Source organism: Erythrolamprus reginae, chromosome 10 (genome assembly GCF_031021105.1).
Source record: "Erythrolamprus reginae isolate rEryReg1 chromosome 10, rEryReg1.hap1, whole genome shotgun sequence".
Classification (NCBI taxonomy): domain Eukaryota; kingdom Metazoa; phylum Chordata; class Lepidosauria; order Squamata; family Dipsadidae; genus Erythrolamprus; species Erythrolamprus reginae.
This window is the reverse complement of record NC_091959.1, coordinates 44,516,241-44,586,406: the sequence shown is the minus strand read 5'-3', so window position 1 is coordinate 44,586,406 and position 70,166 is coordinate 44,516,241. Positions and strand designations below refer to the sequence as shown.

General features: G+C 45.7%; 3 protein-coding genes across 4 annotated transcripts in view; 1 reads left to right on the top strand and 2 right to left on the bottom strand.

Moving 5' to 3' along the window:
* The window catches only part of LOC139172785 (uncharacterized), a 7,045-nt gene extending 2,241 nt beyond the window's left edge, over positions 1-4,804 (bottom strand). Inside the window, exons 1-2 of the mRNA XM_070762006.1 lie at positions 4,637-4,804; positions 2,034-2,195 (exon numbers count right to left, since the gene is read on the bottom strand). Of these exons, the coding sequence (XP_070618107.1) occupies positions 2,034-2,195; positions 4,637-4,804 (330 nt within the window). The remainder of the gene's footprint in view (positions 1-2,033; positions 2,196-4,636) is intronic.
* An 8,286-nt stretch (positions 4,805-13,090) lies between these two features.
* Positions 13,091-28,121, top strand: SDSL (serine dehydratase like). Of its 2 annotated transcripts, none has more exons than XM_070763088.1 (8): positions 13,091-13,216; positions 15,086-15,275; positions 15,635-15,674; positions 18,910-19,049; positions 21,976-22,064; positions 23,452-23,682; positions 24,505-24,629; positions 25,903-28,121. In XM_070763088.1, exons 2-8 carry the CDS (start codon positions 15,105-15,107, stop codon positions 26,094-26,096), a joined length of 990 nt encoding a protein of 329 aa, XP_070619189.1. In that variant the 5' UTR covers positions 13,091-13,216; positions 15,086-15,104; the 3' UTR covers positions 26,097-28,121. The 2 variants fall into 2 exon arrangements, with proteins under 2 accessions (XP_070619189.1, XP_070619190.1); XM_070763089.1 differs by having other exon boundaries at positions 15,070-15,275.
* Positions 28,122-29,145: 1,024 nt separating this feature from the next.
* On the bottom strand, positions 29,146-56,099 carry LHX5 (LIM homeobox 5). Its single transcript, XM_070762297.1, has 5 exons — positions 55,927-56,099; positions 49,838-50,061; positions 46,837-47,114; positions 37,138-37,303; positions 29,146-29,507 (listed from the first exon to the last, which is right to left on the bottom strand). The coding sequence occupies exons 1-5, from the start codon at positions 56,097-56,099 to the stop codon at positions 29,146-29,148; spliced, it is 1,203 nt and encodes a 400-aa protein (XP_070618398.1).
* Positions 56,100-70,166: the final 14,067 nt, after the last annotated feature.

The window sequence follows — 70,166 nt, the reverse complement described above, 5'->3', positions numbered from 1 at the left end:
ATGAATTCTTTATTAGCCCAAGTGTGATTGGAAACACAAGGAATTTGTCTTTGGTGCAGATGCTCTCAGTGTACATAAAAGAAAAAAAGACATTTGTCAAGAATCATGTGGTACAACACTTAATGATTGTCATAGGGGTCAAATAAGCAATGAAGAAACAATCAATATTAATAAAAATCTTAGGATACAAGCAACCAGTTACAGTCATGCAGTCAACATGGGGAGGAAATGGGTGATAGGAATGATGAGAAAAAACTAGTAGTAATAGAAGTGCAGACTTAGTAAAAAGTTGATAGTATTGAGGGAATTATTTTTTTAGTAGAGTGATGGCGTTCGGGGAAAAACTGTTCTTGCGTTTAGTTGTCTTGGTGTGCAGTGCTCTGTAGCGACGTTTTATGGGTAGGAGTTGAAACAGTTTGTGTCCAGGATGCGAGGGGTCAGTAAATATTTTCACCACCCTCTTTTTGATTTGTGCAGTGTACAGGTCCTCAATGGACGGCAGGTTGGCAGCAATTGTTTTTTCTGCAGTTCTGATTCTCCGCTGAAGTCTGTGTCGGTCTTGTTGGGTTGCAGAACCGAACCAGATAGTTATAGAGGTGCAGATGACAGGCTCAACGATTCCTCTGTAGAACTGGATCAGCAGCTCCTCGGGCAGTTTGAGCTTCCCAAGTTGACGCAGAAACAACATTCTTTGTTGTGCTTTTTTGATGATGTTTTTGATGTTAGGTGACCATTTTAGGTCTTGAGATATGATAGGGAACATGGGATTCTTTAGATCTAGCTGCGTATTTGGGGACATGCCAATGGATGGATATTTTCATTCGTCAACATTATATACAGATTAACGGAAGGGACCTTGTAATTCATCTAGTCCATCTCCCAACCCCACCCAAGCAGGAAACCTTACACCAGGGGCCAATATCCCACAGCTCTGGAGCTGCAAAAAACCATTCGCAAGAGCCCAGAAGGGGGGGGGGGGAACAAAAAAAAAATCAAATTTTTCTACCTGTTCTGCGTACCTGACCAAAACTTTTTCTATCGGTTCTGCATACCTGACTGTTCTGCCGGCATGTTTCAACCGCCCGTAATTACAGGGTAATTAGTCAGGAAGACACACACCACACGATAAAAGGAAAACCCAAAAGTTTTTTATAAACAGAAAACAGAAACAGATCCCTTTTTAAATGTCAACAAGATTTTCTGGTAACACACAAGGCACAGGTGAAATGCAATCTAATTGCTCACCAATAACTGGGAAATTGAGTCCAATTCTTAAAGTCCAGAGAGTCCACACACAATCTTGAACAGCACACAAACCACGATCTTGACGAAACAATGAATCAGATAAACTGCCACAAGGCTAAACCTGCACGCTGTTCTTTTTATCTGTAGCACTAATTACAGCAGCACCACCCACCACAGGTGGCCTCATTTTCTCTTGTAATAATCCTTAGTTGTTGTCTCCTATACATCACTCTACGCATGCGTGGGATGTGTCATTAATTCTTGTTCAGAATCCAAGGATGATACAGATGATTGATCTCCTCCTGGGCTGTCTGCCAAACTCCCTTCTTCCCTGTCACTCCATTCCATGGTCAGAGGAGGCTTCGTCGGCAGATTCCATCAGGAGCAAAACAGGCCTGCAGCATGTGGATGTTTCCCCCACATCCACCTGCACATTCCTTGGGGCAGGAGCTGGGCCAGAGCTAACCACAACACCTGATCAAAATTTTTCTACTGGTTCTCCATACCTGACCATACCCGTAACAGCCCATCACTGTTGCCGACCACCTACACAATACTATTTCTGACAGGTGGCAGTACACATTCTTGTTGAATGGGAATTGGACTAACTAGATGGTCTATATTCCAGCTTCCAACTCAAGATTCCATAATTCTCTTTAAAAAAAAAAGTCAACTAATCAGCTGAACCTGGTTCTTCCCAGGCACAGCTGTTGTTTCTAGCACTGTCAGATGTGAATTTGACAACTCCCTTCAAGCCCAACTCGTAGAATTCCCCCTCCCATCCATACCGTTTTGCAAAAGTTTCCAATGCCCCGTATCTTGAAAGAAGATGTGGGTTGGGCGCACTCCAGCTTGAGATAGACTTTGGATGCCAGCCAACTTGGAGAGTGGATGCTTTCTCGCAGCGGCGTTTGCACATGGAGGTGCTCAGTGGGAGCCCATCTAGAAGGCTGAGAAAATAAAGAGGGGGAGATCAGAATGACTGAACTCTAAAAACTATTGCAGTACGTCTTTAATCTATATTCATACACACCAGTGGTGGGTTACTGCCAGTCTCTTCCCCAATATGCCTCCTGATTTTCTCTAACATCCATCCATCCATCCATCCATCCATCCATCCATCCATCCATCCATCCATCCATCTATCCCCTATAATATCTATCTATCTATCTATCTATCTATCTATCTATCTATCTATCTATCTATCTATCATCATCTATCTATCTATCTTCTATCTTTCTATCTTTCTATCTTTCTATCTTTCTATCTATCTATCTATCTTTCTATCTATCTATCTTTCTATCTGTTCTGTCTGGGTGCCCCCAGACCTCAACACCAACTGGAAAAAACAGCCAGACACGCTGTAAAAGCAAAAGTACTTTATAGCTTGAAAATAAACACAGAGAAAAACCTGTTCTCCCCACAGGCAGGTTATGAGACTTTACAGCAGAGTCCTGATGTCCAGACAATACAGCAGCCTTCTTGCTGGCACACCCACCACTGTAGAGAAATAAGACCCCCCACCTTTCCCCCCCAAGGTTTCAGTATTCAAAGTCACAAACCAGAATTCCAAGACGCCAAAGAGCACAGCAGGTCCCAGGACTCCCAAAGATAATACTCCACAAGCCAGGAAGGGTGGGTCTGCCTTTTAGCCTTTCCAGAGAGCACCACACCCAAACCCAGCTGTTGCCTCTTTAGTGCTGAAAGTACCTAGCTAATTGGTCCCTTCTTTGTATTGCTCTTCTCTGTTGCAGATCGATTATTGCTTGTGCATTTTCCTCTAAGGAATCCAGGCTGCTTGCTGGGGAGAGCTCCCTCTCGGGGGCCTCTGGCTGTTCCCCCTCTTCCTCAGCCTGAGATTCCTCCTCCTCGTCTGCCTGCACCTCCTGTTCCTCATCCTCCCCCTCTGAGCAGGAAACCGACAGAAGATCAGCCCGTTCCCTGAGGGGCCTCGGACGGAATCACAACACTATTTATCTATCTATCTATCTATCTATCTATCTATCTATCTATCTATCTATCTATCTATCTATCTATCTTTCTTTCTATCTATCTATCTATCTATCTATCTATCTATCTATATCTATCCCCCTCTATAATATTTATCTATCTATCTATATCTATCTATCTATCTATCTATCTATCTATCTATCTTTCTTTCTTTCTTTCTATCTATCTATCTTTCTATCTATCTATCTATCTATCCCCCTCTATAATATCTATCTATCTATCTATCTATCTATCTATCTATCTATCTATCTATCCCCTATAATATCTATCTATCTATCTATCTATCCATCCATCCATCCATCCATCCATCCATCCATCCAATCCATCCATCTATCTATCTATCTATCTATCTATCTATCTATCTATCTATCCCCTATAATATCTATCTATCTATCTATCTATCTATCTTTCTATCTTTCTTTCTTTCTCTCTCTCTCTCTCTATCTATCCATCCATCCACAAACACCACTATCTCTCCCCTCTATAATATCTATCTATCTATCTGTCTGTCTGTCTGTCTGTCTGTCTGTCTATCTCCCCCCTCTATAATATCTCTATCTATCTATCTATCTATCTATCTATCTATCTATCTATCTATCTATCTATCTATCTATCATCTATCTATCTATCTATCTATCTATCTTTCTATCTATCTATCCATCCATTCATCCACACACACCACTCTCTATCCCCTCTATAATATCTATCTATCTATCTATCTATCTGTCTGTCTGTCCTGTCTGTCTGTCTGTCTGTCTGTCATGTCTGTCTGTCTGTCTATCTCCCCCTCTATAATATCTATCTATCTGTCTGTCTGTCTGTCTGTCCATCCATCCATCCATCCCTCCCTCCCTCCCTCCCTCCCCCCTTTCTCTATATTTATCTATTATCTATCATTTCTCTCTCTTGCTCTCCTGTCATTTCTACCTACCTATTTATCTACCTGTTCATTCCCCCTTTTGCCCCTTAAACCAAGGAATTACATGGAGAGAACAGGGAGAGAGACAGAAGAAAAATGCTCCAGGCCCCTTATTTAAAAGCCTTTCCTCCTTTGCCTCTGAATCAGCATCTGGCGGCCTCATCTGTTGCTATATATCACTCTGCTGGAACAGAACTCATCCCTCCTCCAGCCAATTCCCTATTGATTAAAAAAAAAACCAGCCTCTTGTCCTGCAGGTTTGATTCTCTGGCACCCCCTGAGCCTTTCTCATCCACTGCAAATCCAGAGGCTGAAAAGTGCATGGCTCATTCTCAAGTTATTTAAGAAAACCAGGATGCACTTACTGCAAACAGGCCCAGAGGAAGGCTGTGGAAAATGGGTTGCCGTGCGTGTGAGATGGTCTTGTAGTCTCCAAGGGATGGAAAGCCCAACGCTGCTAACTTTTCGTGGGTGTCTTCTCTCAGGCAGCTTCGCTCTCGAACTTCGCCGTGTCTTTGGAGAACATGAGTGCTTCTCTCCCGCTTTATAAGCTGGGGGTCTTGGCTTGGGGGCCAGTGAGGGGAGGGAACCAGGCACCCCCAAGACTACCCCTTCGATCTCCGATGACATCCCTCCTTTCTCTGGTCCAACCCGAAATTCCAGCTGGAGAGGGGGGAGAAAAGAGAGAGCAGAAAGGATGAGGGTTGGGGGGGGTTTAAGGGAAGAGTTGCAGCCCACTTGTGTGATTTCAACTCCAAAAGGGGAGATGGGCTCATTGGTTGGTTGATGGAGGGAAGGAGGGAGGGAGGGGGCTGGCAGGCAGGGGAAGCAGGCTAAAATGACAAAAGGACCCTTCACACTGTCCAAAACCGGCTCAAACCAGGCTCGATCCAGAATGGAAAACCAGCTCCCAAAACTTCCCAGCCGGTCCAGCTAATCAACAGGCAAAAGAAATTGTAATTACAGCAGTCCGATTCCTCTTGTTGTGCCAACCACCCTTTTCCAAGTCTGTCCCTCTGCCTGTTTGGTTTATTTATTTCTTTTTAAAGTTTCTCCACCATCGACCAGTGTTCCCTCTAATTTTTTTGGGGGGTGGGCGGAAAAGTATAGTGTCTGAGCGGCACAGAAAAAATAAATAAATAAACAAACAAACAATAAACAAATAAAAAACCCACCCTGTTTTGCCTCATAGAATTTCAAAATAAAATACTGTACTGTGTGTCTATAACAGTGAGCTCATAATAGGGCAACTCTATCAATATCAAAATGCCACTTAAATAGTTGAGCTAGTTTCAAACTAGATTTTGATTTTCTTTCTCTCTTCCTTACTCCCATTCTTTTTCTTTCTCTTTTCCTTCCTCTTTTTTTTCTATCTGTTTCTCTCTCTTCCTCTCTCTCTCCTTCCCTCTCACTCTTTCCCTCTCGGCTTCTGGGCAGGTTTGGAAAACTCTGAGTTGATGATGATTTTTAAGTGAGCGATTGCTCACTGCTCAGCTTAGAGGGAACTATGCCATCGACACTTGGGAAAAAAAAAAAAGAACTACTCCATGCAGAAAAGAAAAAGAGAGAAGAAAATTGTAGCCAAAGAATCTCAACATCATTGCAGTGGAGGAGATGCTGAATCTGTGAATATCACATTTTATTTATTTATTTATTTATTTATTTATTTATTTATTTGTTTGTTTGTTTGTTTGTTTGTTTATTTATTTATTTATTTATTTATTTATTTTGTCCAATACAAATTGAAAGTTAAAGAGAATAAAAAACATGTAGTAGTAAATATCAGGGAAAGGATAGAAGAAAAGATATGAGAATAGAATACGTCAATGGAGAACAGAGGAAAGGATATATGAATGGAAGAAAAGATATATAAAATATAGGAGAGACAATTGGACAGGGGACAGAAGGCACACTAGTGCATTTATGTACGCCCCTTACTGACCTCTAAGGAACCTGGTGAGGTCAATTATGGACAGTCTAAGGGGAAAATGTTGGGGGTTGACACCACAGGGTCCGGTAATGAGTTCCACGCTTCGACAACTCAATTGCTAAAGTCATATTTTTTACAGTCAAGTTTGCGTGCTCTTGTGTTATTGCGGTTGAAGCTGAAGTAGTCGTTGACAGGCAGGATGTTGCAGCATATGATCTTGTGAGCAATACCTAGATCATGTTTAAGGTGTCGTAGTTCTAGGCTTTCTAGACCCAGGATTGTAAGTCTAGTTTCGTAGGGTATTCTGTTTCGAGTGGTGGAGTGAAGGGCTCTTCTGGTGAAGTATCGTTGGACATTTTCGAGGGTGTTAATGTCCGAAATGCGGTGTGGGTTCCAGACAGATGAGCTGTATTCGAGGATGGGCATCCTGGACATAACTGGTTTCAACTCCTTCCCTCAAAACTATACTAACATAGAAACATGGTACATCTAGTCTGCCCTTATACTATTTCCTGTATTTTATCTTAGGATGGATCTATGTTTATCCCAGGCATGTTTAAATTCAGTTGCTGTGGATTTACAAACCACATCTGCTGGAAGTTTGTTCCAAGCATCTACTCCTCTTTCAGTCAAATAATATTTTCTCACGTGGCTTCTGATCTTACCCCCAACTAACCTCCGACTGTGCCCTCTTGTTCTTGTGTTCACTTTCCTATTAAAAACACTTCCCTCCTGAACCTTATTTAATCCTTTATCATATTTAAATGTTTCTGCTCAAAAAAATAAACACCCAAATAAATCATCCTAGATCTGAATGAATGAAATATTCTCATTGAGTACTTGGTTCTGTACAAAGTTGAGTGTGCAAAACAGCATGTGAAATTGAAAATGTCAATCAGCGTTGCTTGGATTAGATTAGATTAGATTTATTGGATTTATATGCCGCCCCTCTCCGAAAACTCGGGGCGGCTCACAACAAGATAAAAACAATACATAATAACAAATCCAATACCCACCAATCCAATTACAATTTTAAGCTAAAAATTCATAAAAACCACCCCAGAATATTAAAACACGCATACAATCAATCTAACACCAAAACAACATGGGCAAGGGGGAGATGTTTCAGTTCCCCCATGCCTGACGGCAGAGGTGGGTTTTAAGGAGTTTGCGAAAGGCAAGGAGGGTGGGGGCAATCCTAATCTCAGGGGGGAGCTGGTTCCAGAGGGTCGGAGCCGCCACAGAGAAGGCTCTTCCCCTGGGTCCCGCCAGACGACGTTGTTTAGTCAACGGGACCCGGAGAAGGCCAACTCTGTGGGACAGAACCGGTCGCTGGGATTCGTGCGGCAGAAGGCGGTCCCGGAGATATTCTGGTCCGGTGCCATGAAGGTCTTTAAAGGTCATGACCAACACTTTGAATTGTGACCGGAAACTGATCGGCAACCAATGCAGACTGCGGAGTGTTGGAGTGATATGGGCATACTTAGAGAAGCCCATAATTGCTCTTGCAGCTGCTTTCTGCACGATCTGGAGTTTCCGAACACTTTTCAAAGGTAGCCCCATGTAGAGAGCGTTACAGTAGTCGAGCCTCGAGGTGATGAGGGCATGAGTGACTGTGAGCAATGACTCCCGGTCCAAATAGGGCCGCAACTGGCGCACCAGGCGGACCTGGGCAAACGCCCCCCTCGCCACAGCTGAAAGGTGTTTCTCTAATGTGAGCTGTGGATCGAGGAGGACGCCCAAGTTGCGGACCCTCTCTGAGGGGGTCAATAATTCCCCCCCCAGGGTAATGGATGGACAGATCGAATTGTCCTTGGGAGGCAAGACCCACAGCCACTCCGTCTTGTCTGGATTGAGTTTGAGTTTGTTGACACCCATCCAGGCCCCAACAGCCTCCAGGCACCGGCACATCACTTCCACTGCTTCATTGACTGGGCATGGGGTGGAGATGTATAACTGGGTATCATCGGCGTATTGATGATACCTCACCCCATGTCCTTGGATGATCTCGCCCAGCGGTTTCATGTAGATATTAAATAGCAGGGGGGAGAGGACCGACCCCTGAGGCACACCACAAGGGAGAGACCTCGAGGTCGACCTCTGACCTCCCACTAACACCGACTGCGATCGACCGGAGAGGTAGGAGGAGAACCACTGAAGAACAGTGCCTCCCACTCCCAACCCCTCCAGCCGGCGCAGAAGGATACCATGGTCGATGGTATCGAAAGCCGCTGAGAGGTCAAGGAGCACCAGGACAGAGGATAAACCCGTCCCGGGCCCGCCAGAGATCATCCATCAACGCGACCAAAGCAGTTTCTGTGCTGTAACCGGGCCTGAAACCCGACTGCTGAGGACCTAGATAATCGGCTTCTTCCAAGGACCGCTGGAGTTGAAGTGCCACCACCTTCTCAACAACCTTCCCCATAAAGGGAAGGTTGGAGACTGGACGGTAGTTATTAAGCACGGCTGGGTCCAGGGAAGGCTTCTTGAGGAGGGGGCGCACAAGTGCCTCCTTATAAAGGGCCGGAAAGGACCTCCTCCCCAAGGAGGCCTTGACAATCTCCTGGACCCAGCTCCGTGTCACCTCCCGACTGGCCGAAACCAGCCAAGAGGGACATGGATCCAGTAAACAGGTGGCAGAACTCACAGGTCCAATGGCCTTGTCCACTTGATCAGGTGACACCAAGTCAAACTACGCCCAGACAGGTGGACAAAGACGTTTAGCCTCAGTCACCTCGACTGACTCGTTGTCAGTCGACTCTGTTTTAAAATTGGAGTCGAGGTCCGCCTGGATCCGAGCGATTTTATCAGCGAAAAACGTGTTAAAATCCTCAGCACTGCTCTGCAAGGGCTCCCCAACTCCCCCCTGATTAAGAAGGGAGCGGGTCACCCTGAACAGAGCGGCCGGGCGGGATTCCGCTGATGCAATCAAAGCGGCATGATACGCGCATCTTGCCGCCTTGAGCGCCACTTTGTAAGTCTTAATATGAGCTCTTACAAGTGTTCGATCAGATTCAGACTTACTCTTCCTCCATCGCTTCTCCAGACGTCTCTTCTGGCGTTTCAATTCCCGGAGCTCCTCGTTGAACCATGGAGCTCTACGGGGTCTAGTGCCGCGGAGAGGTCGCAACGGCGCAATCCGGTCAAGAGCCCCTACTGCAGCCTTGTTCCAGGCCTCAGCAAGAAACTCTGCCGAACTGTGGACAAGTGTATCTGGAATAACCCCAAGCGCCCTCTGAAAACCTTCTGGATCCATCAGGCGTCTGGGGCGGAACAGTTTAATCGGTTCCGCCTCCCTGCGGGGAAGGATTGGAGCCAGGAAGTTAAGCCGCAGTAGGAAATGGTCTGACCATGACAAAGGCAACACTTCTAAGCCCCTTAGTCTCAGACCATTACTCAATTGCTCAGAGAGGAATATCATATCGGATGCGTGCCCACCCTCGTGAGTCGGACCCTGAACAACTTGAGTCAGGTCCATGGCTGTCATGGTGGCCATGAACTCCTGTGCCAGTCAAGAGGACAATTTGATTTCACAGAAGTTTGATTGAGTTGGAGTTATATTGTGTTGTTTAAGTGTTCCCTTGCAGAGGAGAGAAACTTGATGCTGGAAAGGTGATACGACTCAAAAGTATTCCAGTTACTAAGGATTTCTGGGCTTGCATGAAAAATCTGGACCCATTGCAACGGAACTGGGAGGCCTGCGAATTGGAAGCTTGGACTCCAAAGCCCATAAATGCAGGTGGTTTCTTGTGGAGGGGTTTATAGTAGAAGCACCATCTCAAGAACATCAGTCAGCCAACTTTTAAAGATGAACTACTTAGGTGCGATTTGGATACTGTCTCAAAACAATCGGTCCTGTGGCTAGGCCACTACTACTCCTTATCTCTGGGGCCAAGCATGGGAAGCGGACCCTCTCCAATTATCCACCCCCCAAATTGGGAAAGCCATGAATCTTGAAACCCAACCATAATTTGCATCCTGCAAATTGGTTTCCTTCCGATCATTTCACCTCGTTTTTGCTAATCGTTCCGAGCAAGGCATTTTGCAAATTCATCTCATTTTTCGCCAGTTGGAAATTATAATTGGTTTCTCTCCTTGCTGGGGCTGTAGTTCTATTCCCCTATAAGTACTCAAAACATATTTTCACTACCAGGCAGCCTAGGAACTTATTATAAAGTATTGATTCTCTCCAAGCTGGAGTTTGCACCAATGCCGCAATCTACCAGCAGCCTTGTTGACATACTTTCCTGCAAATTTCATTTTAGCAGCAAGCTCCTTCTTATTTAATGTGTGTGTGTGTGTATGAGTGTGTGCAGGGCTCATAAGGCTTATTTTGTGCATTGAAACAGCTTCCTCTTTTAGCATATTAAGTACAGGGAGTCCACTGAGTTATGAAACACAATTGGAAATTAGAAACACCGAAATTTCTGTCGCTAACCGAGGTCATTGGTTGTAGTATAGAGTCATGCTGATTTTGCAATCTTTTGGCTTGGTGGGCATAGCAGGGGAAGGATACTGCAAAATCCCCATTCCCCCCTCACTCCAGGGGAAGGATACTGCAAAATCCCCATTCCCTCCCCACTCGAGGGGAAGGATACTGCAAAATCTCCATTCCCTCCCCACTCCAGGGGAAGGATACTGCAAAATCTCCATTCCATCCCCACCTCAGGGGAAGGATACTGCAAAATCTCCATTCCCTCCCCACTCCAGGGGAAGGATACTGCAAAATCTCGATTCTCCCATCCAGGGGAAGGATACTGCAAAATCTCCATTCCCTCCCCACTCCAGGGGAAGGATACTGCAAAATCTCCATTCCCTCCCCACTCCAGGGGAAGGATACTGCAAAATCCCCATTCCCTCCCCACTCCAGGGGAAGGATACTGCAAAATCTCCATTCCTTCCCCACTCCAGGGGAAGGATACTGCAAAATCTCCATTCCTTCCCCACTCCAGGGGAAGGATATTGCAAAATCTCCATTCCCTCCCCACTCCAGGGGAAGGATACTGCAAAATCTCAATTCTCCCATCCAGGGGAAGGATACTGCAAAATCCCCATTCCCTCCCCACTTCAGGGGAAGGATACTGCAAAATCCCCATTCCCTCCCCACTCCAGGGGAAGGATACTGCAAAATCCCCATTCCCTCCCCACTGCAGGGGAAGGATACTGCAAAATCCCCATTCCCTCCCCATTCCAGGGGAAGGATACTGCAAAATCCTCATTCCCGGGGAAGGATACTGCAAAATCCCCATTCCCTCCTCACTCCAGGGGACGGATACTGCAAAAATTCCCATCCCATCCCATTCCCACCCCATTCTGGGGTCAGCTAGAGGCGGCATTTGCAGTTTCTCCGAACTACTCAAAAGTTCTGCTACCGGTTCTCCCAAACCTGCTGAACTTCACCTCTGTGTTACATTGCGGGCCTTCACTTGAAAGAGGAAGTGGTGAACCAATCACGTTAGCTTGGATTACCCACCTTTTAGCCAATCACATTAGGTTGGATTCTATAGGTGGGACTGTCCCCCGACAGAGATCTAAGGGGGCGGGAAGATTTTCACCAGTATCTAAAGAACCTCCAAGAACATGGTTGACCCAATTCCAGAAACCCTGAAGACCGTCATCTCCGTGTCAAATCCTCATGATGGTAAAGGAATTCCAGAATTTTTTCTCCTTCTGAGTACGAATAGGTGAAGGGTCAAGTTCCAACAATTGTGACATCCACAACAGATGTGACAACAACAGAGCAACGGGCAAGTGTTGAAGAGATAAGAAAGCTACAAAGTCCTTGCAACTCCTTGGCTCTATTATCCATCCAGAAAGCCCAGATTTCTTGTTCATATTACCAGGACAAAATCTTAACTATTCCAGGATAATCCTCTTTTTTTTAAAAAGAGTTAAAAATGGCAAGTCATTTCCCCCAAAGGTTTCCATATTAGTATTAGTATTAGTGTTGGTATTGGTATTGGCATTGGTATTAGTATTAGTATTATACCTCTCAGCTATTACGATTTATGTATGGTTTATATGGGTTGTATGATTGTTTTTTATTATAAGGGCTTTAAATACTGTTTTCAATATTGGATTTGTACTCTGTATATTGCATATTGTGAGCTGCTCCGGGTCTTCAGAGAGGGGCAGCATACAAATCTAATAATAAATAGTTTAGTTTATAGTTATAGTTTATTAGATTTGTATGCCGCCCCTCTCCGAAGACTCGTAAGACTACATAAATTAGCATTAGTATTGACAAAATTGAACGGGTCCAAAGACGGGCTACAAAAATGGTGGAAGGTCTTAAGCTTAAAACTTACTAGGAAAAGACTCAATGAACTCAATCTGTCTAGTCTGGAGGACAGAAGGGAAAGGGGGGACATAATTGAAACATTTAAATATGTTAAAGGTTTAAAGAAAGTTCAGGAGGGAAGTGTTTTTAATGGGAAAGTGAACCCAAGAACAAGTGGACACAATCTGAGGTTTGTTGGGGGAAAGATCAGAAGCAACGTGAGAAAATATTATTTGACCAAAAGAGTAGTAGATGCTTGGAACAAACTTCCAGCAGACGTGGTTGGTCAATCCACAGTCACTGAATTGAAACATGCCTGGGATAAGCATATATATCCATCCTAAGATAAAGTACAGGAAATAGTATAAGGGTAGACTGGATGGACCAGGAGGTCTTTTTCTGCCGTCAATCTTCTATGTTTCTATGTTTCTATTGTGGCAGGCCAAAGTCTCCAACTCAAAACTCCCCTTTCTTTTTTTTTTTGGGGGGGGGGTGGCGAAATTACCGAAGAGAGAAAATAATAAAAAGTGTGTTAAATTAACTGCCCTCCCCTTTGTTCTTTCCCTTGAGAAGGCAACATATCATATCAACGGAAGATTAAAGACTTGGCAGTTCTCAAAGGCATCCCCAAAGGCGATGGATGGAATTTCACAATCCTTTCCTTCCTTTTCACACACCGCAGCACACCACAAACACACATACACACACATACACACACACAAAGCCTCCCCGCGTCATTCCTTGGCATTTTTCCGACTCCCTCCTCCATTTCTAAACTTTGCTCACCCGTTCGGAGTAGAAGAGACAAAACAACTCAGCTTGAAGGTAGAAGGTAAAGTTTCTTGAGAAAGTTCCGAAACCCAGCGAGCGTCTTGGGGAGTGGATGATGGGAAGGTTTGGAGTAGGGAGACAAACAACTCTCCTGAGCTGGAGTTTGATTTTCTTGGTTTGTGGGGAGGGGGGGCTTTCCCCCACGTCTCCTTCCTCCTTCCCTCCCCCCCTCAAGGTCCTTATATTTTTCCTCCTTGTATTTCCAGGTGGAGCCGGTAAAGGGCTGTTTGTTTAGAGACCTAGTTTTTTTAAGAACACCCCCCCCCCCAAAAAAAAAATTAGGAAAATGGGTTTGAATGCATCACTTTAAAAGAATCAGAAAATTGTGACCCGAATGCAGATTTGAGTTTTATCATTCCCAAAGCTGGGTGAAAAATTCTAAGCAGGGATAATTGCTTTTCTGAGATCTGTGCTTCCTTTCGGGGGAACTAGAATGGATTTGGACATCTTCCTTGTCCTCCTTCTTTCTTCCCTTCCTTCCATCTCTCCTTTCTTTTTTTCTTTTTTTCCTCCCTCTTTTCCTTCTTTCCTTCCTTCCTTTTTTTACTCACTCACTCCCCTTCATTCCTTCCTCCCTTCCCTCCCTCCTTCCCTTTCTTCCTCTCTCCCACCCTCCCTTTCTCCTTTCTTTCTTTCTTTCTTTTCTCCCTCCCTCCTTTCCTTTCTTCCTCTCTCCCTCCCTTCCTCCTTTCTTTCTTTCTTTCTTTCTTTTCTCCCTACTTCCCTTTCTTCCTCCCTCCCTCCTTTCCTTCTTTCTTTCCTCCCTTCCTTTTTTACTCCCTCACTCCACTTCATTCCTTCCTCCCTTCCCTCCCTCCTTCCCTTTCTTCCTCTCTCCCTCCCTCCCTTCCTCCTTTCTTTCTTTCTTTCTTTCTTTCCTCCCTCCCTCTTTCCCTTTCTTCCTCCCTCCCTCCTTTCGTTCTTTCCTACCTTCCTTTTTTATTCAGTCACTCCCCTTCATTCCTTCCTCCCTTCCCTCCCTCCTTCCATTTCTTCCTCTCTCCCACCCTCCCTTTCTCCTTTCTTTCTTTCTTTCTTTTCTCCCTCCCTCCTTTCCTTTCTTCCTCTCTCCCTCCCTTCCTCCTTTCTTTCTTTCTTTCTTTCTTTTCTCCCTACTTCCCTTTCTTCCTCCCTCCCTCCTTTCCTTCTTTCTTTCCTCCCTTCCTTTTTTACTCCCTCACTCCACTTCATTCCTTCCTCCCTTCCCTCCCTCCTTCCCTTTCTTCCTCTCTCCCTCCCTCCCTTCCTCCTTTCTTTCTTTCTTTCTTTCTTTCCTCCCTCCCTCTTTCCCTTTCTTCCTCCCTCCCTCCTTTCGTTCTTTCCTACCTTCCTTTTTTATTCAGTCACTCCCCTTCATTCCTTCCTCCTTTCCCTCCTTCCTTCCATTTCTTCCTCCCCCTCTCTTCCTCCTTTCTTTCTTTCTCTCTCTCTTTCTTTCTTCCCTCCCTCATTCCCTTTCTTCCTCCTTCCCTCCTTTCCTTCTTTCCTACCTTCCGTTTTTACTCACTCCCCTTCATTCCTTCCTCCCTTCCCTCCCTCCTTCTCTTTTTCCTCCCTCCCTCCCTCCTTCCTTCCTTTTCTTCCTTCCTTCCTTTTTTCTTCCTTTCTTTCTTTTCTCCCTCCCTCCCTTCCATCGAAAGGAGGAAATCAAAAATGTAAATATACCAATAGCAAAGGAACAAAACACAATACATAATCATACGATACATTGTACACAATATGGTGTATTCTTGTCCACAACCTTAGAAGCAGATGATAGAAAAAGAAGAGCAAGAGTTAATTAAGCATTCCTCCAAAAGAATGCAGAGCCTTGGATGAAACTTTGGCCTGATCTCCGAGATTTCTTTTTCATAGAGTTAATATGTCTTAGGGAGACTCGGTTACCCCAAATGGAGACGCTGCCTGACGGGGGTCTCGAAAGACCCTTCCACATCAAGACGCCTTTGCTGGAAAGTGTCGCTTTGTCCCAAAGGGCTGGAACCCAAGTCTACATGAAGTTGGAGAACGTCCAGCCAAGCGGTTCCTTCAAAATCCGAGGCATCGGCTATTTTTGCCAACAGGTGAGTGGCTGAAGCAGGGCAGGTATGTTTTATGGGCAACAGGGAATGTCCTGGGCTCTGGTCACAACTTGTTTGTCACCTGGGAGATTTGCATAGTTGCAAACTGTTTGCAGAGGCACCAGTGGTGAGATTCAAACATTTTTTACTACTACGATCTAATTATAACAATAGCAATACAGAGGGGAAAAAAGGTTATTATTAAGAATTTAAATTATATTATCTTCTTTCTGTGCTTAAACATTACACCATTCCTTTCATTTTATAAATATATCATTTCTAATTTAGCAATCATTTTTTCCCCCAAGGACAAATGGAAACGCTAAAGGAAAACAAACATTTTTCTTTTTTAAAAATTTCAGATGGCTAAGAAGGGCTGTCGACATCTGGTCTGCTCCTCAGGTAAACAGTTGCTCTCTTTCCTTGGTCTTTCTGCAACATCTGGAACCCCTGGGTAGCCCTGACCTCTTTCTGGCAGGGACCCAATGCCTCGCAGCCATGATTATTGTAAAATGTGTAGGTTTGTTTCTCTAAAGGTGAAAGAGACTGTAATGAATTTACCTTCTCTGTCTTGCACAAACAGGTGGTCCTCTATTTACAACAGTTCACTTAGTGACTGTTCAAAGTTACTGGGGAAAAAAAGCACTTATGACCATTTTTCACACTTACAACTGTGAAATAAGCGCTTGGCCTTATTGCCATGCACTCAAAAGCCTGGTTGGGTTTATTATCAGGGGAGGTCTTATTCTGGGGAAAACAGAGTATATACTAGAGAGAGAGAGAGATTAGAGGAGATAGATAGATAGATAGATAGATAGATAGATAGATAGATAGATAGATAGATAGGTAGGTAGGTAGGTAGGTAGGTAGGTAGATAGAGATTAGAGAAGAGAGAGACTAGAGGAGATAGATGATAGATAGATAGATAGATAGATAGAAAGAAAGATAGATAGATGATAGATAGATAGACAGATAGAGAGAGAGAGATTAGAGGAGAGACAGATTAGAGGAGATAGATAGATGATAGATAGATAGATGATAGATAGATAGATAGATAGATATTAGAGAAGAGAGAGACTAGAGGAGATAGATGATAGATAGATAGATAGATAGATAGATAGATAGATAGATAGATAGATAGATAAAGATGAGAGAGAGAGAGAGATTAGAGGAGATAGATAGATAGATAGATGGATGGATGGATGGATGGATTGATAGATAGATAGATAATAGAGAGAGAGAGATTAGAGGAGAGAGAGAATAGAGGAGATAGATAGAAAGATAGATAGATGATAGATAGATAGATGATAGATAGAGAGAGAGAGAGAGAGAGAGAGATTAGAGGAGATAGATAGAAAGATAGAGAGAGAGGGGGGGAGAGAGATTAGGAGAGCGACAGATTAGAAGGGGGGGGAGAAAGAGAGATTGAGGAATATATGTATAAACTGGAGAAACAAAACAACCACTTCACATTTGAATGGCACACCATAGGAGAACAAACCCTCCAGGACCAGGGTCAGCAGTCCATCTGCATTTGGAAAAAGACAAAGGTCAACTCTTTTGAAGACAGCAAAGTCCACTTTCTGGACAGAGAGGAGAAGGGTGAAAGAGGCCAGATGTGTGACAACGAAACAGCTCTCTCTCAACAGAGGGGGAGGGATATGACACCTCCCGTCTCCGGTTCACAACACTGTCCTTTCAGCAGGTCCAAGAAGGGTCCACGCCCGTTTGCACGCGGATTCAGGTGACCCTGACGACAGGGGCAGATTGCTATTACCGCTGTGACTGGCACACTGTGCGCTCAGTTTTGGTTCTCTGGCACGCACACTCGCTCATCCCAGAGTGCACAGTTTCCTGGCATGCGCCGAAAGCAAAAATGCACTGAAATCTCACAAGGGCATAGAGGGGTGCCTCAGTTCACAAACTTAATTCCTTCCGTGACCAGGTTCTTAAGTAGAAAAGTTTGTAAGAAGAAACATTTTTTCCCATAGGAATCAATGTAAAAGCAAATAAGGCGTGCGATTGGGGAAACCATAGGGAGGGTGGAGGCCCTGTTTCCTCCCAGGAGATTCCTAGAGAGGCCCCACGGAGGCTTCTCCATGCCTTTTCCAGCTCTGTTTCTTCCCAGGAGATTCCTAGAGAGGCCCCACGCAGGCTTCTCCATGCCTTTTGCAGCTCTGTTTCCAACCAGGAGATTCCTAGAGAAGCCCCACGGAGGCTTCTCCATGCCTTTTCCAGCTCTGTTTCCTCCCAGAAGATTCCTAGAGAGGCCCCACGGAGGCTTCTCCATGCCTTTTCCAGCTCTGTTTCCTCCCAGGAGATTCCTAGAGAGGCCCCACGGAGGCTTCTCCATGCCTTTTCCAGCTCTGTTTCCTCCCAGGAGATTCCTAGAGAGGCCCCACGGAGGCTTCTCCCTGCCTTTTCCAGCTCTGTTTCCTCCCAGGAGATTCCTAGAGAGGCCCCACGGAGGCTTCTCTCTGCCTCTTCCGGTTACATTTTCGGAGGCTCGGGTTTGTAAGCGGGAAATGGTTCTTGAGAAGAGGCCAAAAAATCTTGAACACTCGGTTCTTATCTAGAAAACTTCATAAGTAGAGGCGTTCTTAGGTAGAGGTACCACTCTACTTGCACGTGAGAATTTTTGGTGATTTTCTTTTTGTTTCCATGCATGCGCAAAAGGAACAAAAGTCCCCAAATCGCCAAAATTACTCGCATGTGAACGTCCTCGCATGAGATTTTACTTCCTGTGTATGCACGGAAGCCAACCTTTCTGGTAGCGGCTCACTAATGGAAGCCATCCCTGCTTTGAATTGTCGCTAAATAAATTACATAGGAACATAGAAACATAGAAGTCTGACGGCAGAAAAAGACCTCCTGGTCCATCTAGTCTGCCCTTATATTATTTTCTGCATTTTATCTTAGGATGGATATATGTTTATCCCAGGCATGTTTCAATTCAGTGACTGTGGATTGACCAACCACGTCTGCTGGAAGTTTGTTCCAAGCATCTACTACTCTTTCAGTAAAATAATATTTTCTCACGTTGCTTTTGATCTTTCCCCCAACTAACTTCAAATGGTGGCCCCTTGTTCTTGTGTTCACTTTCCTATTAAAAACACTTCCCTCCTGGACCTTATTTAACCCTTTAACATATTTAAATGTTTCGATCATGTCCCCCCTTTTCCTTCTGTCCTCCAGACTATACAGATTGAGTTCATGAAGTCTTTCCTGGTAAGTTTTATGCTTAACACCTTCCACCATTCTTGTAGCCCGTCTTTGGACCCGTTCAATGTTGTCAATATCTTTTTGTAGGTGAGGTCTCCAGAACTGAACACAGTATTCCAAATGGGGTCTCACCAGCGCTCTGTATAGCGGGATCATAATCTCCCTCTTCCTGCTTGTTATACCTCTAGCTATGCAGCCAAGCATCCTACTTGCATCCTACTTGTTGTCACTCGAGGGTTACCTGTAAATCCTTCCATCCCTTGCTTCTCCACCATTCACCAAGAACTGAAGAAGCTTCTTAGATGGGATGTGAAACCTCTTCAAGGAAAAAACAAAGCAAGTCCAGCTGCCTCTTGTTAAAAGTCCCTTTAAGATTCCCATAGAAAGCAATTTTCTCTCTTCCTCCTCCTCCTAGGTGGAAATGCTGGTTTGGCGGCAGCCTATGCAGCCAGGGAACTGAGGATGCCGGCGACAATTGTCGTACCCCGTAGCGCCACAGAGTTGACGATAAAAAGGCTCAAGCAGTACGGAGCAAACGTGGAAATCTTTGGAAAGGTAACAATGGAGAAATTAAAATGTTCCAGGATGAAGGAATAGTTTTGGCTTCCTCGGCTAAGAAACGGAGTTGAGCACTAGCCTAGAAAGCCTAGAACTACGGCACCTAAAACACGATTTAAGTATTGACCACAAGATCATATGCTGCAACGTCCTACCGGTCAATGACTACTTCAGCTTCAACCACAACAACACAAGAGCAAGCAACAGATTCAAACTTAATATGAACCGCTTCAAACTTGACTGTAAAAAATACGAGTTTAACGATCGAGTTGTCGAAGCATGGAACTCATTACCGGACTCAATAGTGTCAACCCCTAACCCCCAACACTTCTCCCTTAGACTCTCCACGACTGACCTCTCCAGGTTCCTAAGAGGCCAGTAAGGGGCGTACATAAGTGCACTAGAGTGCCTTTCGTCCCCTGTCCAATTGTCTTTCCTTTATCTCATATATGATATATATTTTCTTCCTTTCATATATCTTCTCCTCTATTTTCACTTTTATCCTTATATATATTACTTCATGTCTATTTTCTTCCTATGTATTTGTGTATCAGACAAATAAGTAAGTAAGTAAGTAAGTAAGTAAGTAAGTAAGTAAGTAAATAAATAAATAAACTATGCCATTGAATTGGACACAACCGACAGGGAAAACTTTTACCACCCGCTAGTACAGTAATGTACAATTACCGTATTTTTGGAGTATAAGACGCACCCTAAAAGAGGCTGAAAATTCAGATTCATCTTATATTCTGAATGTAGTGTTTTTTTTACCAACCCTAACTAGCTACTAACGGTCTTCCCAGCTCTTACCTTGAGGCTCTTCCATTGTTTCTCTCTGAGAAGAATGTTTTCCAAGCCCTAAGTCTTTGCAGGGTTTATTTCATTACTCTAACTTGCTCTGAGTAAGCTTCTTTCCAGCCCTAACCAGGTGCTAATGATGTTCCCAGCTTTTAGCAGCTTGCAGGCTCTTTCATTGTTACTCTCTGCAAAGAATGTTTCCCAAGCCCTAAGTCTTTGCAGGGTTTTTTCCATTGCTCTACTTGCTCTGAATGTTTCTTTCCAGGTGCTAATGATGTTCCCAGCTCTTACTGGCTTGCAAGCTCTTTCATTGTTACTCTCTCCGAATAAGGTTTTTGTGAAGCCCTAACCAGGGGATAAAATAATGTGCTGAATCTGACCGGACTAAGGATGCTAGCCAGATGACTATCTGGTAGGCAGATTTCCACACACCCCTATTTTCCGCCCCAAAAACTAAGGTGCATCTTATACTCCGAAAAATACGGTAGCTTATCTGATCATGTTCTCTTTCTGGTCCTCCTGGTAAGGCTTGGCATTCATTGTTGGGAAGTATTTTTCTGCAACAACAACCGGTAGATGGCAGTGTTTACAAATACAGTGGTACCTCTACTTAAGAAGTAGAGGTTCTTAAGTAGAAAAGTTTGTAAGCAAAGCAATTTTTCCCATAGGAATCAATGTAAAAGCAAACCCATTAGGAAAGAAATAAAAGCTTGGAATTTGGGTGGGAGGAGGAGGAGGAAGAAGAGGAGGAGGACAGTTGCTGCCCAGAGCGAAGGGAGCGTTTCTTTTCTCTGGGTGCTGGCAGAGGTTTATTCCCTCTCCAAGTGCCCATAGAAAGGAAAATGCTTTGTTTGCTCTGCACTGCCAAAGCCTCCTTAAGTGCCACCGAAAGGCTCCTCTGGCAGCCCAGAAAAGCCCGAGATGGCCAGGATTAAAGGGCAAATGGCAGGAAACTGGCTGGGCCTTCGTGCCGCTCTCAAATTTTCTGGGAAATTTTTCCGGGCTCAGGTTCTTAAGTAGAAAATGGTTCTTAAGTAGAGGCAAAAACATCTTGAACACCTATCTAGAAAAGTTCTTAAGTAGAGGCGTTCTTAGGTAGAGGTACCACTGTATGAATTTATATGTCAGTGATGAAGAACCAAAAGAGCGCATGGGCGCGCCCACACCCATAATGCAATGCTCTCACCCCATGCATGCACAGTCAACTGCCACATCAGTAATGGGTTGCAGCAAATGGAAGATCTTAAGCATAAATCTTATCAGGAAAGACTTCATGAACTCAACCTGTAGAGTCTGGAGGACAGAAGGGAAAGGTGGGGGACATGATCGAAACATTTAAATATGTTAAAGGGTTAAATAAGGTTCAGGAGAGAAGTGTTTTTAATAGGAAAGTGAACCCAAGAACAAGGGGGCACAATCTGAGCTGAATTGGGGGAAAGATCCGAAGCAACGTGAAAAAATATTACTTTACTGAAAGAGTAGTAGATGCTTGGAACAAACTTCCAGCAGACGTGGTTGGTAAAGCCACAGTAACTGAATTTAAACATGCCTGGGATAAACATATACCCATCCTAAGATAAAATACAAAAATAGTATAAGGTCAGACTAGATGAATCATGAGGTCTTTTTCTGCCGTCAGTCTTCTATGTTTCTAAATTGAATGGGTCCAAAGATGGGCTACAAAAATGGTGGAAGGTCTTAAGCATAAAACTTATCAGGAAAGACTTCATGAAGTCCATCTGTATAGTCTGGAGGACAGAAGGGAAAGGGTGGGGGACATGATCGAAACATTTAAATATGTTGAAGGGTTAAATAAGGTTCAGGAGGGAAGTGTGTTTTTTAATAGGAAAGTGAACACAAAGAACAAGGGGGCACCATCTGAGGTTAGTTGGGGGAAAGATCCGAAGCAACGTGAAAAAATATTATTTGACTGAAAGAGTAGTAGATGCTTGGTACAAACTTCCAGCAGACGTGGTTGGTCAATCCACAGGAACTGAATGTAAACATGCCTGGGATAAACATATATCCATCCTAAGATAAAATACAGGAAATAGTATAAGGGCAGACGAGATGGACCAGGAGGTCTTTTTCTGCCGTCAATCTTCTATGTTTCTAATCTTGGCAGGTCTGGGACGATGCCAACGATCGAGCGATGGCACTAGCCAAGGCTGATGGTTGGGTCAATATCCATCCTTTCGATCACCCACTAGTATGGTAAGAATCCCTATGCCAAGGTGGCCATTCCCGAATCACCCTTCTCTTTCGGAGGAGGAAGGAGTGCAGGTGGTCCTCGACTTGCGACCACAATTGAGCCCAACATTTCTGTGGCTCAACGAGACATTTGTTAAGGGGCCCCTGGGACGAGCCGTAAAAGGAGATCATGTGACCCTGGGATCATGTGACCCCCCTCCAACCTTGGCAATTTTAAGCCTGGTGGACTTCAACTCCCAGAATTCTACAGCCAGCTGGAATTCTACGAGTTGAAGTCCCAGAATTCAATTTTTTTCAATGTGGGGGGTGGAATCGAATAAATACATAAATAAATAAATTTAAGTCCACTGCCTGTGGAATTCTGGGAGTTGAAGTCCGCTTGCTGTAGAATTCTGGGAATTGAAATCCACTGGCTGTGGAATTCTGGGAGTTGAAGTCTGCTGGCTGTGGAATTCTGGGAATTGAAATCCACTGGCTGTGGAATTCTGGGAGTTGAGGTCCGCTGGTTGTGAAATTCTGGGAGTTGAAATCCACTGGCTGTGGAATTCTGGGAGTTGAAGTCTGCTGGCTGTGGAATTCTGGGAATTGAAATTCACTGACTGTGGAATTCTGGGAATTGAAATCCACTGGCTGTGGAATTCTGGGAGTTGAAGTCTGCTGGCTGTGGAATTCTGGGAGTTGAAATCCGCTGGCTATGGAATTCTGGGAGTTGAAATCCACTGGCTGTGGAATTCTGGGAGTTGAAGTCCGCTGGTTGTGGAATTCTGGGACTTGAAGTCCGCTGGTTTTGAAATTCTGGGAGTTGAAGTCTGCTGGCTGTGGAATTCTGGGAGTTGAAGTCTGCTGGCTGTGGAATTCCGGGAGTTGAAGTCCGCTGGCTGTGGAATTCTGGGAGTTGAAGTCTGCTGGCTGTGGAATTCTGGGGGTTGAAGTCCGCTGCCTGTGGAATTCTGGGAGTTGAAGTCTGCTGGCTGTGGAATTCTGGGAGTTGAAATCCGCTGGCTGTGGAATTCTGGGAGTTGAAGTCTGCTGACTGTGGAATTCTGGGAGATGAAGTCCGTTGGCTGTGGAATTCTGGGAGTTGAAGTCTGCTGACTGTGGAATTCTGGGAGTTGAAGTCCTCTGGCTGTGGAATTCTGGGGGTTGAAGTCTGCTGACTGGAATTCTGGGAATTGAGGACTGCTGGTTGTGGAATTCTGGGAGTTGAAGTCTGCTGTCTGTGGAATTCTGGGAATTGAGGTCTGCTGGCTGTGGAATTCTGGGAGTTGAAGTCCACCAGGCTTAAAGTTGCCAATGTTCGAGACCCCTGGCCTGCAGCACGCTTTTTGCCACAAATGTGGTAAAATATGGGGAGTTCCTTCAAGGACTTGGGATTTTATTCCCCTTGCAGGAAAGGCCACAACAGCATTGTCCACGAGCTGAAGAGGTCTCTGGGGACCACCAGACCTGGAGCTATTGTGCTCTCGGTTGGAGGCGGTGGTCTCCTGGCTGGAGTGGTCTCTGGTTTGCAGGAAGTGGGCTGGTCGGACGTCCCCATCATTGCTGTGGAGACCAGAGGAGCTGAAAGTTTGAATGCAGCCATCCAGGCGGGTCATCTGGTCACTTTGCCCGATATCACCAGGTATGTTTTGGTCTGGAGCTGAACTTCATTGCAAGGTGGTAGAAGAATCCTTCCTTCCTTCCTTCCTTCCTTCCTTCCTTCCTTCCTTCCTTCCTTCCTTCCTTCCTTCCTTCCTTCCTTCCAATTTTCCTTCCTAAACTTCCATCCTGCCATCTCTTTTATATCACCAGGTATGTTTTGCTCTGGAGCTGAACTTCATTGCAAGGTGGTAGAACAATCCTTCCTTCCATTCTTCCTTCCTTCCCTCCCCTTGTCCCTCCCTCCCTCCCTCCCACCCTCCCTCCTTTCATTCCTTCCTTCCTTCCCACTCATTGTCCTTCCTCCCTTCCCTCCCTCCCTCCCTCCTTTTTTCTTGCCCAAGATAGTTGGGGCAAGAGGCTGACTCTGTAAACTGCTTAGAGAACCCTGTGAAATGGTATATAGGTCTAAGGGCTAGTGGTCTCCCTCCCTCCCTCTCTCCCTTCCTCCCTCCCTCCCTTCCTTCCTTATCACTGCTCATTTAATCCTGACCGTCACAAGGTCGACTCAGCCTTCCATCCTTCTGAGGTGGGTCAAATGAGGACCCAGATTGTTGGGGGACAAGAGGCTGATTCTGTCAACCGCTTAGAGGGGGCTGCAAAAGCTCTACGAAGCGGTATATAAGTCTAAGGGCTATTGCCATTCCAAATTGCAAGCTTGAATTGTGACGCAAGACGGGAAACAATAGCGAAATACATGCTTGAAAAGGCATGGGGGGGAATTCTACCCTTCCATCCCCAACCTTTTGGGTTGATCTTTTCTACACCTGCCTTTTTTTTTAATCCCCCACTTCTCATTCTGCAGTGTGGCCAAGTGTCTTGGGGCGAAGACGGTGGCTCAGAGGGCCTTAGATTGTACCACGGAAAGTCCAATCGTCTCTCATGTTCTGGAGGATGTGGAAGCGGTGAAAGCCGTAGAGCAATTCCTGGGTGAGTTTGGGAGGTTGACTCTGAGAGACTCGGCGCAGTGATGGCGAATCTATGATGGTGTATATGTGTATGTATGCATGTATATGTGTGTGTGTGTGTGTGTGTGTATTTATTTATTTATTAGATTTGTATGCGGCCCCTCTCCGAGGACTCGGAGCGGATATGCTGTATATATGTGTGTGTGTGTGTATAGATAGATAGATAGATAGATAGATAGATAGATAGATAGATAGATAGATAGATAGATAGATAGATAGATAGGACAGAGACAGAGACAGATGATAGACAGACAGACAGACAGACAATGATAGGTAGATAGATAGATAGATAGATAGATAGATAGATAGATAGATAGACAGACAGACAGACAGACAGACAATGATAGATAGATAGACAGACAGACAGACAGACAGACACAGACAGATGATAGATAGACAGACAGACAGACAGACAGACAGACAGACAGACACAGACAGATGATAGATAGATAGATAGATAGATAGATAGAAAGAAAGAATAGATAGATAGAAAGGATAGATAGATAGATAGATAGATAGATAGATAGATAGATAGATAGGACAGAGACAGATGATAGACAGACAGACAGACAGACAGACAATGATAGATAGATAGATAGATAGATAGACAGACAGACAGACAGACAGACAGACACAGACAGATGATAGATAGACAGACAGACAGACAGACAGACAGACACAGACAGATGATAGATAGACAGATAGATAGATAGAAAGGATAGATAGATAGAAAGGATAGATAGATAGATAGATAGGTAGATAGATAGATAGATAGATAGATAGATAGATAGATAGATAGATAGATAGATAGATAGATAGGACAGAGACAGATGATAGACAGACAGACAGACAATGATAGGTAGGTAAGTAGGTAGATAGATAGATAGATAGACAGACAGACAGTCAGACAGACACAGAAAGATGATAGATAGATAGACAGGCAGACAGACAGACAGACACAGACAGATGATAGATAGATAGATAGATAGATAGATGATAGACAGATAGACAGATAGACAGACAGACAGACAGACAGACAGACAGACACAGATGATAGATAGATAGATAGATAGACAGACAGACAGACAGACAGACAGACAGACAGACAGACAGACAGACAGACAGACAATGATAGATATATAGAGAGATAGACAGACAGACAGACAGACAGACAGACAGACAGATATAATTATATAATTGTATTGAGGGATTTTTGCTTTTCGTGTGTTTCTCAGAGGATGAACGGATCTTGGTAGAGCCAGCTTGTGGTGCCTCGCTGGGTCTCTTTTATTCGGGAGACCTACAGAAGCTGCAGGAAGAAGGAAGACTAAGCAAGACTCTGGATTCCATCGTTATCATCGTTTGCGGTGGGAGTGGGATCAGCCTGCAGGATCTCCAGGCTATGAAGAAACACCTGGGCATGAAATGAAGTTACCTGTTTCCAGATGCACGATACCCCACTCCTCCCTCTAGTTAGATACAGTGGTACCTCTACTATACTCTACTTATGAACTTTTCTAGAAAAGAACCGAGTGTTCAAGATTTTTTGGCCTTTTCTCCACTTACAAACCCGAGCCTCCGAAACTGTAATCGGAAAAGGCAGGGAGAAGCCTCTGTGGAGCCTCTCGAGGAATCTCCTGGGATGAAACAAGGCTGGAAAGGGCAGGGAGAAGCCTCTGTGGGGCCTCTCTAGGAATCTCCTGGGAGGAAACAGGGCCATAAAAGGTGGGGAGAAGCCTCTGTGGGGCCTCTCTAAGAATCTCCTGGGAGGAAAAAGGGACAGAGAAGGCAGGGAGAAGCCTCCGTGGGGCCTCTCTAAGAATCTCCTGGGAGGAAACAGGGCCAGAAAAGGAGGGGGAAAGCCTCCATGAGGCCTCTCTAGGAATCTCCTGGGAGGAAACAGGGCCTCCACCCTCCCTGTGGTTTCCCCAATCACACACATTATTTGCTTTTACATTGATTCCTATGGGGAAAATCGCTTCTTCTTACAAACTTCTCTTCTTAAGAACCCAGTCACGGAACGAATTAAATTTGTAAGTAGAGGTACCACTGTATTTAATCAGAGCCATTTTGGGACTGAACTACCATTGTTCTGAAATGGTGTAGGGTCTGCTTGGGGAGGTGGGGTTGGACTAGATGACCTCCAAGATCCCTCCCAACTCTGTTTACTTTGTAATCTGCAATCTAACGCAGCCCCAATTTAAACAAGACACTTCCCTGTTTGGTCCCAATCTCCCCTTGTTGTTCTGAGCCCCTCCATCCGAGCCGTTGTCTTTGAGGCCCCCAGCCAAAAGCCTTGGCAGCGCCGGGAGAGAAACCGTCATAATTAAAAATAATTATGACAATAATGCAGGCAGACAGTAGCCAAATAAGTGAACCTAAGACGGCGCACTCGCTAATTGCAGCGCGGGATTGCCGTCAAAACAATGCGAACTGTGGATAAATATTGATGGGGCTAAATAATAACTGTACGCAAACAATGCAGGAGTTTGCCCGGGGAGAGAGGAGGGGGAGGCAGAGCAGTTATTTAAAGAAATGGAAAGAATCGTAAATCAAAATTTAAATAAGACTGCCGAAGAACGCTCCCACGGAGACAACATTAAAAAGCAAAGAGGAAGTTAGAAACATAGAAGACTGACGGCAGAAAAAAACCTCCTGGTCCATCTAGTCTGCCCTTATACCATTTCCTGTATTTTAACTTAGGATGGATCTATGTTTATCCCAGGCATGTTTCAATTCAGTTGCTGTGGATTGACCAACCACATCTGCTGGAAGTTTGTTCCAAGCATCTACTCCTCTTTCGGTCAAAAGATATTTTCTCACGTTGCTTCTGATCTTTCCTCCAACTAACCTCAGATTGTGCCCCCTTGTTCTTGTGTTCACTTTCCTATTAAAAACACTTCCCTCCTGATCCTTATTTAACCCTTTAACGTATTTAAATGTTTTGATCGTGTCCCCCCTTTCCCTCCTGTCCTCCAGAGTCCAGACTATGCAGGTTGAGTTCATTGAGCCTTTCCTCATAGAGTTTTATACTGAAGACCTTCCACCACTTTAGTAGCCCGTCTTTGGACCCGTTCAATTTGATCCATATCTTTTTTTAGGTGAGGTCTCCAGAACTGAACACAGTGTTCCAAATGGGGTCTCATTAGCGCTCTATACAGCGGGATCACAATCTCCCTCTTCCTGCTTGTGATACCTCTAGCTATGCCGTCAAGCATTCTACTCGCTTTCCCTACCATGTTGACTATGTTTGAAGATTGGATTCCATTTCTTCTGGAATATAGTCTGGACATTTCTTTTTTCAGAGTAATAATTAGCCTCAACAAATGTAATTTTTTAAAGTGATTATTTACATGTGGCCATTTTGTCACTTTTCATACCAATTTAGCACACTTTCCTTGGTTTATTTTGAGATTCTTGATGTAATAATTAATCCAATAAACACAAAAACATACTTTATTTGTTTCTTCTTTATACAAAATAAAGAAACTAGGAGCAAAAAAACCCTATTATAATACATCCTCAAAGAGCCTTCCAGCAAAGTTTGGTGCAAAAGTCCTTAACCGTCTTCCAATTATTTTCTTTTCTCTCTCTCTTTTAAAAATGTTTGCTGTTAGTGGGGAGTGGTGGTGAGGTCGGGGGTCCGTCGTCTTCCCTCCCCAATCAAAATAAAGAATAATATTAGAATAATATTAACAAAGAAATACAACCGAAGAGTAAACTAAAACAACCCTCCGCCAAATCCATCTCGAAGGAAGTCTCTTTTTGTTTTGAAAGAAAAATCCGGCGGGTCGTTCCAAACACCGACCACCAGGGGGCGCCGCGTCACCAGCAAAAAATAAAAATAAAAATTTAAACAAAAAACCAGTTCTCCCCTCCTTTCTGTCAATCAACCCAGCCTCCTAATTTTAAAAGAAAAATCCATTCTCTCTTTTAAAAAATAATAATTCCCACCTCTGGGGTCCGAATCCAGAGAAAGCAAAAGCCAACATAATTCCAATTTTGTTTTGGCTGCGTTTCCGTGCGCGTCTTCTTCTCAAATGCCTTTTTCTTTAAAAAATAGGAAAGAAACGCTAAAAACGGAACCCAAGACACTATCTTGGGTGAGTGGGTGGGCCAGAGTGGACAAGGAGGAATGGGGGGGTCCAGGGGAAGCGAAGCCCCCTCCTCTCTCTCCATCCTCATCCTCCCAAGTCTTCGAAATAAAAGGAGCGGGTTCTACTTTGGTCCAAGAAAACCAAGAGTGGTGATGAAAATCGGAGGTGGGCGGCTGGCCGAAGGCCCCCGTCCCCAGCTGGACGCCCCCTCCCAGAACTTCCAAGCGTCTCTACTGGACCCCCACTCCGAGGACAAGGCGGTTCCGAGGGAAGACCCCCCCCCCTTTCTAACACCTCCGGGTGGAAAGAGGGTTCGGTCCGACTTGGAGGGGACTTGGAGTAGAAGTCTGGAGCGCCCCCCTTCTCCCGGGTGGGGGCGCTCTACCAGACAGCGGCTTCGCTGAGCTCTTGGTTGGAATGCGAGAGGGCTCCGCTGTACCCCGACATTTGGAAAGGGGGGCTGGGACCCCCGCTGAAGACTTCGCCTGGGATGGGGTGTAGCGACCCCGGCAGGCCGGGAGGCTCCGGGCTGGGCGTGTCGGAATGGGAGATCATATCCGTGTACCTTTGGTTGTCCGAGGGGTGGTGTCCGGCCAAGGGGGCGTCCAGGGGCCCCAGCGGCGTGGAGCCGGGCCCCGAGGTCGGGATGTAGCTGGAGTCGGCCGGGGATTGCGCCTGAGACGGGGGGCCGTGCGAGAAGAAGTCGTAGTTGCTCCCGGGGCCGTAGTAATCGCCTTGGTAATCTGTGGAGGGATGGGGGGGGGGTCGGGGGGGGGAAGAGAGCAGAGAGGAGGTGAGTGACAGCCGGCTCTTCCCTCCGTTGCACCCCGAGAATGGATTTGCACCCGCAAAGAATGTTTGCACCCCCAAATAAATGATTAGCACCCCACAAAGAATTGATAGGGGGCCCACAAAAATTGATTTGTATCCCACAAATTATCGATAGGTGCCCCACCCACAAAGAATTGATTTGCACCCCACAAAGAATTGACATGCACCCCACAAAAAGGAACTGAATTGTATCCCGTGAATAGATTTGCAACCTACAAAGGATTAATTTGCACCCCACGAAAAAACCTGAATTGCACCCCTCAAATTGATTTGCACCCCTGAAGAATGTATATGCACCCCAGAAAAAGGAACTGAATTGCATCCCTTGAATTTATTTGCACCCCACAAAGAATTGATTTGCACCTGACAAAAATTAAGTTGCCCCCCCAAAAAGGAACTGAATTGCACCCCTCGAATTGATTTGTACCCCATAAAGAATTGATATGCACCATGCAAAAGGGAACTAAATTGCACCCCTTGAATTTATGTGCACCCCACAAAAAAGAACTGAGCTACATCCCTTGAATTGATTTGCATCCACAAAGAATTGATTTGCACCCACAAATAATTGATATGCACCCCACAAAAAGGAACTGAATTGCATCCCTCTAATTCATTTGCACCCCATGAAAAGAAACGGATTTGAGGACCTCACAAAAAGCAACTGACTTCCACCAAGGCCACATCTGGAGGAGGGCAGAGGAGGAGGAGAAACCTTGGGGGAGTGGAAAGGTGGGGAGGGGGGGGCGCAAGAAAGATCAGGAGCCTGGTCTCAGCTTTTTGTGTGGAACCAATGGGATTAGAAGGCAGCGCTTTTTGAAAAAAAAAAACCCAGGCTTTGCAGTCCATCATGAAGCCCCCTTGGCTTATCCCTGGATATGTAGACCCCCAGAGTGAGTCCAGTATTACTGCACAGCTGGAAAAGCTGACCCTGACCAAACAGGTGTGCTTCATTCTTTCTCTCTCTCTTTCTCCCCCTCCCTTTTTCTTTCCCCCTCCCTCTCTGTCTCTTTTTCTTTCTCTCTCTTTCTCCCTCTCTTTCTTTCCCCCTTCCTCTCTCTGTCTCTGTATGTCTGTCTATCTGTTTCTCTTCCTTCTCTCTTTTTCCCCCTCCCTCTCTGTCTTCCTCTCTCTGTCTTTCTCTGGGTCTCCCTCCACCCCTCCCTCCCTCTCTCTCTTTCTTTTCCATCATCCCTCTCTTTCTCTCTCTCTCGCTGGGCGTCTCTCCATCTCTGTCTTTCTCTCTCTTTCCCTCCCTCCTTTCTTTTCTCTCTCTTTGCCCCCTCCCTCTCTATCTTTCTCTGCCTCAGTCAGGTTCTCTGTTTGGAAACACAGGTGTGAAAACACACAAAAGGGGACAACAATCAAAACCTGATTCAGGAAGCACAAACGAGGTTGACTCATTCATGAGGCCCACTCCCTTGGTTGAAGCTGTCCCTGAGATAGTGAGGCACGCATTCACACTTAAAATATATGGGCAACTTTTGGCCCTGTTGCACGGCGGTGCTTTGCCAAAACAAATACACTTTGGTGAACATTTATAACTAGGCATGCACGCTTGTGCACGAACAGATCACAAGCTACATTTATTACATTTATATATGCACCAACATATAACTTTAGTGAAGATTTATAACTAGGCATGCACGCTTGTCACAAGTTGCATTTATTACCTCTCTGGTTTTGCACAGTTGTGCACAAGCATATCACTTTAGTGAACATTTATAACTAGGCACGCATGTGCACAAACAGATTATGGACTCCAGCCATTACCTCTCCAGTTTGCACACTTGCACACAGTTTGCACACTTGTGCAAACACATATCACTTTAGTGAAGATTTATAACTAGGCACGCACACTGTCACAAGCTGCATTTATTACCTCTCCAGTTTGCACACTTGTGCACCAACATATAACTTTAGTGAACATTTATAACTAGGCACGTACGCTTGTCACAAGCTACATTTATTACCTCTCTGGTTTTGCACACTTGTGCACAAGTGTATCACTTTAGTGAACATTTATAATTAGGCACGCATGTGCACAGATTATGGACTCCAGCTATTACCTCTCCAGTTTGCACACTTGTGCAAACACATATCATTTTAGTGAACATTTATAACTAGGCACACACACCTGTCACAAGCTGCATTTATTACCTCTCCAGTTTGCATGCTTGTGCACAAGTAAATCACTTTAGTGAACATTTATAACTTGGCACACAAGCTTGTGCACGATCAGATCACACTGCAGCTATTACCTCTCCAGTTTTCATGCTTGTGCACAAGTAAATCACTTTAGTGAACATTTATAACTTGGCACACAAGCTTGTGCACGATCAGATCACACCACAGCTATTACCTCTCCAGTTTGCACACTTGTGCACAAGCATGTCACTGTAGTGAACATTTATAACTAGGCAAGCACATTCACAAGCTATAGCTATTACCTCTCCAGTTTGCCCACTTATGCACGAGCATCTCACTTTAGTGAACATTTATCAAAAGGCACAATACACACTTGTGCCCAAAAAGATCACAAGCTTCGGTTATTACCTCTCTGGGTTTGCACACTTGTGCACAAACAGATCACAAGCTCCATCTATTACTCTTCAGTTTGCACGCATGGTGATGCTGCCTTTTTAATGACAATATCTGGATCTAGAAATCCAATTTACTTTAGCAATAAAAGTCAAGGAGCCCAGAGAGGGGGAAATATGAGAATAAGATCAGCTATCAAGAAGGCCAAATGAATGACATCTCCAAGCCTTAGAATCCACCGTGAAGTTATGAAGGTGGTGGAGAACCTCTGACTTTTAGGATCAACCATCAGCAGGAAAGGACTCAAATATTGTAGTAATTTGTAGTAGACCAGAACAGCCATCAAGACCCTCAGCCAGAAATTTGTAGTAGACCAGAACAGCCATCAAGACCCTCAGAGTTTAATAGTTTAAAAAAAATGTGTATAGTAGAATAAACTTAGATATGCTATTCATTATATTATATTTTTTGAATAAGTATTCTCCAGACAAAGTAATTAAATTAACATATAGAGTTAAATTTAATAAATACCTAATACAAATGTATGCTATTTTTGTATTGATCTGATTATAGTTAGGTTTTTATTTTTTGTAGTAGTTAGACTTCTAAGATAAGCGGAGCAACGGCAGCTCCTTGAGTGTTTAATGTTGTATGTCGTTGTTTGTCATTTTTTAAAAAAATTCAATAAAAATATTTCAAAAAAAGAAAGAAGGCCAAATGAATGACATCTCCAAGCCTTAGAATCCACCGTGAAGTTATGAAGGTGGTGAACTTCTGACTTTTAGGATCAACCATTAATAGGAAAGGACTCAAATAGTCCAGAAATTTGTAGTAGACCAGAACAGCCATCAAGACCCTCAGAAACTGTGAAATTTCTCTACCAACCAAAATAAAAAACAATGATATTTTGACACTCTGCCTTCCATTGAGGACTTGTATACTTGCATGAGTCAAAAAGAGGGCCGTGAAAATATTTACTGACCCCTCGCATCCTGGACACAAACTGCTTCAACTCCTACCCTCAAAACGTCGCTACAGAGTACTGCACACCAAGACAACTAGACACAAGAACAGTTTTCTTCCGAACGCCATCACTCTGCTAAACAAATAATTCCCTCAATACTGTCAAACTATTTACTAAGTCTGCACTACTATTACTACTAGATTTTTCTCATTATTCCTATCATCCTTTTCCTCCCACCTATGACTGTAGCTTGTTGTTTGTATCCTTAAGATTTTTATTAATATTGATTGTTTACTCATTGCTTATTTGACCCCTATGACAATCATTAAGTATTGTACCACATTTCTTGACAAATGTATCTTTTCTTTTATGTACACTGAGATTATATGCACCTAAAACAAATTCCTTGTGTGTCCAATTACACTTGGCCAATGAAGAATTCTATTCTATTCTATTCTATTCTATTCTATTCTATTCTATGCTATGCTATGCTATGCTATTTATTCTCTTCTGTCTATTCACTTCTCTTCTCTGCTATGCTATGCTATTTATTCTATTCTATCTATTCTATTCTATGCTATTTATTCTCTTCTGTCTATTCACTTCTCTTCTCTTCTATGCTATGCTATGCTATGTTATGCTATTTATTCTATTCTATTCTATCTATTCTATTCTATGCTATTTATTCTATTCTGTCTATTCACTTCTCTTCTCTTCTCTTCTCTTCTCTTCTATGCTATGCTATGCTATTTATTCTATTCTATCTATTCTATTCTATGCTATTTATTCTCTTCTGTCTATTCACTTCTCTTCTCTTCTATGCTATGCTATTTATTATATTCTATTCTATCTATTCTATTCTATGCTATTTATTCTATTCTGTCTATTCACTTCTCTTCTCTTGTCTTGTCTTCTCTTCTCTTCTCTGCTATGCTATGCTATTTATTCTATTCTATCTATTCCATTCCATTCTATTCTATGCTATGCTACGCTATTTATTATATTCTGTCTATTCACTTCTCTTCTCTTCTCTTCTATGCTATGCTATGCTATTTATTCTATTCTATTCTATCTATTCTATTCTATGCTATTTATTCTATTCTGTCTATTCACTTCTCTTCTCTTCTCTTTTATGCTATGCTATGCTATTTATTCTATTCTATCTATTCCATTCCATTCTATTCTATGCTATGCTACGCTATTTATTATATTCTGTCTATTCACTTCTCTTCTCTTCTCTTCTATGCTATGCTATGCTATTTATTCTATTCTATTCTATCTATTCTATTCTATGCTATTTATTCTATTCTGTCTATTCACTTCTCTTCTCTTCTCTTTTATGCTATGCTATGCTATTTATTCTATTCTATCTATTCCATTCCATTCTATTCTATGCTATGCTACGCTATTTATTATATTCTGTCTATTCACTTCTCTTCTCTTCTCTTCTATGCTATGCTATGCTATTTATTCTATTCTATTCTATCTATTCTATTCTATGCTATTTATTCTATTCTGTCTATTCACTTCTCTTCTCTTCTCTTTTATGCTATGCTATGCTATTTATTCTATTCTATCTATTCCATTCCATTCTATTCTATGCTATGCTACGCTATTTATTATATTCTGTCTATTCACTTCTCTTCTCTTCTCTTCTATGCTATGCTATGCTATTTATTCTATTCTATTCTATCTATTCTATTCTATGCTATTTATTCTATTCTGTCTATTCACTTCTCTTCTCTTCTCTTTTATGCTATGCTATGCTATTTATTCTATTCTATTCTAACTATTCTATTCTATGCTATTTATTCTATTCTGTCTATTCACTTCTCTTCTCTTCTCTTCTCTTCTCTGCTATGCTATGCTATTTATTCTATTCTATTCTATTCTATTCTATTCTATTCTCTGTAAAAGCGAAAAGGTGGACTTCAAACGAAGTAGGATAACTTTGGAGTTTGAGAGGACTCCTGAAAATATCATGGACAGACTAGAAATCTATCTTTCAACATATAAACCCAGAATTTTTGCTGGAGGACCCAAATGACCAGTTTTAAATTACCCTATTTAGGACACATCGTGTGAAGGCCCAACTTTATGGAGAAAACTCCATTTTGGGGGAATTGGAAGGAAAGAGGCCAGAAGCAAAGGTGCTGAGTTGAAACAGTGCTCTACTGCAGGCCACTAAAGCTGACTGCTAGATCTACAGGTCAGCGGTTCAAATCTCATCACCGGCTCAAGGTTGACTCAGTCTTCCATCCTTCCGAGATGGGTCAAATGAGGACCCGGATTGTGGGAGCAATAGCCTAGCTCTGTTTAAAAAGTGCTATTGCTAGCATGTTGTAAGCCGCCCTGAGTCTAAGGAGAAGGGCGGCATAAAAAATAATAAAATAAATAAATTATAGTAGGGATGAGGGACCTGAAAACCTGTTTGGGCTGGAGAAAACCTTACAGTTGACACTGACTTTATGGTATGGGATCAATAATCACAAATTACAACACTCCTTCCAAAAAAAGCTAACAAGGAATAGTGAAGAAAAAGCTCACTTGAAAACACTATTTTTCCATCATGGCAAAACTTGCCTAAGAAGTTTTAATATTCCAAATATTGACTTTCCCCTTTGGGCGGACCAAGAAGTAGCCCCTATTTTGAGCAAATAGATAGTTCAAGTCCCAGTGAGGGTATGGCTAGCTGCTGAGGCCAAAATAAGGCCGAAATAGATGTATCCTAGTCTCCCTAAATTTTCAAATTGAGCAAAAACAAACCAAATGCTTCAAACTCAAAAAGCTGAATTGACAACACTGTGCACACCTGCTGCGGGTTTCACTTGTTTGTGGCCAAGTGCCTCCTGCACACCCTGATCTCGCTGAGTCCACGGCTTTGCAACGGCGGGGAGCCCAGCGATGATGGCTAAGCCAACAAACCACGATGGAAGCATGCTGTAAACCTAACCAGAACCAAACCCCTCAAATTCTAAAGACCTGTACAGTGGTACCTCTACTTACGAACTTAATTCTTTCCCTGACCAGGTTCTTAAGTAGAAAAGTTTGTAAGAAGAAGCAGTTTTTCCCATAGGAATCAATGTAAAAGCAAATAATGTGCAATTGGGGAAACCACAGGGAGGGTGGAGGCCCTGTTTCCTCCCAGGAGATTCCTAGAGAGGCCCCACAGAGGCTTCTCCCCGCTTTTTCCATCCCTGTTTCCTCCCAGGAGATTCCTAGAGAGGCCCCACAGAGGCTTCTCCCTGCCTTTCCCAGCCCTGTTTCCTCCCAGGAGATTCCTAGAGAGGCCCCACGGAGGCTTCTCCCTGCCTTTTCCAGCCCTCTTTCCTCCCAGAAGATTCCTAGAGAGGCCCCACGGAGGCTTCCCCACCTTGTCCAGCCCTGTTTCCTCCGAGGAGATTCCTAGAGAGGCCCTACAGAGGCTTCTCCCTGCCTTTTCTGGCCCTGTTTCCTCCCAGGAGTTTCCTAGAGAGGCCCCATGGAGGCTTCCCTGCCTTTTCCGGCCCTGTTTCCTCCAAGGAGATTCCTAAAGAGGCCCCACGGAGGCTTCTCCCTGCCTTTTCCAGCCCTGTTTCCTCCCAGGAGATTTCTAGAGAGGCCCCACGGAGGCTTCCCCACCTTTTCTGACCCTGTTTCCTCTGAGGAGATTCCTAGAGAGGCCCTACAGAGGCTTCTCCCTGCCTTTTCTGGCCCTGTTTCCTCCCAGGAGATTCCTAGAGAGGCCCCAGGGAGGCTTGTCCCTGCCTTTTCCGGTTACAGTTTCAGAGGCTCGGGTTTGTAAGTGGAAAATGGTTCTTGAGAAGAGGCAAAAAAATCTTGAACACCCGGTTCTTATCTAGAAAAGTTCGTAAGTAGAGGCATTCTTAGGTAGAGGTACCACTGTACTTGGAAATAAAGCCATCTACAAAAGGGCTGACATTCGTCCTCCCCGACTTAAGGGAGGGTTAATAGAAACCAAGGAGAACGTAAGCAAGAGGAAATAATGTCGCCCTTGAAGGAGACACCTCCCATTGGAGGAGAAGAAAGCGTCTTACCTCCATAGTAACTGTAAGGAGCCGTGCCCAGCATCTCGGATTCATCCAGGCGGCCTCCCAGAGGGCGCATGCGCCGAGGACTCCGGAAGAACGCGTGTCTCCGGGCACCCAGAGCGCTCAGTTGCTTCATTCTTCGCTCTTTGGAGCGTCGGTTCTGGAACCAAACCTGTTGAGAAGAGTTCGGAAGATGATGGTGGTAAGATGAAGGTCTCTGAGCAGCCACACCATCCTTTAAAACCCCGCCAATCCCACCCATTCCCAGTTTCTCCAGTAACACACCTCCAAGTCTACGGCGAGGGGCTGCATACAAATCTAATAAATTATTATTATTATTATTATTATTATTATTATTATTATTATTATTATTATTATTATTAAAATGGGACTGAGGGAGAGGCTGGTCCTATTCCTGAAGAAACAATAGAATTGGGAAATGAGACGAATCCTTCCTAGAAAGCAACTGGATATACTGATGATGTTACGTAGCTTGGTAGTGAAAGGTCTAGACCAGTGGTTCCCAACCTCGTTTTGTTCATGCTCCACCTAAAATCCTCATGCCACCTAGCCCCAGTGACATAGAAGTCTTACTATTCAAAAAGTGAACTCCTACTCATGTGGAGGAAGCCTAAAAAGGCCATTAACTTGGTTTAAAATCAAATTACCCCCCCCCCCCGGTGGGGTGTGGGCCCCATGTTAGGAACCGGGGGGGGGTCTAGACTCTAGAAGAATATTACCTTCTCCTCTTCATCCTCCACTCTGCAAAGCCCATTCCTTCCTAGCACTGAATATGTTACGTAGTTGGGTACTAAAACATCAGCAAAAAAACAATCAAGCTCCTTCTCCTCCCCTCCTCCTCCTCTTCTCCTCCTCCTCTTCTCCTCCTCCTCCTCTTCTCCTCCTCCTCTTCCTCCTCCTCTTCTCCTCCTCCTCTTCTCCTCCTCCTCCTCCTCCTCCTCTTCTCCTCCTCCTCTTCTCCTCCTCCTCTTCCTCCTCTTCTCCTCCTCCTCCTCTTCTCCTCCTCCTCTTCCTCCTCCTCTTCTCCTCCTCCTCCTCCTCCTCCTCTTCTCCTCCTCCTCTTCCTCCTCTTCTCCTCCTCCTCCTCTTCTCCTCCTCCTCTTCCTCCTCCTCTTCTCCTCCTCCTCTTCTCCTCCTCCTCCTCCTCCTCCTCCTCCTCTTCTCCTCCTCCTCTTCCTCCTCCTCTTCTCCTCCTCCTCCTCCTCCTCTCCTCCTCCTCCTCTCCTCCTCCTCTTCCTCCTCCTCTTCCTCCTTCTCTTCTTCTCCTCCTCTTTGTCCTCCTCTTCCTTCTCTTTCTCCTCCTCTTCCTCCTCCTCCTCTTCCTCCTCCTCTCTTCCTCCTCCTCCTCCTCAACCTCCTCCTCCTTTTCCTCTACCCCCCACAAACCCCACTCTTTCTAGCACTGTCAATGTTACCTAGTTTGGCGATGAAACATCTGCAAGACCATCAAGTTCAACCCTGAGCTATCAATATTTTCTTCTATCAGTACAACTGCATTTATTTTTTTTTTTTTGCACGTGGACTGTTGCATTCAAGCCACCAACTAAGCTGGGCTAATCTTGAATGCCTGTGCGGAGGGAAAAGAGGTGACAACGGATAGGAATTTGACAAGGCCTCCTGTTGGGTTAGTTGGCGGTTGGCGTTGGGTGAGCTTAGCAAAGGGATCAATTCCCGACCTGGGTTAAGTGCATGTTGAGAATGGGCCCATAATCCTCCTGGTGGAAGATTATTCTGAGCTGGGGTGGCTCAGTGGTTAGAGTGCAGCACTGCAGGCTACTTCAGCTAACTGCTAGCTGTAGTTCAGCAGTTCAAATCTCACCACCGGCTCAAGGTTGACTTAGCCTTCCATCCTTCTGAGGTGGGTCAAAGGAGGACCCAGATTGGCAATATATCCTGATTCTGTAAACCGCTTAGAGAGGGCTGTAAAAGCACTACAAAGCGGTATATAAGTCTAAATGAAATTGCTATTCCTTCCTTCCTTCCTTCCTTCCTTCCTTCCTTCCTTCCTTCCTTCCTTCCTTCCTTCCTTCCTCCCTCCCTCTTAAGAGCCGGGGTGGCACAGGGGTTAGAAGGCAGCCCTGCAGGCTCCTTCTGCTAACTGCTAGCTGTAAATTTCAGCAGTTCAAATCTCACCACCGGCTCAAGGTCAACTCAGCCTTCCGTCCTTCCTAGGTGGGTCAAAGGAGGACCCAGATTGTTGGGGGCAAGAGGCTGACTCTGTCAACCGCTTAGAGAGGGCTGCAAAAACACTACGAAGCGGTATATAAGTCTAAATGAAATTGCTATTTCTTCCTTCTATCTATCTTTCTTTCTTTCCTTCCTTCCTTCCTTCCTTCCTTCCTTCCTCCCTCCCTCCCTCCCTCCTTCCTTCCTTCCTTCCTCTTAAGAGCCGGGGTGGCGCAGAGGTTAGAAGGCAGCCCTGCAGGCTCCTTCTGCTAACTGCTAGCTGTAAATTTCAGCAGTTCAAATCTCACCACCGGCTCAAGGTTGACTCATCCTTCCATCCTTCCAAGGGGGGTCAAACGAGCACCCAGATTGTTGGGGGCAAGAGACTGATTCTGTCAACCGCTTGGAGAGGGTTGCAAAAGCACTACGAAGCGGTACATAAATGCTATAAAGCTATTCATGAGACAAAATTCAGGCTGTGGGCAGAGTTTGCTTGCAATACCGCATCCCAACCACGGCGCCACCTAGCTCCCTATGACCTCAACACCCTGTGAGTACCATAAATAAGAATAATCCTGGACCCTAGGATCATCAAAGTGAAGTTTGACCCATTTTACGACCCTTCTCGCCCACGGTTGTTGAGTGGAACAAGGCTAATATGTGAACCTGGCTTCCCCATTGACTTCGCTTAGAAACATAGAAGTCTGACGTCAGAAAAAGACCTCATGGTCCATCTAGTCTGCCCTTATACTATTTTTTGTATTTTATCTTAGGATGGATCTAGGTTTATCCCAGGCACGTTTAAATTTAAATTCAGTGACTGTGGATTTACCAACCATGTCTGCTGGAAGTTTGTTCCAAGGATCTACTACTCTTTCAGTGAAATAATATTTTCTCACATTGCTTTTGATCTTTCCCCCAACTAACCTCAGATTGTGTCCCCTTGTCCTTGTGTTCACTTTCCTATTAAAAACACTTCCCTCCTGGACCTTATTTAACCCTTTAACATATTTAAATGTTTCGATCATGTCCCCCCTTTTCCTTCTGTCCTCCAGACTATACAGGTTGAGTTCATGAAGTCTTTCCTGATACGTTTTATGCTTAAGACCTTCCACCATTCTTGTAGCCCGTCCTTGGACCCGTTCAATTTTGTCAATATCTTTTTGTAGGTGAGGTCTCCAGAACTGAACACAGTATTATTCCAAATGGGGTCTCACCAGCGCTCTATATAACGGGATCACAATCTCCCTCTTCCTGCTTGTTATACCTCTAGCTATGCAGCCAAGCATCCTACTTGCTTTTCCTGCTGCCCGGCCACACTGCTCACCCATTTTGAGAATGTCAGAAATCACTACCCCTAAATCCTTCTCTTCTGAAGTTTTTGCTAACACAGAACTGCCAATGCAATGTCAGAAAGTCGCCCAAGCTGTTTGTTTCTAGCAATGGGAATAACAATAGCAATAGCGCTTAGATTTATATACCGCTCCATGACGCTTTAAGGATTCTCTAAGCCAGGGGTAGGCAAAGATGGCTCTTCTATGACATGTGGACTTCAGCTCCCAGAATTCCTCAGCTCATTGGCTCAGGAATTCTGGGAGTTGCAGTCCACAACTCATAGAAGAGCCATCTTTGCCTACCTCTGCTCTAAGCGGTTTACAGAGTGGGCATATAACCCCCTCCCCAATCCAGGTCCTCATTTTACCAACCTTGAAATGACGGAAGGCTTTGAAACTTAAAGATAAACAAGACTCGGGTTATTATAAAATTTGGGGGAAGTTTTATGATTGGATAGAAAACTAAGAGATACGTATGTATTACGTAGTAATTGGTTAATTTTGGGGGAAAATAGAAACAAGAGAATTTGATTTAAATTTTGGAAGCCATGTCAATTAACTAATTCAGGTACTCCTGGTCCTTGGCTTACAACAATTCATTTAACGACCATTCAAAGTTACCACGGCCCTGTAAAATGTGACATAAGACCATTTTTCACACTTACAACCATGTGGTTAGAAGATATATTAGAGAAAAAAGTAGAACTATTTTTACTAGGTATAGCTCGAAAACATTTTGATAAAGATCAATTGTATTTAATTCTTCACATGCGAAGAGACTAATTGCACAAAACTGGAAAAATGAAACTATACGGAAGAAGAAGACGTTATCGTAAAAATAATATCATGTGCGGAAACAGACAGGATTACCAAAAAAATAAAAAACAGAGACAAGGAAGAATTTATTAGCTGCTGGGATAAATTTTATAATCGGATGGGGAAAAGGGGGAAAAAAAGAAAAGGAGACCTAATAAGTAGCAAGAAACTTGGAAAGTGTTGTGGTTAGCTCTGGCCCAGTTCCTGCCCCAAGGAATGTGGAGGTGGATGTGGAGGAGACATCCACATGCCGCAGGCCTCTTTTGCTCCCGATGGAATCTGCCGACGAAGCCTCCTCTGACCAAGGAAGCATGACAGGAAAGAGGGGAGTTTGGCAGATAGCCCAGGTGGAGATCAATCATCTGCATCATCCTTGGATTCTGAACAAGAATTAATAACACATCCACGCATGCGTAGAGTGATGCATAGGAGACAACAACTGAAGGATTATTACAAGAGAAAATGAGGCCACCTGTGGTTGGGTGGGGCTGCTGTAATTAGTGCTAAAGATAAAAGGGCAGCCTGGTGTTTTAGCCTCATGGCAGTTTATCTGATTCATTGTTTCGTCAAGATCGTGGTTTTCGTGCTCTTCAAGATTGTGTGTGGACTCGCTGGATTTTAGAATTGGACTCAATTTCCCAGTTATTGGGTGAGCAATTGGATTGCATTTCACCTGTGCCTTGTGTGTACCAGAAAATCCCTTTGAAATTTAAAAAGGGAGCTGCTTCTGTTTTTCTGTTGATAAAAATTTTGGGTTTTCCTTTTATCGTGTGGTGTGTGTCTTCCTGGACTAATTACCCTGTAATTACGGGCGGTTGAAACACGCTGGCAGAACAGAAAATAAAGGTCAGCGTTTTGGATATAAAAGGGAATTTTTAAAAAAAGGTACAGCTGATTAAGATCATTGCTAGGATTTGGTGTATATTGTGTGAATAAGACTTGTGTAATGGGAAAGAAACATGGTTAGAACTGTAATGCAGGTCACATAACAAATTGTCCAAATTTTTTAATGTTTTGATTGTCTTGTTGTATGTCTTTGTGTTTGTTTATAAATAAAAATTATGTTTAATAATAAAAAAATTCAGATGCTAGACAGCCGACTCACATTTATGGCTCACATTTATCGCCATAAGTCGAGGACTTCGGTCACAAGAGCTCAAGGGCAGAAACGCCATTCCTTTCCTAATTCATGTGCGATTTCCACTCGCCACCTGGTTTTAGCTGAAATCTTTCTCTTGTACGAAAAACACATTTAATACACCAGCCCGGTCTCTCACTCCCCTTTGCTAGTCATAAATTAATTTCACTCTGGTTATTTCCAGCCGAGCTAATGATTTAAGAAAGTGGGGTGTTGCATTCACAAGATTCATTGAATCATCAGCTAACCAGCGACGGTGGAAATTGGCCCATCTTGTGGAACTAATTTGGGGGCGTCTATGAATACGAGAAGTCGGGCTAATCCAAACTTGGGAGCTTTTTAAGAATCGTGGACTTCAGCTCCCAGAATTCCATCAGCCACCCATACTGGCTGGGGAATTCTGGGACTTGAAGTCACAAGTCTTAAAAGTTGGGAGAGTTGGGAGAATGTTGCCTAGTCCGTGGTGGTGGAATCCAAATTTTTGTTTTACTACCGGTTCTTTGGGCATGGCTTGGTGGGCATGGAAGGGGAAGGATACTACAAAATCTCCCTTCCCTCCCTCCAGGGGAAGGATACTGCAAAATCTCCATTCCCTCCCCACTCCAGGGGAAGGATACTGCAAAATCTCCATTCTCTCCCCACTCCAGGGGAAGGCTACTGCAAAATCTCCATTCCCTCCACACTCCGGGGGAAGGATACTGAAAAATCCCCATGCTTCCCCACTCCAGGGGAAGGATACTGCAAAATCCTCATTCCCTCCCCACTCCAGGGGAAAGATACTGCAAAATCCCTATTCCCGCTCCAGGGGAAGGATACTGCAAAATCCTCATTCCCGCCCCACTCCAGGGGAAGGATACTGCAAAATCCTCATTCCCGCCCCACTCCAGGGGAAGGATACTGCAAAATCCTCATTCCCGCCCCACTCCAGGGGAAGGATACTGCAAAATCTCCATTCCCTCCATACACCGGGGGGAAGGATACTGCAAAATCCCTATTCCCACTCCAGGGGAAGGATACTGCAAAATCCCTATTCCTACTCCAGGGGAAGGATACTGCAAAATCTCCATTCCCACTCCAGGGGAAGAATACTGCAAAATTCCTATTCCCACTCCAGGGGAAGGATACTGCAAAATCCCTATTCCCACTCCAGGGGAAGGATACAGCAAAATCCTCATTCCCTTCTCACTCCAGGTGATGGATACTGCAAAATCTCCATTTCCTCCTGATCAGCAGGGATTTGGGAGGCAGAGAATACATGGAGGCAGGGCCAATCTGGGTTGGTACTTACCGGTTCTCCGAACTACTCAAAATCTCCCCTACTGGAACCTGCTGAATCCCACCTCTGCTGTGTCTGTACCCACGATTTCTCTCTCCAAGAAAACCTAATTATCTGATAGACATGTCATCTGCTCCCATTCTTCAATCCCTCCCTCCTCCTGGCTGAGACTCCTGCAAATTCTGGCTTTTGTTAAGGTGGCTTTCCCGTTCTTAATTAAAGCAGCAAAGGTTTTGGCTCTCAAAACATTTCCTAGAAGACAAATAATGAAGAAGGATGGCTGACTGTAAAAAATAAAAGAAAAATCCTTCTGGACAGGAACCCAAAGACTCCCACAGTTTGACAAGCTCGCTGTCAAACATTTTTGGATGGTTCTTCATTTCTTGGAGGGGGGAGGGGAAGGGAAGAAAAATCCTTGGAGATCACTCAGCAGCAAAGACCCTTTCCAGATCAATACACCTGAAATCCCAGCAACCGGTTAGGTCCCACAGAGTTGGCCTTCTCCGGGTCCCGTCGACTAAACAATGTCGTCTGGCGGGACCCAGGGGAAGAGCCTTCTCTGTGGTGGCTCCGACCCTGTGGAACCAGCTCCCTCCTGAGATTAGGATTGCCCCCACCCTCCTTGCCTTTCGTAAACTCCTTAAAACCCACCTCTGCCGTCAGGCATGGGGGAATTGAAACATCTCCTCCTTGCCCATGTTGTTTTGGTGTATGATTGATTGTGTGCTTGTTTTTTATATATATTGGGGTTGCTTTTATGACTTTTTTAACCTAAAACTGTAATTAGATTGGTAAATATTAGATTTGTCACTATGTACTGTTTTTGCCATTGTTGTGAGCCACCCCGAGTCTGCGGAGAGGGGTGGCATATAAATCCAATAAATCTAATCTAATCTAAGGTGCTGTTTGTGTGTGACAATGGAGGTAAAGGTGGCTCTTTCTGAAAAGTTCCCAGAGCATACGCTTCATAAGAGCGGTTGTGTCAGGCACAAAAGACGAGGTCCATCTATGAAGATCCAACTGAGGGATCCTTGGTGATCTCTGAACTTGGTTGTTTCCTTGCAGAATCTTGGGTTTCCATTTTTTTTTACTGCTGGTTCTGTGGGGAAGGATGTTGCAACATCTCCATTCTCTCCCCACTCCAGGGGAAGGATTCTGCAACATCTCCATTCTCTCCCTACTCCAGGGGGAAGGATACTGCAAAAACTCCATTCTCTCCCCACTCCAGGGGAAGGATTCTGCAAAATGTCCATTCTCTCCCTACTCCAGGGGAAGATACTGCAAAAACTCCATTCTCTCCCCACTCCAGGGGAAGGATACTGCAACATCTCCATTCTCTGCCCACTCCAGGGGAAGGATACTGCAAAATCTCCATTCTCTCCCCACTCCAGGGGAAGGATTCTGCAAAATGTCCATTCTCTCCCTACTCCAGGGGGAAGGATACTGCAACATCTCCATTCTCTCTCCACTCCAGGGGAAGGATACTGTAACATCTCCATTCTCTCCCCACTCCAGGGGAAGGATACTGCAAAAACTCCATTCTCTCTCACTCCAGGGGAAGGATACTGCAACATCTCCATTCTCTCCCCACTCCAGGGGAAAAATACTGCAAAAACTCCATTCTCTCCCCACTCCAGGGGAAGGATACTGCAAAATCTCCATTCTCACTCAACTCCAGGGGAAGGATACTGCAAAATCTCCATTCTCTCCCCACTCCAGGGGAAGGATACTGCAAAATCTCCATTCTCTCCCCACTCCAAGGGAAGGATACTGCAACATCTCCATTCTCTCCCCACTCCAGGGGAAGGATACTGCAAAATCTCCATTCTCTGCTCACTCCAGGGGAAGGATACTGCAAAATCTCCATTCTCTGCCCACTCCAGGGGAAGGATACTGCAAAATCTCCATTCTCTCCCCACTCCAGGGGAAGGATACTGCAACATCCCCATTCTCTCCCCACTCCAGGGGAAGGATACTGCAACATCTCCATTCTCTCCCCACTCCTGGGGAAGTATACTGCAAAATCTCCATTCTCTCCCCACTCCAGGGGAAGGATACTGCAACATCTCCATTCTCTCCCCACTCCAGGGGAAGGATACTGCAACATCTCCATTCTCTCCCCACTCCAGGGGAAGGATACTGCAAAATCTCCATTCTCTGCTCACTCCAGGGGAAGGATACTGCAAAATCTCCATTCTCTGCCCACTCCAGGGGAAGGATACTGCAAAATCTCCATTCTCTCCCCACTCCAGGGGGAAGGATACTGCAACATCTCCATTCTCACTCAACTCCAGGGTAAGGATATTTCAACATCTCCATTCCTTCCATGCTCTAGGGGAAGGATACTACAAAATCTCCACTCCCCCCTCACTCCAGGGGAAGGATATTGCAAAATCTCCATTCTTGCTCAACACCAAGGTAAGGATATTGCAAAATCCCCATTCCCTTCCCACTCCTGGGGGAAGGATACTGCAAAATTTCCATTCTCTCCCCACTCCAGGGGAAGGATACCACCACCACCTCCCTCCCCTTCCCCTTCTTTATCTTTCTTTCTTTCATCCTTCCCTCCCTCACTCCTTTTTTCTTTCTTTCTTTCTTTCTCCTTTTCCTCCACCACAACCACCACCCTCCCCTCCTCCTCCTTTCCCTTTCTTTCTTTCTTTCTTTCTTTCTTTCTTTTCTTCCTTCCTTCCCCCTCTCTCCCTACCTCTTTTTTCTTTCTTTCTTTCTATCTTTCTATCTATCTATCTTTCTTTCCTTCCTTCCTTCCTTCCCCCTCTCTCCCTCTCTCTCTTTCTTTCTTTCTATATTTCTATCTTTCTTTCTTTCTTTCTTTCTTTCTTTCTTTCTTTCATCAGAATCAGATGCAGTACTCCAAGTATGATCTTGCCATTTCCAGCTGGACCTCTTCAAAACTCTCACATAGCCAAATATATATATATATATATTCTTACCTGGATGACTCTCATGTTGAGCCCCGTTTCTTGAGCTAGCTGTTCCCGAATATGACGGGTGGGTTTCGGGGTGGCTGCAAAAGCCGCCTTGAGGGTCTCCAGCTGCTTGGCTTTGATGGTGGTCCGAGGTCCCCTTCTTTTGGTTCCAGAGTTCTGCTCCTCGTTTTCGTTATTGGTGGTCTCTTTATCCGAGGAAGTGGAATTGTCTGTCTCCTTTGTATCATCCTGCAGGGGGTCCTGAATGTCCGGAGATAAACTTCGATCGGTACAGGAAGAAACTGTTGGGTGGGAAAAGGTAGAATGGTCAATAGGGTGGAGGAAAGAAAGAGCAAGTAGCATCATGGGAAGAGCTTAGCCAAAAGTTGTTCTGCTCCAGCACCGAGCCCCCCAGAAACCAGATGCACACCACCAGTTTTAAATAATAAAGGTTTTACAGTGGTACCTCTACCTAAGAATGCCTCTACTTACAAACTTTTCTAGATAAGAACCAGGTGTTCAAGGATTTTTTTTGCCTCTTCTCAAGAACCATTTTCCACTTACAAACCTGAGCCTCCGAAACTGTAACTGGAAAAGGCAGGAAGAAGCCTCCATGGGGCCTCTCTAGGAATCAGGGCCAGAAAAGGTGGGGAGAAGCCTCCATGGGGCCTCTCTAGGAATCTCCTGGGAGGAAACAGGACTTGAAAGGGTGGGGAGAAGCCTCCATGGGGCCTCTCTAGGAATCTCCTGGGAGGAAACAGGGCCGGAAAAGGTGGGGAGAAGCCTCTGTGGGGCCTCTCTAGGAATCTCCTGGGAGGAAACAGGACTTGAAAAGGTGGGGAGAAACCTCCATGGGGTCTCTCTAGGAATCTCCTGGAAGGAAACAGGGCCTCCACCCTGCCTGTGGTTTCCCCAATCACACACAATATTTGCTTTTACATTGATTCCTAGGGGAAAAATTGCTTCTTCTTACAAACTTTTCTACTTAAGAACTTGGTCACGGAATGAATTAAGTTCATAAGTAGAGGTACCACTGTACTATGTACAAGAGATATTTACAGTTAAAATCTTTTCAAAATGAAACTAAAGTCTTTTAACGGCTTTGCCATATTGCTAAGAAAGCCTTATCGGCTGGCTAGGGTCCCAGAATGAGATAATGAACTTCCTGAACTCAATCTGTATAGTCTGGAGGACAGAAGGGAAAGGGGGGGAACATGATTGAAACATTTAAATACATTAAAGGGTTAAATAAGGTTCAGGAGGGAAGTGTTTTTAATAGGAAAATGATCCCAAGAACAAGGGGGCACAATCTGAGGTGAGTTGGGGGAAAGATCAGAAGCAATGTGTGAGAAAATATTATTTTACTGAAAGAGTAGTAGATGCTTGGAACCAGTAGACATGGTTGGTAAATCCACAGTAACTGAATTTAAACATGCCTGGGATAAACATATATCCATCCTAAGATAAAATACGGAAAATAGGATAAGGGCAGACTAGATGGACCAGGAGGTCTTTTTCTGCCGTCAACCTATGTTTCTATGCAAGGGAACCACCAGATAATACTTGGAAAGAAAGGGGAAAATACCACCAACCAACAGGTCTTCAAACAGGTCCTCCTTTTGACTCCCCGCCACCCCTGCCAGGATGAACGGCCAAGTTCATCTTGCTATCCGTTGAGATCCCTACTGTTGATTTTTCCTTGGGAAGAAGAACCCAGGGAGAAAACTGGGCCAGGGAAAGAAGCATGGAAGTTGTTTTGAGAAGACAGAGGAGCCCGAAGGCAGTGGGAAGGCAATCAATTAATTGATTCATTAATGAATCTGCCAAACAAATAAAGCGGTGGGGGGGAAAAAACGAGGAGAGTTTGGAAAGCAGAGGGTAGCAGCAGCCAACCCACCGAGCTGTTTGGGAAAAGCCATCGCCAGCTGGTGCTCTGGAGCTATTTTGGACCACAAGTCTAAGGAAACTCAGCCAGGGCGTCTGACTTAATGATGGGAAGTCTATTGTGATGAGCTTGGGAGGCTGCTGGTGGAAATGTCATCCTGGTCCTATTGAAATAGGGGGAAAGGAAGGAGGGAGGGAGGGAAAGAAGGAAGAGATATGAGGGCGGTAAGGAAGGAAGGAAGATGAAAGGGGTGAAAAGGGAGGGAGGGAGGGAAGGAAGGGAGGGTGATGGGAAGGGAGGGAGAAAAAAGATGGAGAAGAAGGAGGAAGGAAGGAAAGAAGGAGGATGGGAAGGAAGATGGAAAGGGAGGGAAGGAAGGAAAAAAGGAAGGAAGATGGGAAGGGAAGAAGATGGGGAGGGAGGGAGGGAAGAAGGAAGGAAGATGAGAAGGAAGGAAGGAAAATGGGGAGCAGGAATGGAAGGAGGGATGAAGGAAGAAATGAAGGGGGAAGGAAGATAGGGAGGAGGGAGGGAGGGAGAGTGGATGGATAGATGGATGGATAGATGGATGGATGGAAGGAAGGAAGGAAAGAAGGAAGGAGGAAGGGAAGGGGAAGGGAGGGAGGGAGGAGGGAGAGTGGAAGGATAATTTGATGGAAGGAAGGAAGGAAGGAGGAGGGAGAATGGAAGGATGGAAGGATGGATGGATGGAAGAAAGGCAGGAAGGAGGGAAAGGGAAGGGAGGGAGGGGGAGTGGAAGAATGGATGGATGGAAGGATGGAAGGCAGGAAGGAAAGAGGGAGGTAAGGGAAAGGGAAGGGAGGGAGGGACGGTGGGAGGGAGAGCAGAAGCATGGAAGGAAGGAAGGAAGGAAGGAAGGAAGGAGGGAAAGGGAAGGCCGGGAGGGAGGAAAGGAGAGAAAGGAAGGAAGAAATAGAATAGAATAGAATGCAATCGAATGGAATAATAGCGTGCAGTACTGCACTCTAACCACTGAACCACCAAACATGACAAATCCGGCAGCAAAACCAAAATACATCCCAGTTCTCTCTCCTTCTGCTGGGATTCGAACCCAGAGGCAGGGCCGAAGATTTTTGGTGCGGTGAGGAGGCGGGGGGGGGGGGGTAGGCAGCCTCTCACCTGAGTTCAGGCTGCCTTCTTTCAAGCTGGTGGAGCTCAGGTAGTCCTCCTTGCAGACGAATTTGTTCTCGTCGATGATGTACAGTTCCTCCCCCGTGGAGAGCTGCTTGTTACACACCATGCAGGTGAAACAGTTCAGGTGGAAAACTTTACTCCGAGCTTTGCGGACCAAATCCGAAGGGGAGATGCCCTGCGCGCAGCCCGCGCACTTCGTCCCAAACTTCCTGGAAAAAAACCGGAGAGGAATCGATTACAAAAAAAAAATAGGGATCATCCCGGGATGGCGAGGGGGAAGAAAGGAGCAGGACCCGCCCGCTGAGGTCAAGTTTCTTCCACCGGGAGTTGGGAATGCGGATCTCCAGAGCGCCCGAGTTAACCCATAGCCGTTTCAGGGGCCTTTAGGATAGATCGGGAGGGGAGTAGTTTGCTCTCTCCCCCCCTCTTCCTCCCTCCCTCTTTCTCCCTCTCCCTCTTTCTAGTTCTCTCATTTTCTCTCTCTTGTTCCGCTCTCGCTCTCTCCCTTTCTCTCATTCCTCTCTTTTTCCCTCTCTCATTCTCTCTCTCTCTCTACTTGTCACGTTTTCTTTCTTCTTTCTTTCTCTCTTGTCCCCCATCATTCTCTCTACTTCTCTCGTTTTCCATCTCCCTCCCCCCTCTGTCTCTCTTTTCTTAGTTCTCTCGTTTTCTCTCATTCTCTCTCTCTCATTCTCTTTACTTCTCCCGTTTTCTCATTCCCTCGTTTTCCCTCCCTCCCTCCCTCCCTCCCTCCCTATCTATCTATCTATCTATCTATCTATCTATCTATCTATCTATCTATCTATCTATCTATCTATCTTTTTAGTTCTCTTTTTTCTCTCATTCTCTCTTTCTCATTCTCTCTACTTCTCTCGTTTCCCCCTCCCTCCCTTTCTCTCTTTCTTTTTAGTTCTCTCGTTTTCTCTCATTCTCTCTCTATCTCTCTATCTCCATCTCCCTCCCTCTCATTCTTTCTAGTTTTCTCATTTCTCTCTCTCTCTCTCTCACTTGTTCTGCTCTCATTCTCTCCCGTTCTCATTCCTCTCGTTTCCCCACCTCTCATTCTTTCTCTTTCTCTCCACTTGTCTCATTTTCTTTTTTCTCTCTCTTGTTCCTCCTCATTCTCTCTCGTTTTTTCTCTCTCTCTCCCACTCTGTCTCTCTATCTCTTTCTAGTTCTCTCGTTTTCTCTTCTTTTCTTTCTCTCTCTCTTGTTCCATTCTCTTTCTCTCCCTTTCTCTCATTTCTTTCGTTTTCTCCACCTCTCATTCTCTCTACTTCTCTCGTTTCTCTCTCTCTCTTTTTCCGTCTCCCCGTCTTTCTCTATATATCTCTTTCTTTTTAGTTCTCTCGGTTTTCTCTCTTTCTCATTATTTCTAGTTCTCTCATTTTCTCTTTTTCTCCTTCTCTCTCTCTTGTTCCGCTCTCATTCTCTCTCTTTCTCCTACTTGTCTCGTTTTCTCTCTCCTTTCTTTCTCTCTCTTGTTCTCCCTCATTCTCTCTACTCCTCTCGTTTTCTCTCTCTCTCTCTCTTCATTGTCCCCCCTCCTCTCATTCGCTCTACTCTCGTTTTTACTTTCTCTCCCCACTCTCTCATACACACCTGCACACACACCCCGACAAAGAAACCTTCCACAACCCGAATTGTGCCGAACCAATTCGAAACAGATCAGGTGGATCGAACCCTTTTTCTACTCGGGCCAGGAAGCGTTTCCTTCTCCCCCACCCAACCCCGCCAAAAATCTCGGTCCTTCTTTAGTGCTTTTCGTGTATTTCTGCGCCACTTGATGGAAACGGTTTGCAATAAAAATAAAATAGAATAGAATAAAATAAAATATAAAGGAAATAAAATAATAAATTAAATTAAATTAAATTACAATAAGGAGAAAACCGTGCCACTAATGTCTAAGGAGAAGAGAATATGCAAGGCTCGAAGGAACATTTTCCCTTTCTCCTTTAAAAAATGGTCCAATTTGTGCCCTGCAGAAAGGAAAAAAATTGATAATGATGTCCGTGATAATGACGTTGGGTGATCCGACTTGTAAAATAATAATAATAATCCTGGACGGGTTGAGCGCATAAAATCTATATCTATATATAGAGATAGAGAGATACCATTTACAATTTATAATATAGTTTATAAGGGAATTAATGCGCTCAAGAATAGGCCTGATCCAAGGGGACGCCGCTCCGCGCAAAAGCCGAGGTGAAAGAGCGCTTCGCTTCTCCAAATATCGCGCTGCTCCAAGCTTAAAATTCGTTGGTAACCCAGCTCTCTGGATTCGGATCTAGTTCCTAGAGAAAGGCGCGTCCTATTTTGGATGTGCGAATTTCATTTGTGTGTGTGTATATTATTATTTTTAAAGAAGATTGGTTTTTTCCAGCCTGGGTAGAAGTGCGTATTTCTCCCCTCTGCGCCTAAACGCAAAAAAGGATTGGATTTTATTCCGTTTTTAAAATATATATGTATATTAAAAAAAAAAAAATCCCGGCGGTGTCTTTTGATTTCTTCCCTCGCAGGCTCCAATCCGGGCATAAAACATAAAACAATCCTCAAAAGGTAGAAGCCGAGATCCAGATTCCTTTATTTGCCCTCCATCCCCACGCCAAGCACCCTTTCCTTGAACTAAAATTCAAATTTGAAATAAAAATTACAGACTATGCATTTAAAAAAAATAGGGAAAAAAGGGGGAATTATTTTCACTCTTTGCGTGGCGTTTGGAGGCTTTTTAAAGAGATGGGGGGGGAGAGAAATCTAGAGAAAGAAGATGGGGGGGCTATTCCAAGAATTCGGAATAGTCCTAAGAGCCCGTTTACATGTGCAAAGCCGGCTTAATTCCTCGCCTATTCATATGCCGTCGCCTGGGGCCCAAACACCCGCGGATCTCAGCGGTGCCCCCCCTTCTCTTGTTCGCCCCCCTATCCAATCTTCCCCTCGCCCTTAATCGGGGAGGGGGGCGCGTTCTAACTCATTTACAGTCGAAAAACGCTTTGCATTTTTTTAAAAAATGGGGTTTTAATTGTGGATTGTGAGGTGTAAGGGGCTCTTTTCTCAAAACAATTGCGGGTGGGCTACCTTCGCGCCCCTCTGCAACGTCGGTGGGGGGAGAAGGAAGGGAGCGGCCGATTCTACACCCCCCTCCCCGACTCACCCACCCCGGGCTGCTTGTTGGCAAAACAAAACGCGTATTTAAGTAAGAAAAGGGCCCCTTGGCATCCCAACCCGTCCCCTTCAATTAGGACGCGGGCCTTCATTACCATATCTATATCGGGGTCTCCCTCCCCTCTTTCCCGTCCACACACGCCCCCCCCACCGCTGAAAACCCCCAGAGAGCCTCTCTTTCCAAGACAAGGGGAGACCTTTTAAAAAAAATAAAATAAAATAAAATACAGAGTCCTTTGGGAGTTGGGCGGCCTATAAATCCAGATAAATACATAAAATGCAATCATAGAAGCAAATAGCATTTCTCTTTCCCCCCTCCAAATATTTACGATATAGGAAAAAATTAAAATATAATACAGAGTCTTTTGGGAGTTGGGCGGCCTATAAATCCAAATACACACATAAAATGCAATAAGTAAATAACATTTCTCTCCCCCCCAAAATATTTACGGTATAGAAAAAAATTAAAATATAATACAGAGTCTTTTGGGAGTTGGGGGGGGGCATATAAGTCCAAATAGATAAATGAAATGCAATAACAGAAGCAAATAGCATTTATCCTTCTCCTCCCCAAATATTTACGGTATAGAAAAAAATTAAAATACAATACAGAGCCCTTTGGGAGTTGGGGGGGGCATAGAAGTCCAAATAAACAAATGAAATGCAAATAATAGAAGGAAATTGCATTTCTCTCCCCCCCCCCCCAAAATACCTACGGTATAGAAAAAAATTAAAATACAATGCAGAGTCTTTTGGGAGTTGGGGGGGGCATAGAAGTCCAAATAAACAAATGAAATGCAAATAATAGAAGCAAATAGCATTTCTCTCTCTCCCCCCCCAAATATAGAAGTTGACACCGGAGGAGAAAAGAACCAGGAGGTTCCTTACAACACCCCCCCCCCCAAAAAAAATGCCACCTCCCCCCGCGCCCCCATCTTCAGGGTTGCAGGCCTGGGCGCTTTCTAACCAAGGAGTCTCGTTCCAAAGAAGTATATAGCAATACGTTTTATTGTATATTGCTTTATATGTGTGTGTTGTGAGCCGCCCCCAGTCTACGGAGAAGGGCGGCACACAGGTCCAATTAATAAATGATAAGAAACAATAGCCCTTAGACTTATAGACCGCTTCGCGGGGCTTTCGCAGCCCTCTCCAAGCGGTTTGTAGAATCAGCGTTATTGCAAACCCCAACAATCTGGGTCCAATCTGGAATCTGGGGAGGGGAATCAAAGCCCCAAGAGTTTGGGGCCTGGGGGCATTGCCCCCTCCCTCTTGTATGGGGGGAGCGAATGGGGGGCGTGGATTCTCGCGCGTGGGATAAGCTGGCAGTTAATTGGCGCGGGGTGGGGGAGATCAGCCCGGCTAGAGGTAAGTATTGGGGCGCGCGGAGAGCAGCTCCCGAATTCCAGGCCCTTGAATTAGTGTTGGTTTTTTTTTTAATTTTCCCCTGAATTAAGGGCTTCGGGTCCCGTCACCTATCTACCCACCCACCCCACGCGCCCTCTGCCTGCCCCGACAAGCCAGCCACAGGTAAACAATTTTGGCCGGACCCGATTTTGCCGTTCAGGCTTGCGCGCCCCCCGCCAAAGGCAAAAGTGCCCAGTAGGGCGGGTGCTAGCCAGCCGCGGGGCCGGGGAAATGGGGCGGAGGGGTGGGGTGGGAAAGGAGGAGGGAAACGGGGTTCTTCGGAGCTGGATCTCCCTCGCGTGGGCAGAGCTCGGGGTCCCGGTTGGGGCGTGGAAGGAGAGGCTCTTGGAGATGGCACAGGGATGCTATGCCGTCGAGTAAGCTGAAACTAAGAACATCAATAGACAAATCCGGCCCCCTCTCTCTTTCTCTTCCTCTCCTTCCTTCTCTCTCTCTCTCCTTCCTTCACTCCCTTTTCTCCTTTTCCCTTTCTTTCTCTCTCTCCCTCTCTCTCTTTCTCCCTCTATCCCATTCTCTCCTTCCCTCTTTCCCTCTTTCCCTTTCTCTCTCTCCCCCTTTCTCTCTTTCTCCCTCCCTCTCTCCTTCCATGTTTCCCTATTTCTCACTTTCTCTCTCCCTCTTCTCTCCTTCTCTCTCTCCCTCTTCTCTCCTTCTCTCTCTCCCTTTCTCCCATTCCTCTTCTCTCTATCCCCCTCTCTCTTTCTCCCTCCCCCTCTCTCCTTCCCTCCCTCCCTCTTTCTCCTTTTCCCCTTCTTCCCCTCTCTCTTCTTCTTTTTCTCCCTTTCCCTTTCTCCCCCTCCTTCCCTCCATCCTTCTTTCTCCCTTTCTCTCGTTTGGGCATGGCAAACCACAGGTGCTTGGGAAGCCAGCGCAGTGGGATCTAACGGCATTTACGCCTTTCCTAAGCCAGGTTAGCTTGCTAAGTCTCGCGAACCACCTGAGAGAGAAAAAAAGCCACATTCTTCATAAGGTTCCTTCCCCCCCCTCTTCCTTTCTTCCTCTTCCTCTCTCCCCCCTCTTTCTCTCTCTCTCTTTTTCCTCTCTCTCCCCCCTCTCCCCTCCCTCTCTTTTTCTCTCTCCTTTTTCTCTCTCCTCTCTCTCTTGTCCTCTCTCTTGTCCTCTCTCTCTGTGTGCTGCCTCTCCCCCTCCCACCCCACGCGCCCCTCCACCCGCCACCGCGCTGAATTTCGCTGCCCCGGGCTGCCTCCGAGCCTCGCCGTTTGGGGCGAAGGGCTCAGGCCCCAGCCTCGGAGGAAACGGGCAGGGCAGAGCTTGACAGGAGGTAAAGCGAGGCACGAGGGAGGCACCCGCGAAAGGGCGTCGGAAGAAACCCAGCGAGGGGGGAAGCAGGACTTGAAAGGGGCCAGTTGCAAATTTGCGGGGGGGGGAGGAAACGGACGGACGGGGGACGCCACCCTCCTTGGGGGAGAAAGAAGGGGGAGCGCCCGAGGAGACGGGGAGGGGGGAAGAGAGAAGGGCCCCCTCACCTGAAAAAGTCGTTCTTGCAGTAGAGCTTGCCTTCGCGGGAGAAGCATTTCTCGGTGAGGTTACATTTGCACTCGCAGCATTGAACGCATTTGATGTGCCAGGCCCGGTCCAGGACGTTGAGTAAAAAGCGGTCCAGGATGGGCCGCTCACACCCGGCGCAATGCACCATCATCGCCGCGGCCGGACAAGGGGGGTGGGAGGGCTGCGCCGCCCAGCCGATCCGCTGCGCCGCCCGCGGCCGCCTCCTCTTCTTCTTCTTCCTCCCCCTCTTCCTCCTCCTCTCCCTCTGGGCGCGCTGGGGCTCCCTCTGGCTCCTGGGCGCTTTTCTTGGGGGCCGAGGTGGGCTTCAACGCGGCATGCCGGGCTTGGCGTCCCCGGGAGCGTCGGGGGAAGGTGTTGCCTGGCAAGGCCCGGGCGCAGCGGTGGTCTCGGGCCGGTCCCCTCCTTCGCCGGCGCGCCGCTGGCTGGCCGGGACTCGATCCCACTTTTGCGCTGCTCCCATCGCCCAAGCTTTGTCTCGAGGCTTTAGTAATTCGCGCACCCTTATTCAGATTTGGTGACGTGGGGCGCCACGTCGGGCGGGCGGCGGCCAATGGCGAGCCGGTGGCCATGGCAACCCCCTTAATTTATAGCATATCTAAATTGGCTCCAGCCTGGCGCTTGGCACAGAGGGGGAAAAAGGAGGCAGCTCCATTGTGGAGGGGCGAGACTCGCACCTGACGCGCCCGAGGTCTACTCCGTGAGTAGTTTTTGCCTTCCGACCCGGGGCTCGACGGCGGGGCCGGGCGGGGGCGCAACACAATTGGGCCGGCCAGGCGGGTGGGGTTGGGGGGCACCCAAAGGCAATGCAACCTCCCTTCTTCCTCTCCATCTTCCTTCCTTCCTCCCTCCCCATCTTTCGTGGGGAAAAATACACCCAAAGCATCAGGTGGGAGGACGGAGAGTGTGTGTGGGGGGAAGCGGTCTCCACGCACCCACCGTCGGGGATGGGAGGGGGGTTTCTCCCCTGGCTTGCCTTCGCGGCTTGTGGATTCAGAAACCGGCGTGGCTCGTCCCGGGTAAGACCCGCGCTACAAGAAGATCGCAGCCTGGGAAAACTTTCCTTGCTACCTTCTGGGCCGCCGGCCTGCTTGGGTTTGGGGGCGCGCGTACGCGTGGGTGGGGCTGCGGCGTGGGGAAAGGAACGGGTTCGGATTTGGTGATTTCCCTTCATTGAAATCTCTCCTACCCACTCCATTAAAAAAACAAAAACGTCTGAGAAGAAGCGCGGGATATTCCTCCGTTTATCTTCACCCTCGCTCCTTAATTCCAGATCTCGGGAATTGCAGAGGCGCGCGTGGGTGGGAGTGGAGGAAAAGTAAGGAAGGGGAGAAAGGGAAAGAGAGAGAGAGCGAAAGAGAGAGGGGGGAAGACAGAACGACGGAAAGACAGATGGATGGAAAGAAAGAAAGGAAGAAGGAAGGAAGGAAGGAAAAAAGAAAGGAAGAGAAAGGAAGAAAGAAAGAAGGAAGGAAAAGAAAGAGAAAGAAGGAATAGACTAGACTAGAATAGAATAGAATAGAATAGAATATTAGCCATGTGATTGGACACACAAGGAATTTGTCTTTGGTGCAAGGAAGTAAAGAAGGAAGGAAGGAGAGAGAGAAAGAAAGAAAGAAACAGAGAGAGAGAGAGAGAGAGAGAGAGAGAGAGAGAGACAGAAAATAAATTAGGAAGGAAGGAAGGAAGGAAGGAAATCAGAGGCAAAATTAGCTCGCCAATGGACCTCAGAAAGAACCCTTAAAAAAGAACATTTCCGAGTCCCCCCTCCAAAAGCCAACCTACACATCAATTTAATGGAGGGAGGGGCGCCATGAGGGGGTGGAGAGGAGCGCCCGTTGCTATCTTGACCAGGGCTGCGTTCATTTTTTCTACCCCTTTCGGGAGGTAGAACGTTACCAATTCTATATGCCGCTTCTGTCTAAAACCGACGGCGTGAATATTATTATATCCGTGGGGTCGGAACTAATGAGGGTTCGGGGGACACGTGGAAAGCCGAGGAGGTCTTTTCGCCAGCTTGTTCTATTTTCTTCGCACGCCCCTTCACACACCCAGGGGAGGGGGAGGCTTCCCTAAAGTCCCTTGCGCCTCCTTTTCCGAAGTACAGGAGACTCTGGGCAACGCGCGTAAAAACAGAGTGAAAACCTCTCCAAAACCTTTGCCAAACGCGCACGGTTTCCCCGATGCCACCAGAGTTTACAAGCCCGGATTGGATCGCTCTCATTCTCTGTCTGCCCATCTTCAATTCCGCCAATGGGAGGGGGCGTGGGACCGGCGCGGGGGGGGACTGGGAATTTTGGGGCTCGCGCGGTCGGTTGCCTAGGAATTTAAGGAAGGCAGTTTGGTATTTTTCTCCTTCGTCCTTCCCGCCTTTGTCATGCGAGGTACGGGGATAATGGGGCGGGGAGGGGGGGACGACAGGAGAGATTAACTTATAAGGTCCTCTCTCCTTTCTTTCTTCTCCATCCTCCGCCCCCCCTCGCTTGGATCTCTCAAAACCACCGGGAAGTAAGTCCATAGTTAGCCATTTCATTGAGTCCGCTAATGAAGAAGGCGCTGTCCATCCCGCCCCCCCCCCGCCGCCTCCTATTTGTAGGACAACATTGGGAGTGTGTTGGAGGGCGGGGAAGGGGGAGGCGTGCTGAGAAAGCCCCCCGCCCGGAATTCCTTGCTTCTCCTAGGGTGAACTTCTCGGGAAAGAAGAAAGAGGGTAGGAATTAAAAAGTTAGGAATTTAGAGAGAGAAAAATATATATGAAACCCTACACCCCCCCCCCCTCGCCCCAGGTAAAACACAATGAAATAAAAATCAAAGGCCTTTGTTTGCCTGGGGGGGGGAGATAAAGGGGGCGTAATCTGGATTTAGAGACCCTTTCCTTTTCTTTTAAATAAGAGCCGCTGGTAAATTGGGGGGGGGAGAGAACCGGCAATGATGCCTCTTAAATAATGACTGCGCCCCCAACCCACCCATTCTGGGGAGCGATTTTCAGATTAAGTCCGAACAAAGAAAAAAGGAAAGAAAAAGAAAAGTAGAAAGGTGGGAGGAGGAAGGGAGTTGGAGAGAGAAACGAAGAAGGGATGGATAGAAGAAGGAAGGGAAAGAAGGAAGGAAGGAAGGAAGGAAGGAAGGAGAAAGTTGGAGAGAGAAACGAACGAAGAAGGGATGGATAAAGGAAGGAAAGGAAAGAAGGACGTTGGAAAGAGAAACGAAGGAAGAATGGATGATGGAGGAAGGACAGGAAGGAAGGAGACCATTGGAGAGAGAAACGAAGGAAGAAGGGATGGATAGAGGAAGGAAGGAAAGGGAGGGAGGGAGGAAGAAAGGGAGGAGAAAATTGTAGAGAGAAATGGAGTAAGAAGGGATGGCTAAAGAAAGGAATGAAGGAAGAAAGGGGGGAGGGGAAAGGAAGGGAGCCAGGAGAAAAGGAAAGAAGAAGGAAACGGAGAAAAGGAAATAAAATAGAAAGGGAAAGAAAGGACAAAGAGAGACAGGTGAAAGGAAGGATGGGGAAAGGAAGGAGATAAATGGATGAAGACGGAGAGGCAAATGTTGAAAAGGGGGAGTGGAAGAGAGAAAGAAAAGAAGCATCAAAGGGGTACAAAAGAAAAAAAGGGACAATGGGGAGAGGAGAAAGAGAAGAGGAGGAAAGAAAAGAAGGAAATAAGAAGAAAGGGAGAAAGGAAAAGAAGGCAAAAGGCAAGGGAAGGATTGGGGTCCCCCCCCAGACTTTGGGACAGGTGGAATAAGGAGGGAAGGCCTAAAAAGCGCCCACCCCCATCTCGAAGTGGGAGGTGGGCTTTCCGTGATGAAAGCGGAATGACTCTTCCTGGACCCAACAAGCAGAACCAATTGGTTGGAAACAAAAGACTGCTGGTGCGGGAGGGGAAAGAGGTGGGGGGGGGATATGCAAACTTATACCCAAGAGAGTGAAGGGCGACATGCCACAATCCAGCTACCACGCGGGCGCGGAGGAGAGGGGGGGCGCTTGCAATCTTTTGTATTTAGGCCAAACCGGTTTGGAAAGGCAAAGTCTGTTCTGTAGGCCTCCCTTCACTCGCTCCTTCATTCTTTCCTTTCTTTTTCTTCTTTCTTTCTTTCTTTCTTTCCTTCTTTCTTCCCTCCCCCTTTCCTTCATCTCTGCCCCTTTTCCTTCCTGCTCCCCTTCCTGCTCGCTTCATTCCCTCCTCCCTTTTTCTTCCTCTCTTTTCTTTCCTCCCCTTCCTCTTTTCATCCCTCCCTCCCTTTTTCTTTCCTTCTTTTCCCTCGTTATTCTCTTCCTTCCTCCCTCTTTCCCTCCATTCTATCCTCCCTCCCTCCCCCCCCCCTCTCCAATTTCAAACCATATTTTTGAAAACATCATTCTAACTTTCACCAATCACGGTTATAAAATTCAGTGGGCCTGAATGAATGAATGAATGAATGAATGAATGAATGAATCCATCCATCCATCCATCCATAAATGAATGAATGAATGAATGAATGAATAAATAAATAAATAAATGGATCAATCTCTCCTCCCTCTCCCAACCTTGACATAAAAACAAAAATGTTCCACTTGGGTCAACGAAATAGAGAAAAAGAAATACATACACATTTAAGCCAATGCAAGGAACACACACCCATTCCCAAAAACAGGCATATAGCCAGCCAGGGTACACTAAAAAAAAAAAAAAAAAAAGACAGGAAACCATTCCTGGAAGAAAAGACAACCACGTTTTTAAATCCACTCTGTATATATACCAATGCTCTCTTCTCTTCTCTTCTTTTTCCTTTCCTTTCCTTTTCTTCCTTTCTTTCTTGTTCTCTCTTCCTTCCTTCCTTCTTCCTTCCTCCTTCCCTCTTTCTTTCTTTCTTTTCTTTCTCTCTCTCTCTCTTACTTTCTCCCTTTCTTTCTTTCCTTCTTTCTTCCTTCCTTCTCGCTCTTTCTTCCTTCCTTTCCTCTTTTCTTTCTTTCTTCCTTCCTTTCTTCCTTTCCCTCCTTCCTCTCCCTCTTCCCTAATACACCTTTGCTCTATTTATTCGGATCAAACCCCTACAAAATAGCTTTCTCTCCACCCGGCTTGCGATGGCGCCTTGAAGGAACGGAACCCCCCTCTTTTTTTCTCCACTTCTCCCGTTTGTTCCGAGATCCCGTTCTCTTCCCCGAAATTTCAGCTCCAAGGAAACATCCAAAGAAATCCCCTGGGAATCGTTTTTCGTCGGGACGGGAGGAGCGCCCAAATCTCGCCCAAGCCAACCAGATGCCCAAAAATGCGTTTTCGCCGCTATTTGTTTTTTTGCCTCGCGTGGCAAGTAGCGGTGAGTCGGAAATAAATCAAACCACAGCTTTGGAGACTCCTTTGGGGGAAAAACCGACCCTCCTCCGTTTTTTTCTTTTGGCTCGTCTTCTACACGCGAAAGCGCTCTTCTTTTAACCCTTTCCTTCTCCTGCACGTGTGAACGCGCCGAACAAAGCAGCCAAATCTTTTCCCGCTTGCCAAAGTTCCACCTCCCGGATTTTCTACCGTCGAGGCAGCTTTGAGAGCCCCCCGCTAGCCGGCAACGGGGGCTCCGAAACCAAAGACCCCGAAAACTCGTGTCACAGGGCTGTAAGAAAGCATCCCCATCCCGCGCACGCCCCTACCCCCATCCTCTCCTCCTTTGCGCGGCTTGGAAAGGCGCTTGGTCTTTGGACCCGAGTCAGGCCGGCGGTGGTTCTGATGCACTCTGGTGTGGAGGGGTGGGGGGAGAAAATACGGCCGGAAGGGGAGATAAATAATTGTGGGTGGGAGATTTTTTTTTTTGGATTCGGATTCGCAGCTCCGAGCGTGGCGCCTGGAAACGTTGGCACCGGTTTTTAATCCGGGGGTTTAATGCTTTTTTTAGCCCCTGCGCGCGCGCGCGTGTGTTTTCCCCGGTGGTGGCCAAACAAGCATTCTTGGATACATCATTGACACTCCCCCACAACCCAAATCAGGTTGGTTTGGAAATCAGTGTTAAGGATTTGGCTGCCTCGATCAGCCCCGGGAGCTCAAATCATCTTTCCCGCTAGTGGAGGTGTCCTTAGCCATTTTTCACCTTTCAGAAGGGGGGGGGGGAGGTGTTTTTTTTTGTTCCCGGCAGTATAACCTATCCCTCATTAATCGTTTGCAGGACCTCCCGCCTCGGCTTCACGGTTTAGATCAGGGGCGAAATTAAGTCCGCTTACATACTGCTTAAAAATAATAATAAAGAGAACACTTCAACAACAGAATATAACTCCACGTAAATCAAACTTTGTACAGAACAAGGTATTCAATGAGAATATTTCATTCATTAAGATCTAGGATAGGTTTTTTGAGTGTTCCCTTTGTTCCTTTGAGCAGTTATCTATCTATATATTTTTTATTTATTTTATTATTTGGATTTGTATGCCGCCCCTCTCCGGAAACTCGGGGCGGCATACATATCTTTATCAATATCAATATCTATCAATATCTATGTATCTATCTTTATCTATATCTATCTATATCTATATCTACCCTGCTCAAAAAAATAAAGGGAACACTTAACCAACACAATATAACTTCACGCCAATCAAACTTCTGTGCAATCAAACTGTCCACTTAGGAAACAACACTGATTGACCATCAATTTCATTTTGTGGTCAGCGCATTCAACTTTGTGCAGAACAAAGTATTCAAGGAGAATATTTCATTCATTCAGATCTAAGATGTGTTCTTTGAATGTTCCCTTTATTTTTTTGAGCAATGTAAATGACCAGAACGAATATTGTCCGGATTCGATTCGATTCCTCCCATTTTCCTTCTATAGCTGAAAATACATTTAAATATATATATTTCTTACACCTAAACGTGGCGGCTGTTTTTAACACCCAGGAAAGAAAAGGGATGAATAGAGAGGAAAGATAATAGAAAAAGAAAGGAAGGAGGGAAGAATGAAGAAAGAAAGAAAAGGGAGAGGGAGTGAAAGAGAGGGAAAAATAGAGGGAGGAATGGAGGGAGGGAGATAGGGAAGGAAGAAAGAATGTAAAAGGGAGAGATAGAGAGAAACGGACAGAGGAATGGATGAAAGGAGAAAAAAGGAAGGAAGGAAAGAAGGGAGGAAGGAAAGAAGGAAAGAAAAAGAAAGAAAAGAAAGAAAAAATGGAAGGAAAGAAGGAAGGCAAGGGAGGAGGAAGGTTGGTAGGATGGAAGGAGTGTAATAGAGAGAGAGAGAAAGAGAAAAAAGGGGGGACGGAAAGGAGGGACGTAAATGACAAAGGAGAAAAGGAAAGGACGGGGAAAGGGAAAAGGAAATAAGAAAAACGAAAAACAGAAAAGGCGATTAAACCAAAAAACTGGGAGAAAGAAGATAGGGAGGAGTAATAAAGGAAAGGAAAGACGGAGGGGGAAAGGGGGAAAAACAAGGGGGAGGGAGAGACTAGGTGAAGGAAAAAAGAGCGGAAAATAAGCCAACGGGAGAAAGCAATAGAAAGAAGGGAAGGAAGGAAAAAAAGGCGAAAAAGTCCATTTTTTCCCAGCCGGGCGCACCTTGGCCGCCTCTCCCCCTACCGTGGTCCTACCCACAAACCTTGGCTCTTCCTCTTCTCCCCCTCCCCGGCCAAATAAATGGGGAGGGGGTGTCCCCAAGCGCGGCGGTCGGTGAAAAAAGCCCCCGGGGGCTTCGAGCTCCGAAGGTGGATGGCGCGCCATCGGTGGAATTCCACACCACTATGTTATTTTATTTTATTTTTTAAAAAAAATCAAATAAATTAATCAAAATCAAACGAAAGGCCAAAAGACTTGGTGGGGGTGGGGAGAGAGGAGAAAGGAGCCCCCCTCGGAAAGAGGTTTCGGGCGCTCCAGGCGGCCAAAAGGGATCCGAAACAAAAAAATAGCAACCGTTTTGCCTCCGTTTCCACCCGATCGAAAGAGTCGCGGCTGCGCTGGGCGATTATTCCCCCCCCCGCATTTTTCCCCCTAATTAATGACCTCCGCTCCGTTTGGAGTCCCAATTATTATTTCCCCTCCCTCCCCCCTCTCGTCCCCCACCCCGCCTTCCCCTGGCAACCTTGGTAGCTTCGGAGGTGCTTTTGACACCCCCTACAAAAAACTTCCAAATTAAATCCCAGGTAAATGGGGGGGGGGGGAAGCCTCGCGATTTGGGGCGAAAGAGGGAAGAGGGGAGGGAGATAGAATAAGAAGATGGGGGGGGGTCGTCGAGGAGGCGGGGATCCCGGATATTTGGGTTTAGGGTGGTCTTTGTTGGGGGGGAGAGTGGAGAGAGAAGCGCACCAATTGCGACCCTACTAACAATCCGGCTGGATTGTTGCAATGCGGTCTACCTGGGTCTACCCTTGAAGGGTGTTCGGAGACTCTGGTTGGTCCACAATGCAGCTGTGCCAGCTGTTGTGGGTGCGCCCAGATACAGCCACGCTAGCTACATCAATTCTTCGAAATTTATCAGGAAAGACTTCATGAACTCAAGGACAGAAGGGAAAGGGGGAACGTGGTGGAAACATTTAAATACGTTAAAGGGTTAAATAAGGTTCAGGAGGGAAGTGTTTTTAATAGGAAAGTGAACCCAAGAACGAGGGGGCACAATCTGAGGTTAGTTGGAGGAAGGGGGAGGTTACTAGCGAGGTCGCCCCCCCAGGAATGTATGGATGGCTGCAATTATTTGAAATTGAAATGTTTTTAAACCGATTCGTATTCGGGTTTTTTTTATTGTGAGCCGCCCTGAGTCGCTAGAGAGTTGGGCGGCATAGAAAAACGAACGAACGAACGAATGAATGAATGATAGATTAATAAGTAAGGAGGTAGGCACGTAAATAAACAGATAGGTAGCTAGGTAAGTAGGTAGATAGGTAGTTAGGTAGGTAAGTAAGTAAGTAGGTAGTTAGGTAAGTAGGTAGTTAGGTAAGTAAGTAGGTAGGTAGGTAGTTAGGTAAGTAAGTAAGTAAGTAAGTAAATAAGTAGATAGGTAGGTAGGTAAGTAGGTAGGTAGGTAATTAAGTAAGTAGGTAGGTAAGTAAGTAAGTGGGTAGTTAGGGAGGTAAGTAAGAAGGTAGATAGGTAGATAAGTAGATAGATAAGTAAGTAGGTAGGTTGGTAAGTAAGTAAGTGGTGGGGGGCTTGCTATGAATAGGACCTTCGCAACCTGGCCTTTTTGCGGAAGGCAAAGGTGGTTTATAAGCCGCCTGGCGCTCCTCTTAGAAGAACAAACACAGCCAGTTTTTGCGAGTCTCTGTGCGCAGGCGCCACGTCGAACGGAGGGTCCGCGGTCTCTCGGGTTCTACACACAAAGAGCTTGAGTGGAATCGGCTCTCTGTTTACCTGTGTTGGATGTATGCTGCCCCTGCCCTCCCTCCCTCTCCTCTCTCTCTTTCTCCCCTCCCTGTCTTTCCTATTCGTTCACCTATCTGTAGGTCTGTCTATGCCTCTGTTACCCTATTTTCTTTCTTTCTTTCTCTCTCTCTCTCCCCTCCCTCCCTTCCTTCATTCCTTCATTCCTTCCTTCCTTTTTTCTGTTATCCTATCCCATCCCATCCTATCTATCCAACCGGATAGAGATTGGGAGGGAAGGCAGCCAAAGAAAAGCTAGAGAAGGCAACACGCCATTAAGTTCTTTTTTGAGATCCCTCATTAAAAGCTCCTTTGTGGGGCGGGGAAAAAAAGGGGTGGTAGGAGAGGATAGAAGGAGAGAGAGAGTGTGTGAGAGAGAGTCTTTTGATTTTGTGCATGGAGAAGAAAGAAAAAAGGAAGGAAGGGGGAAGGAAGAAAGGAAAGCAAGAAAGGAAAGAGGTAGTGACAAGAAAGGAAGCAAAAGAGAGAGAGAGAGAGAAAATAGAAAGGCAGGAAGGGAGGGAGGGAGAAGGAAGGAAGACAGACAGGAAGGCAGGAGGGAAGGAAAGCAGGAAAGCAGGAAGGGAGAGAGGGAGTGACAAGAAAGAAAGAGAGAGAGAGAGAGAGAGAAAGAAAGAAAGAAAGCGAGAGAGGAAAGAGGAAGGCAGGGAGGGAGAAGAAAGAAAGAGAGAGAGAGGGAGAGAAAGAAAATAGGAAGGCAGGAAGGGAGGGAGGGAGAAGGAAGAAAGGAAGAAAGGGAAAAAAGAAAGAAAGAAAAAGAGAGATAAAGAAGAAAGAGAAATGAAATAAAAAGGTAGAGACGAAGGTAGAAGAAAGAAAGAAAGAAAGAGAGAAAGAGAAAGAAAGAGGAAGAGAGAAAATAGGAAGGCAGGAAGGTAGGGAGGGAAAAGGACAGAAGGAAGGAAGGAAGGAAGGAAGGAAGGAGGGAAAGCAGGAAAGGAGAGAGGGAGCAACAAGGAAGAAAGAAAGAAAGAGAGAGAGAGAGAAAATAGGAAGGCAGGAAGGGAGGAAGAAAGGGGGGAAAGAAAGAAAGAAAGAAAGCAAAAGAAAGTATGAAAGAGAAAATGAGAGAGAAATAAAAAAAGAGAGAGGGAGGGACAGAGAGAGTGGGGGGGGGAGTCTTTTATTTTAAACATTAAACAAGCGCGCCAAACCCAGCGTGGGTCCTTCAGTCGGGGCTGCGGGCTCAATTCTAAGCGGGCCACGTTACAAATTGTAAATTTAAATTGCACGTCGGATTCATTACCGGCTGCCTTTGATTTCAGCCAGCCGTGAAAATCGTACAGCTCCACCACGGAGGAAGGGTTTTGTCGCAAAGAGCAGCGGCCTAATCGCCCGCTCCCCCCCCGGCCCCCCCTCCCCGAGTTCTCTCCCTCCCGCCCTCCCCTTTCCCTCTCTCTTTTCTCCAGCCACACAAAAGTGTAATTATTTTGTTTGGGGTGTAAATATAACCTGCGGTACAAAAAGTCCCGGGCGAGTCTTTTTGAATTGATTACAGGGCGTTTCAAAGAGGGATCGGCTGGAAAAATAATAATAATGCGGAGCTCCGAATGGATTGAAGGAAGGAGGGAAGAAAAGAAAAGGGAGCTGCGAAGCACTCCGGTTCCTGTTGTTGGGGGAAGGAAGGACGGAAGGAAGGAAGGATGAAAGGAAGGAAGGAAGAAAAGAAGAAAAAGGAGCTGCGAATCACCCCGGCTCCTGTTGTTGGAGGAAGGAAGGAAGGAAGGAAGGAAGGAAGGAAGGAAGGAAGGAAGGAATTTTTCTTTAAAAATATTTTTTTCTATTGTATCCGTATTATTTAATTTCTGGAACAACGGGACAAAGAAATCCTTTCACCAATTGTTGGACACAACCTTTTGGAATCTGGAAACGGATTCGGGCACCTTCTGGCGTTTTCTTTTTTTCCTTCCTTCCTCCGTCTGTCCCTTCCTCTTTTTCTTCCTCTCTTTCTTTTCCTTCTTCCTTCCTCTCTCTTTTTCTTCCTTTCTTTTCACTTTCTCCTTTCTTCCTCTCTTTTTCTTCCTCTCCTTCCTTCCTTCCTTCTTTCTTTTTCTTCCTTCCTTTCCTTCCTTTCTGTTTTTCTTCCTCCCTTTCTTTTCTTCCTCCCTCCCTCCCTCCCTCTATTTTTCTTCCTTTTTTCACTTTCTCCTTCCTTCCTTCCTTCTTCCCCCCTCTCTCTCTCCTCTGTTTTCGTTTTTGTTCCGAAGGTCAGTCTTGGAATAAATAAAGCTCTATCTGCCTTCCGAATCGAGGCGAGGCCCCATCATCCGCGTCCCCCTCCCCCCTTTTTGGCAAGCACCCCTGCGGTAGCGGTAGGCGCAGTGCCAAGGCTAAATCGTGGAACTGACAGATTCCCCCGCGTGGTCCCGACCAGTTTCCAGCGGTTGCTTCGCAAGGACGCCTCGATCACCACCAGAGCCAAATCGTTAAAACGAGCGACAAAAATGACACGACCCGTGTGTGTTAACGCGCCTGCGCTAACTCCTCTTAAAACTGTCCAACTTTTGCAGAAGTTTCCTGGCAGCCAAAGAGGTCGTTTTTCAAATCCTTTCCTATTTGTCCGCGCCCGCCCGCCTTGGATCGGAATGGGCCTCGTCTACCCAACCTTTCAACCGTTTGGTCCAAGGATTGAGAACCCCGCTTGCCTTCACGGGCTCAATTGGCAAATTGAGATATGCTTTGCACCGGGTGGGCGCGGGCCTAAACCGAGCCAGCGTCTCGATGGGTGAACAAGCCAAGTTAGCAAAGCAAAATTCAGTAGGAAATAATAATGATGATAATGACGACGGTGCAATCAGAATAAGAATGATTTGATAGACGTCTTAGGCCTTTCAGGAAGGAAAGCAAGGATTTTGATTTGGTGCATGGAGGAGAAAGAAAAAAAGGAAGGAAGGTAGGAAGGAAGGAAGGGAGAGAGAAAGAGAGAGAGAATAGGAAGGCAGGGAGGGAGGGAAAGGAAAGAAAGAAAGGAAAAGAGAGAGAAAAAAAGAGAGAGAAAGAAAGAAAATAGTAAGGTAGGGAGAAGGAAGGAAGGAAGAAACAAAGGAAAAAAGAAAAAAGAAAGAAAGAAAAAGGGGGAGAATATGAAAGTAAAAGAGAGAGAGGAAGAAAAAGAGAGAAAGAGAGAAAGAAAATAGTAAGGCAGGTAGGGAGGGGGAAGGAAGGAAGGAAGGAAAGAAGAAAGAAAAAGAGTGTGTGAAAGAGAAAGAGAGAAAGAAAAGAGAGAAAGACAGAGAGAGAGAGAAAAAAGAAAAGAAAATGTGAGTAAGAAACAGAAAGAAAGAACATAGGAAGGCAGGAAGGGAGGGAGGGAGAAGGAAGGAAAGAGAGAAAGAAAAATATAAAGGAGAAAACCAACCAACCAAAAAATATTTCTGAAGTACATGTAGTTCCCTTCTACGCCAAGCATTGAGCAGGGGGCTGTTTTTTCCATCTTCCGCGCTGAGAAATTTCCCCGCGAGTTTTCCTCCCCCTTTTGGGAGGGGATTCCCGCTTTCTCCCCCTCCCCTTAAGGGACCAATTGCCTGAGCCGGGTCGGAGTCAGAGGTTTGCCCCCACCTTCGGTCGACGCCCCCTCCTCCCCTCAACCCCAGCAAGGGGGGGGGAGCGGGGGTGTCTCCTCTTGAGCTTGCCAAAAGGGGAGGGGGGGTGCGTGCGCGTGAGTGGGCGGCCCCGGAGAAACCCTGCTAATTAATAGAGTAATTAAGGAGGCCTTGTTCTTTCCCACCCCCAAACAAATAAAACAGGTTGGGAGACAAGGGAAGGGCTCTCCTCTTTTCGGACTTCCATCCGCCCCCTTCCTCAAATTCATCCATTCCCCCTTCCTGGAATCCCTTCCTTCCTTCCTTCCATCCATCCTTCTTTCCTTCCTTCCACCCTTCTTTCCATTCTTCCTTCTTTCTTTCCCTTCTTTTCATCCTTCTTTTCATCCTTCTTTCCATCCTTCTTTCCATCTTTCTTTCCTTCTTTCTTTCCATCTTTCTTTTTTTCTTTCTTTCCATCCATCCTTCCGTCCTTCTTTCCATTCTTCCTCCCTCCCTTCCCTCCTTTTCATCCTTCTTTCCTTCTTTCCACCTTTCCATCTTTCTTTCATTCTTTCCTTCCATCCTTCCATCCTTCTTTCCATTCTTCCTTCCTTATTTCTTCCTTCCTTTCTTTTCATCCATCCATCCTTCTTTCCACCCTTCTTTCCATCTTTCTTTTTCTTTCTCTCTTTCCTTCCTTCCATCCATCCCTCCATCCTTCTTTTCCTTCCCTTCTTTTCATCCTTCTTTCCATCTTTCTCTCTCTCTCTTTCTCTTTCCTTCCTTCCTTCCCTCCCTTTCCCTCCCTCCTTTCTCCTTTCCATCTCCCCCCACCTCCCCTTTCTCCCTTTCTCTTCTCTTCCTTTCCCTTCCCCCTTTGTCCCTCCCCTTTCTTTCAGGTTCATAAACCCCTGCACCGCAGGCTTGGAGGGCAAGGAATAAGAGAGGGGGGAGGGGAGGGAAGGAGGGGGGTGAGGAAGGGAGGGGGGAAGGAAAGCTCAGGCCGGACCATATACAGTATACATAAGAAGAAACGAAGTGCGATTGCAAAAAGGAAATACAACCTGTCGGAAAAAGGAAATACTACCGGTTGGAAAAAAGAAATACAACGGAACCAGGAGGGCGGAGGCTTAAAAAATATATTGAATAAGCCCTTAGAGCCTCTCCCCTTTCCCTTGTGACTGACAGGTTGGGAATTGGGATATGCCACGAATCTGACCTACCTCGGGAAGCTGAGGGGTCAACGCGGCATCTGCCCAAATCCTTCCCACATCTGGAGCTGGAACCCCGGTGCACGGAGAGCTCTGCGTGTTGGGAATCATCTGATGGGAAGACCCGAAAGGGTTTTAA

Coding starts and splice junctions, on each gene's coding strand:
- SDSL (XM_070763088.1), top strand. CDS start 15,105: ATGGAGACGCTGCCTGACGGGGGTCTCGAAAGACCCTTCCACATCAAG. Junction 19,050..21,975: donor ACGTGGAAATCTTTGGAAAG/GTAACAATGGAG, acceptor TAATCTTGGCAG/GTCTGGGACGATGCCAACGA. Junction 22,065..23,451: donor TTCGATCACCCACTAGTATG/GTAAGAATCCCT, acceptor TTCCCCTTGCAG/GAAAGGCCACAACAGCATTG.
- LHX5 (XM_070762297.1), bottom strand. CDS start 56,099: ATGATGGTGCATTGCGCCGGGTGTGAGCGGCCCATCCTGGACCGCTTT. Junction 47,115..49,837: donor AGAAGGCAGCCTGAACTCAG/GTGAGAGGCTGC, acceptor CCCACCCAACAG/TTTCTTCCTGTACCGATCGA. Junction 29,508..37,137: donor TCCTTACAGTTACTATGGAG/GTAAGACGCTTT, acceptor ATCCCTCCACAG/ATTACCAAGGCGATTACTAC.